Raw genomic sequence first — 60,993 nt, forward strand, 5'->3', positions numbered from 1 at the left:
GGTGGTTGTGACGGTGACGGTTGTGGCAGTGGTGGTGGGGGTGGCGACGGTTGTGGCGGTGCTGCTGCTGGGTGGTGGTTCTGGTGGCAGTGGTGCTGTTGGGTGGTGGTTCTGGTGGCAGCGGCGGCGGCGATGGTGGTGGCGGTGGTGGTGATGGTGGTGGTGGCGGTGGTGGTGCTGGGGTGGTAGTGGTGGCGGTGGCGGTGGCAATGGTGGGGGCGGTGGCAATGGTGGGGGCGGCGGTGGTGGTGGGGGCGGCGACGGTTGTGGCGATGGTGGTGGTGGTGGCAGCGGCAGCGATGGTGGTGGTGGTGGCGGCGGTGGCGGTGATGGTGGTGGTGGCGACGACGGTGGTGAAATAGGATAAATTTATATATAGGATAAAAAAAATAGGTTAAAGAAAGGGGTAAAAAAGAAAATAGATTCTAAAATCTATTCCTGAGCGTTCAGTAATATGCTAATACCAGGAGGGCCCTAGTGATAGCTATTACCTTATTTGAGGTAATAGGCTATTACCAGGAATGTGGTAATAGAAATGGTTACCAAACAAAGGAATAGGCCTATTACTGGGAATGCTATACCATTCCCGGCCTATTCCGTGAACCAAACGGGCCATGAAAGTAACAAGAAGTGTAATTCTCCTTGGCCCCTTACAACTTTACGGATACAAGGGCTATTTAGTTGGAAAAAGTTTTACGAAAAGTAACAAAATGGAATTCTCCTTGGCCCCTTACAACTTTTCGGATGCAATGGCTATTTAGTGGGAAAAAGTTTTACGGAAATTTGACATAACTTAGCTCGCATAGCCAACCAATTTTCAAACGACATTCGTGTACGCAAGTCGTGGGTGCACACGAGTCAATCCTTTTCAAACTCATTTTTGGAATTTGATTTGCACCCTCTCCTGCTTGTGAGACAAAGTCTCTAAGTTATACAATTCAAGCACCCTCTAAAAACGGTATTATATATATATATATATATATATATATATATATATATATATATATATATATATATATATATATATATATATTAGTGCAAATATGGCCACTTCCTTGTAAGATATAATATACTTCATTTTTATAGCATCTTTCCACATTGGGTTTTCCGTAGAAGCCACACCTTCTACATACGTTCGAGACTTGTTTTATAACAAACATGTCAAAAAATTCAGTTCATTTTGTAATAAACAAGTTAGAATATTGTAATCATATTTTAACAAGTTAGAACATTGGACAAAAGAATTTTTCAATCCTAGCTCGTTTGCTACGTTTAAGATCAAGCTCAGGTGCATTTTCATTTCATACCCCACCACTGTCACTATCCACAGCCTCGTTGAATGTTCTTTTTGACGTATAGGTCCATCACTGGACCTATATGGAAATACGTAGTCTTCATAGAAAAATGTATTTCTTGATTCAGTTATCGTATTCTTATGTACGTCCAAATTATGTAACTCGTGTACTAAGGACCGATAGACACTGACAGAGTAATGGTGCCAGCACCCGGTCCGGGTTGTCAACGGGTATCTGACCCGGCACCACATGGAAACCCAACGGACGGAACTCCAACATGCAGAATACTAATGGGTGAAACGTTACCACAGGTCATTTACTATGCCATTGAAGAGAGAAGAATAACAGCTCCCCATTTATGTCCCACCATGTTGTTACCGTTAGGACCCAAGATAAGTAGAACTCCCCTCAGCTAGCAGGGGACACGTTCAAGATTCTGTACTAAGACACACGCTCATTATCTTGTACTCAAACCTATTGCAACACAACTTACATTGTCTCAGTTACATAACAATATTATCCGGCAACATATTTACCGTCATTAGTGCTTTCCTTGAGAGCCTGAGTCTATCACTCAAGCAGGCGACGACACACACAACTCATTCCCTCTTTCAACAGCAAGCTTGAAAGAATGGTGTCCCACAACTCCCACGGTTCCCACAACTTGAACAACGGCAATGCCTCAGGTGACCTCCGGGACCAACTCACCAACAATCGTGGAGGGGACCACCGAGAACAGCTCCATAACGGGAGGCACGAGGACCTTCGAGAACAACTCAATAATGGAGAAACAAACCAATCCATGAACCTCCAAGCAACCGTCGAAGTCATTCGGTAAGCGACGACGGAACTAACTCATGCAGCGGCGGGATTGCAGGGCCTAGTGCCCCGCCGCGGCCCTAGGAAATAGAGGTAGAGTCCCAACGAAGGGTAAAAGGACAACAACAACATGGCACAACCCGTGCGGCGAGGGACGCGGGACGCCATACCAGGACAGGTGGTCCAGAGGAGGTCGCCCAAAGAAGTGGGCCGGCCAGACGATAACCTGGCCCTTCTCAATCTGCCCCAGAATGGTTGGGACAGAGGGCGCCCACGCGGAAAAGATTAGGACCACGGGCCGAGGGTTCCTCTACCAGAGGCCCTCGCCGACACGAAAACAGAGAAGGAGAGAGATCACCAACAGAGAGGATAGGCGAGTCTTGTGAGCCGGCCCCGCACCAGCACGTTGATGAGTCGGCCTTACGTCGACACGTCGATGAGCCGGCTCCGCGTCAACACTTGGATGAGCGGGCTCCACGCCGACACTTGGATGGACGGCACGTCGATGATCCGGCTCCATGCCGACACTTGAACGAGCGGCATGTGGATGAGCCGGCCCCGCGCCGACACGTTGATGAACTGGCCCCGCGCCGGCACCCTAACGAATCGGCCCTGGTCGAGAGGTTGCAAAGAAAAATCGAGGAGTTAGCAAGGAGGGTGGAGGCACGGGAGCAGTCACCGGAACCCGAAGTACGGATGTCGGCACCATTCTCCCCGAGTATAATGGACGTGCCATTGCCGAGGGATTTTAGGTTGCCCGCCATCAAGCCATACATGGGGACCACCGACCCGCGTGTTCACATGACGAGATATAAGGCTGCTATGGTAATGATCGGGGCGGGGGATGCCGTCATGTGCCGAGCATTCTTGTCCACCTTGGATGGAGCGGCCCAAGACTGGTTTAAAACCATCCCGGATGGGTCGATCCAAAATTTTGGAGAGTTATCCAAAAGCTTCTTGACATATTTCTCCAGCAACATACAATGTAAGAAACCCTTCTCTCACCCCTGCGTAGTAAAGCAAGACAGTGGCGAGAGCCTCAAGGATTTCCTAAACAAATGGAAAAAGGAGGTCAATAATGTCTACGACTTTGACTCCACGGCAGCGATCCCGATATTTATCTATGCCCTAAGATCAGGATATTTCTACAAGCAACTGAACGCTAATCAACCCCGCTCTTACGAAGATTTGATGAGGACGGCCAACCGTTATGCGGAAGCAAAGGAGGTTGATAGGAAGAAGAAGGATGAAGAAGATGGTAAAAAGGTGGGAAGCCTGGGAAAGCTAGTCTGCCCAGCCAGGCACCACGCCCAAACCACTCGTCCGCAGGGAAAGACCGAGACCACGAGCGACCTTGCTTGGTCCCCCTACGTAATTTAACCCCGCTTACCCATCCTGTCAGTGTCATTTTAAAACAAGCTGAGGAGATGGGAATAATAGAATTCCCGTCGGAGTGCATGAAGGTCTCCCCAAAGGCAGACCAAACAAAGTACTGCAGGTTTCATAGGCAAGTCGGCCACGATACGGATGAGTGTCACGTTTTGAAGAGACTAATAGAGGAGCTCATTCAAAGGGGATACTTCACTCAGTTTGTGAAGCATCCAGGGCAACAACAACAGCATCGGCAACCCATGAACAAAAACATGTGGCGAAAGGAAGAGGGCCATGAGCCATCCCCTTCAGACACAAAGAGGGGGTACGAGCAGATCATGGAAGAAGGAGACAAGGAGCAAGAGGTGGAACCCGTCCAGCGCAAAAAGCATGTTATTCGCTAAAACACGACAAGATCAACAATATAATTATTGATGTAACTATTGTTCATGGTCTACCCTGATCAATTGTGTTGAATAAGGAAAAAATTCCATGGAGCCCTTGTGTTAGTAAGGTAGGAGGCATGTCCTCATCCACCATAATCGTGACAGGAAATAAACAAGGGAGGTCATGCGCCTCGACCTCTACCATGGTCCTCGGCCATGGTAGCAGAGGCGGTGTATTAATTACTGCACTCCACTCCCTAAGGGCCGACACTGGATCCGGTCCAGCTAGCTACCAGACGGAAGGGCGTTTCTTGGTCAAACTCAAAGTTTGGTTACGAAAACGCTATCCCCTAAGGAATAGGGTTTAGGGCTAACCTCGCTCACTACTCTACGGGAGAGCTGACCTTTGACCGAGCCTACGGCCTGTCGAAGTAAGCTACAAACCTCTACCATGGTCTTCGGCCATGATAGCGGAGGCGGTGTATTAATTACCGCACTCTACTCCCTAAGGGCCGGCACTGGATCCGGTCCAGCTAGCTACCCGAAGGAAGGGCGTTTCTTAGTCAAACTCAAAGTTTGGTTACGAAACCGCTATCCCCTAAGGAATAGTACGAGGTCTAACCTTGCTCACTACTCTACAGGAGAGCTGACCTTTGACTGAGCCTACGGCTTGTTGAAGTAAGCTACGAACAAACACACAAAAGAAAAAATATAAAATAAAATAAATGCAGAAGACGGCTGAGGTGACGCCTCACTCAAAATCGGCTGAGGCACACGCCTCGGCCAACCTCCGGGGCTTTATTCCAAAAAAAAAAAAAAAAACAATGGCGAAGGTCGAGGTCCGCTTCGACCAGAATCGACCGAGGTGCACGCCTTGGCCAGCAGCGAAAAAAAAAAAAAAAAACCGAAGCCCGTCAAGGCCAGCATTAAAAAAAAAAAAGATCTTTGATTCAGTTTTACTCCCCAGCCAGCTCAAACACATCCGTCGACTCGGGAGTAGGGGGCTGGTGACAGAGTAATGGTGCCAGCACCCGGCCCGGGTTGTCAACGGGTACCTAACCCGTCACCACATGGAAACCCAACGGACAGAACTCCAACGGGCAGAATACAAATGGGTGGAACATTACCACAGGTCATTTACTATGCCATTGAAGAGAGAGGAATAACAGCTCCCCATTTATGTCCCACCATGTTGTTACCGTTAGGACCCAGGATAAGTAGAACTCCCCTCAGCTAGCAGGGGACACGTTCAAGATTCTGTACTAAGACACACGCTCATTATCTTGTACTCAAACCTATTGCAACACAACTTACATTGTCTCAGTTATATAACAATATTATCCGATAACATATTTACAGTCAGACACTATTGTTATAAGCGTAACCAATAAAAGTACAATCCACAGTTTTAGCTCTACAATAATAAAGACATTTAGTGACTTTGTGACACTTTGTAATTTAGTCAAAAATAATACTTTTTTTGTGACCAAAAAATAGTTTGAACCTATTTAATTTTCTTAGGAGTTGTCACTAACACTTTGGCAAGACACTCACACACTTTCGGTATTGGTAGGAAGTTTGCATACCTTTATGCAACTCTCGTAAGGAGTCTTATAAAGTTTCTTACGAAAAACCTTATTTAAAAGGTAATTATTTATCAAAATCGCCTCACTCCACATACTTTGAGGTAAGCCCGAACTTATCAACAACGCATTCATCATCCCTTTCAATGTGCAATTTTTTACATTTGGCAACACCATTTGATTGAAGCGAATACCATGTCGTACACTCAAGTACAATAACAACACTAGCGCATAAATCACCAATACGTGTTACGTACTCACCACCTTGATCTCCTCTAACCACATTAATTTTTCAATAAAGTTGGTTTTTTCACTTCATTCTTATAGATAATGAATTTATCAATAGCTTCGTCTTTGCTGTGAAGCAAACATACATAACAGTATCGTGTGTTATCATCGATAAAGGTAACAAAATACTTATTATCACTGCACATTTGTATTGATCTAAAATCGCATACATGGATTAATTCAAGTGTTCTGTTTTCCTTTCAATCGATTTAAAGAATATTTTCGTTAGTTTTGTCTGAACAAAAATTTCACATTTGTGATTGATGGATGGTGTACTAGGCTGACTAAATGGATCGGCCCTAGAAAACAACTAGATCAAGGAAGCCCAAGAGAGAGGCTAAGTACGAGACTTTGAAAGAGTTTCGATATGATTAGGCTTATTCTTCCTAATGGACCAAGGATTGGGCATATCTTGTATTAAGCCTAATTTCAACATGATTAGGATTCCTAATAGTAGGCAGCCTAGGACTTCTATTCCCCGTAAGACTCCTGATTCAAAATATGTATAAATAGACCTTTCATATACGAAGGAGGGATAATCAATTCTTAGTAATACAAAATATTTATTATCTCTATATTATTTATATATTTTTTCCATATACTTGTTATTTTTACGGTTGTGTTGACTAGCTGTTGGCTGCCCAAAAGTCATAAAACCAACAGTGATTATTGTTAATTTGGAATGCATGAATATTGTCCAAGTTTAACATAGCCTAGTTTATCATGCCACAAATATGAAAACTCAAGCAAGTAGACATAATTAATTACACTATTATTAATTGCAATTATTACATTGAGCTTTAAAAAACTCATCTAAAGCATAACACTTGCCTACATACATTCAAAATTTAAACAATAATTCAAAAACATTCGGAAGCCATTTTTCTTCAACAATGAACAAGAAACCAAGTTCTTCTCAACTCTAGCACGTATAAAATGTTCTTCAGAGTCAGCTCTTTCTTAGAGGTCATTCTGAGAACTACCTTGCCCGTGCCTTCAACATCGAATTGAGCAGAATTTTACATCCATACATTCTCACCATTAGTTGTCTCAAAGGTAGTAAACAACAGTTCACGGTTGTAACACATATGTCGGATCACTACGGTATTAATGAACCATTCTGTTTGGTTTGAACCAGCCAAGTTTACCTCCGTCACCATTGCCGAGAAGATGATTTCAGATCTTGTTAATTGACCTACACCACATTAGATTCATAATTATCATTCTTATTCTTAGGTGTTTTGCAATCAGCCAACTTGTAATCCATCTTGGCCATGTTTGGTAAAATAGTTAGCCTATAGACCAATTTTAACTTATTTGACCACTATTAGTTGTTTGACATGGTTTAAAAATTAATATAAGTGATTGCTTAAATAGTCTTTTGTACTCCAAAATGCTAAAATCCAAAATGCTAAAATTCAAAAAGCTACTCAAAACAACTTTTTCAATTAGCTTTTTGAGAAAAGAAATTATACAAAATAGCTATCAGCTAACAATTAATTTACCAAACACTTTTCTACAATCAGTTAATGTTATCAACTAGTTATACCCTCTAATTAATTCAATCAGCTAACAGCTAACAACTATTAGCTAACAACCATTTACCAAACAGGCCCTTGTCATTAAAGCATTTGCCATGAAAATTGTTTCTCTAAAACGTCTCCATTAAGAAAAAGTTTTTTATTGTTCTTTTTGGAGTTCTTACCGTGCTCCACAACGTTGGCTTTAATTTGACGCCACTAGCGATGGGAACATTCCCATCATTTTTGCTGAAATCTACCATCTTGTAACCAAGGAATCGACCAACGACAAATATCTTTGCACTAGCATCTTTACTCTTATACTTCATGTCAAACGATTCCCACAATTTTTTGGTTGTTTTCAATTTACAATACACCTTGTACAACGAGTCACACAAACCATTCAAAACTTAGTTTCGGCATAGGAAATAAAAAATCATCCAAGCCTCCACTTTACTAATGGGTTGAGGATTAGACTCGTGTTCCTTTCCACTAGAAACCGTCTTGGTCAAGAACCACGCCAAATCGAGAGTCGCAAGGTAGAACAACATTTTATGTTGGCACCCTTTGAAATTCAACTCATTGATTTTTCAAGATCTTTCGACCAAACTAGTTGGTACCGTCAAAAGCACCCGCATCGTACCCATATATTATTCGTTTTGAATGTACAATATATCAATTTCTTCGTCTTACTTCGAAGAACCAAAATCCACTTTGACATGACTCAAATAAGAAGTGAAATCCACATATATTTGTACAACAAACTAACCACTTAAAATGTCATTTCTACTAAAAAATTTCAACGAACACATCTTTCTAAAAAAAAAAAAAAAAAAAAAAAAGAGTAAAATATATATGAGGGTGTTTTTATTTGTGTTCAAAAACCAAGAAAGAATCACATGTAATAAAATTGTATTATAAATATTTCATGTATAGTAGATGAATATACTTTCACGTTTGTGCATCTAAATAAGATGTACTCCGGCATTATTTCATGTATAGTAGATGAATATACTTCACGTTTGTGCATCTAAATAAGATGTACTCCGGCATTATAAAGTTGATAGTGGATAGTTTTGATTTCTTTCTTAAGATGTTTACCATACCATATAATAATAGCAATAGCAACAATAATAATAATAGTAATAATAATAATAATAGATGGACAGTGAAATTAGTATGAAAAGGATAGTAGGGCGGTATTTGATATGAGCTACCCAAACCTATTGCAAACATCAAGTTGAATATCAAAATGTTTGACAAGAGGACAATGATGGAAGACAATATGAACCCACAAAGAGGCTACATGCCATGTGAATTTACTTAGGAATCATTTTCCACGGCCTTATCTCTAAATTAAGATGGTCCCTTCTGTTCCTCGGAATTAAGTCCTCAATTCAAAATAATTTTTATATATTGGCATGTATGTTAATTGTTAAGTCCATAAAAATATGTAATATAAATCACATACATACATACTATGTCGTATTAAAGATATTTTAAAAAATGGTAATGCAATGCTAGCTTAGCTACTACTATTACATTTTTTTTTAGTGTACCTAGAGTTTTCATCGTCGGACATCGTAATTAATCTCCTCTCATTGTAATTAAGCACCTTTATTGAGTGGGACATGAACCTTTATTTTATGAGATAACTGATTTAGAAATTTAAGGTTGCTCTATACCCTAAATCAATTATCGAACAATTAACATTTAATTATGGATAAGTCATTGCCACTCCACCACACCCGATGTTATTACTATACACTTTGAAAACGCCGGAAAGTAGCTAGCTAGCTAGGCTCTTGCTGATCCAAATAATTAGCAGGCCAATACGATATGATATGATGCACAATGTATATAATTAAGCAACGAAAATACTTGGTGTACTCCTATTTTAAACTCTCAACTTGTACTCCTTTTTACATGTTTTTGATGTGGACATTTTTCTGTGGACCCACTTGATGAAAATAATCAATCCTGATTTGCCACCTCAGGGAGTATAAATGAGGGAGTAGAATTTTGGGAGTCTATGTAGTAGAACTCAGCAAGCAAAGCAGTGATCCACAACCCCGCACGTTCACCGAACAATTAATGCCGTCTATGGCCCTGTTTAATTGGTAACATAGTTTGCTATAAGTCAATTTTAGTTTATTTGATTGTTATTAATTATTTGACTTGGTTAAATATTTAATATAATTGTTTGATTAATTAACTCTTTTTTTAACAGTTCATTGCTTTAAAATGTTAAAATTTAAAAAAAAATGTCCAAAGCAATTTTTTCGATCAACTTTTTAATAATGTCATTTTACATGTAATTAGCTATCAGCTAATAATTAATTTAGCAAACATCTTTCTACAATCATCAGCTAATGCTATCAACTCAAATTCACTAATTAACTCAATCACCTAATAACAACGTTATTTACTAAACAATCCTGTATATCTAAATAATTCAATGGCTTGCGAAGCCCAGGCAGGCAGTTGGGAATTAAGACAGCTACCATATCAAAATAAAAAAATTATAAAGCTAAGTAAGGAGCTGAAGCTAAAACGGGGGTATAAGGTCATTATATTATATTATCTTAAAAAGCATATAGTCTCGATGCTTGGGTGTAGGACTAAGTAATCGACACATTTTAGAGCTAAGAGAGCAAATATAAGTTGAGAGCTGAGGATGAACTCATTCTCCTTCAAGCTAGATAGGATCCTCATTATATATATCAGTGCTATTTGATTTTAATTATTATACATAATAGTCAATTTAATCCCCTATCATTACGTACAATATGATTAATTGTACGTATTGGTTAGCTAATTAAGCTAGCTAGGCAAACCAATTCAATGTTTCAGGTCGATATGATCGTGTCTTAGCTACTGAATTGGATGGGCATCCACTTTTAGATTGTCCAATCAGTAGTAGATCAGAAGTCACATTGCATGCATAAACTTCTTATTGCTAATTTTACCAAACAGTACAATACTTTTAATTTGATTTAAGGGAATTCGAAAAATATATATGCCGTCCTTATTTGAATTAGCGTTTTGGATAAAGTCCAGCTAGCTATGTAATCCTAACAGGCCAGGTAAAGGATCATAATGAGATATGACGCAGAGCGGTTACATGAGAAAGAGAGATGAGAAGAAAGCAGGGTGAAAGATATTAGTCAAGATAGCAGTTCAGAGCTTTACACAAAGGTTTATATACAGAGGGTAAACCGTTATAACACACACTTATTCACATATTACACTAATACCCTTTGTGTTGTCTTCCTCAACTAGTAGCTGAGCTTCACCTTCCTTGTCACGTGCACTGCTATCCCTTATTACACTGGAGTATGGAGATCTTGAATACCCAGCTTAGAGATGAAAGAGTAGAACATGGAAATGGGAAGGGCCTTTGTGAATCCATCGACTATCTGAGCAGAAGAGGGGACTGCCAGAAGCTTGATTAATCATTGAGTGACTCTCTCCCGGACTACGTGACAGTGGATGTCTATATGCTTGGTACGCTCGTGAAAGACTTGGTTTTCAGCGATAGCAATGGCTGACTTGCTATCACAAAAGACTGTTGTCGGTTTGCTCAATGTTAGCTGCAAATCTCTGAGTAAAGTGATGAGCCACTGAGCCTCACAAACAGTGGAGGCAAGAGCTCTATACTCTGCTTCCGAGGAGAAATGAGACACCGTTACATGTTTCTTTGATCTCCAAGACACAAGGGCTGCGCCGAGAAATATACAAAAGCCAGTGATTGATTTTCTTGTCTCTGTGCATGATGCCCAATCCGAATCAGAGAAGATATTGAGCTTCATGTCATTGTTCTAAGGATAAAACAGCCCTTGCCCAGGGGCTTTCTTGATATACCTCAGGACACGGTGTGCTACTGTCATGTGATGAGTTGATGGAGAGTCCACAAATTGGCTTAATTGCTAAACTGAATAGGCAATGTCTGGCCTTGTTGCTGTTAAGTACAATAGCCTTCCAACCAATCGTCTATAAGTGTTGGCATCAGTGAGAGGGGTCCCATCTGATTTGCTCAAAATGTGGCCTGGAACTATGGGGGTGCTTGCAGGTTTGCAGCCAAGAAATCCTGCTTCATTTAGGATATCCAAAGCATACTTGAGTTGACACAAATCAATCCTTCCTTAGTTCTGTGTGCTTCAATTCCCAGAAAGAATACCAGACTGCCTAAATCTTTTATCTTGAATGTGACATCCAAATATGTTTTAAGATCTTGTATCATCTGCAAGTTGGGGCTTGTGACAATGATGCCATCAACATAAACAAGGATGGCAACAAAATTCTTTCCAGACCCCTTGGTAAACAAAGAAGGATCGGCTTTGGACGGTTGGAACTCCATGTTAAATAGAGCATTGTTAAACTTTGCATTCCACTGCTGGCTGGCTTGTTTAAGGCCATATAGTGATCTTAGAAGCTTGCAAACTTGGTTTGGTTTCTGCACTTCGAATCCGGGTGGAAATAGCATGTAGACCTCTTCATCTAATTCACCATGCAAAAAAGCATTATTGATGTCTAGCTGATGAATATGCCAAGCCCGTGATGCTGCCAAAGCTAAGAATGTACAAATTATAGTGAGTCTTGCTACGGGAGAGAAGGTCTCGATGTAGTCAATCCCGAGCTGTTGAGTATACCCCTTGGCAACTAGTCTTTCCTTGTACCTCTCCACTGAACCATCTGCTCTGAGTTTTATCTTATATACCCACTTACATCCGATTGGAACCTTGCCGGGGGGAAGCCTGTCAAACACCAAGTGTTATTATCCTGAAGAGCTTTGATCTCTGCTGCCATGGCTTCCTTCCAATGTTGGGATTATATGGCCTGATTATATGAACGTGGTTCATCAATAAATGTAACTGCCATGGAGAATACTCTGTGATTAGTGGTAGGGCTACTGTATGAAACCACTTTGGCTAAGGTGTGAGGAGAATATCTCTGTTCACTAATAGTTTCACAGTAGTAGTCATCGAGTTTGCATGGTGCATGACGGTTTCTCTAAGACCTCCTAAGCTGAACAGAAGGAAGAGGGCTAGACTAAAATTCAACATCAACTTCGTGGTTGTCATTATGAAAACCGATGCCATCATCTTCTCTCTCAGACCTCCCAGGTTGAACGGGAGAAGATGTGCTAGACTGGGGTTCATCAGGGACTTCTTGGTAGCCACCATGGAACTTGATGCCACTGTCTTGGCTAGGTAACGGAATATCAAAATCTGCCAAGGACTCATTGTTTTGCTGCTGTTGTGGAGTACTTGATTCAGAATAGCCAAAATCGACAGAGATTGGGATAGTGGGTAAGGAACACTCAATCACCTCCTCATGTGTTTGCATAGTATGCTTTTCTTTCATATGAAATTGATCTTCATAGAATATCACGTCTCGTGAGACAAATGTGGATTGCTCTTCTATATCATAAAAAAGATAACCTTTGATGTCAGCCGGGACACCAATGAATATACACTTCCTTGCTCTCGGAGCTATCTTGTGCCTTGCATGAGCTATCGTGGTAGCGTAGCAGAGACAACCAAAGACTTTGAGGCTACTGATGTCAGGGTCCTTGTTGTGCAGCTTCTGATATGGACTCATGCCTTCAATAACATGTGAGGGCAATCTGTTTATTATGTAAGTGGCATGGATGATACATTGACCCCAGAACTTCAACGGCAAATGAGCTTGAAACCGTAAGGATCTGGCAACATTAAGGACGTGCTGATGTTTTCGCTCAACAATGGTGTTCTGCTGTGGAGTGTACACACAAGACCGGTAATGGATAACTCCCTTTTCTGAAAAGAAATCTGTCATGTTGAATTCGGAGCCATTATCGCTTCGAATAACCTTAATTAGAACTCCGAATTGAGTGAGGACAAAGGAATGAAATTTCTTTACAAGCTGCCTTGCTTCTGATTAGGGGCGGACCTACAGTGGGGGCAACTGCCCCCACTCACCCCACGCCAACCCCCACGCCATATATAACCCTTGTATGTATATATGTATGTATATATAGTACAAGGTTTAAGTATAAGTAGATCAAAACAGCTAATATTAACAAAAGTGAAGTTAGCCTAGATGGTAGAATGTGTGTGTAAGTTTGAGGAAGGTTAGGGTTTGATTCTAGCTTATGGCGTAAATGCATATATTTTGGCAATTTGAATAATAGTGGCTTCAAAATAGTTAAACTCTCAAAATATATGTATATACTTTATAATACTTACAAATTATGGCGTAAACGCATATATTTTAGCAATTTGAATAATAGTGGCTTCAACATAGTTAAACTCTCAAAACTTTATAATACTTACAAATTATGGCGTAAACGCATATATTTTGGCAATTTGAATAGTGACTTCAACATAGTTAAACTCTCAAAATATATGTATATACTTTATAATACTTTCAAAATATATGTATATAGTTTTGTATGGGAAACGGGGTGATGAAATAAGGAAGGAAATGAATGGTTTACGGGGGAGTCGTGATCCTGATTCTTTGGCATGGTTTAGGCAGCTTGATGAGCAGTTGAGTGTTGTGCTAGCTTAGGAGGAGGCTTTCTGGAAGCAACGTGCAAAGCAGCACTGGCTTCAGGGAGCTAACAGAAACACTAAATTTTTCCACAAGTATGCTACTTACCGGAAGAAGAAAAATGTGATCCAGAGACTAAAGGATGATGATGGTGTATGGCGTGAGGGCAGTGCCTTGGACTCAGTAGTTGCGGATTATTATAAGCAAATTTTTACTTCAAGTGGGAGTCTGGGGAGTTTCAATGTGGATACCATGCAGTCTCGTGTAACCAGAGAGCAGAATGATGGGTTACTGCGCCCCTTTGAGGCGGAGGAGGTACGGAGTGCTTTATTCTCTATGGGCAAAGACAAATCTCCAGGTCCGGATGACATGAATCCGGGCTTCTACCAGGCCTTCTGGGATATTATTGGTAAGGATGTCTCTGATTTTGTTCTTAATTGTTTGTCTGAGAAGTCTTTCCCTACGAATTTGAATGATGCCAATATTGTTTTGATCCCCAAGAAATGCACCCCCGTGTCTGTGTCTGATTTAAGGCCAATAGCTTTGTGTAACGTGCTATATAAGATAATGGCAAAAATGATTGCTAATCGTATGAAACCGTTACTTGAGGGTATGATTTCTGTTTCGCAAAGTGCATTTTTACCTGGTAGGCTGATCACAGACAATATACTAATTGCGTCTGAGGTTGATCATTATTTGAGGAGGAAACAGTTGGGGCAGGTTGGGTGGGCGGCCTTAAAGCTAGATATGGCGAAGGCTTATGACAGGATGGAGTGGCCTTTTGTGCAGTAGATGTTGATTGGCCTGGGGTTTGATGATAGATGGGTCCAGCTGGTAATGTTGTGTGTGCAGTCCGTGCGTTACAGGGTGCTAGTCAATGGGAAGCCAACTGAGGAAATTGTGCCCACGAGGGGGCTAAGACAGGGAGACCCATTGTCTCCTTACTTGTTTATAATATGTGCTGAGGGCTTATCATTGTTGTTGCAGGACTCTCAGGCAAAAGGGCTATTGCATGGTTGTAGAGTGGCTAGGGGGCACCTTCTATTTCGCATTTATTTTTTGCAGATGATAGTCTGCTGTTCTTTATGGCTAATTTACAGGAAGCACTGGAGGTGAGGAAGTGTCTGGGAGTTTATGAGGCCTATTCTGGGCAGGCGGTTAATTTTCAGAAATCAAGCATTACGTTTAGTCGTAACACACAGGTGGAGATGAGGGAACTGGTTGCGAATACTTTGGGGGTGGGCCAAGCTGATGATTTTGGCAAATACCTGGGATTGCCTTCTGTTATAGGTCGCAATAGGAGTGTAGTTTTCGCATATGTTGAGCAGAAATTGAGCCAGAGGTTTGGCTCATGGAACAAGAGGCTGTTATCTAAAGCAGGGAAGGAGGTGCTTTTAAAGAGTGTAGCTTAGGCAATGCCTACTTACACTATGAGCATTTATTTGCTCCCTTTATCTTTGTGTAATGCTTTAGAGAAGTTGATGAACAGGTACTGGTGGGGTCAAAGAGGCTCACAGGGCAGTATACACTGGATGTCCTGGGATCGTATGTGTGTGCCTAAGAAGTTTGGGGGCATGGGATTTAAGCGTTTGCATGAGTTTAATGTTGCACTGTTGGCCAAGCAGGGGTGGCGACTTTTAACCAACCCGGAGTCACTTGTGGCTCGTGTATTTAAAGCCAGGTATTATCCTACTTCCTCGTTTTATGAAGCCACGATTGGTGGTAACCCGAGTTATGCTTGGAGAAGTATTTTCGCAGGTCAGGCGTTACTCAGATCTGGTTGCAGGCGGAGAATTGGTAATGGAAGGGCCACTGGGGTTTTGAATCATCCTTGGCTGCCTGATGCTGTTGATCCCTATGTAGTCTCGACTCACCCACACCTGAGCCAGGATCTTCTGGTTTCAGACTTAATTGATAATGCCACCAATGGGTGGAATGATGAACTGGTACATGAGTTGTTTGCCCCCCGTGATATTTTGTTGATTAAGCAGCTCCCTGTTAGTTTGAATGTGATGATGTTTGGTTTTGGGACAGGGATCTAAGGGGTTGCTACTCGGTTAAGGATGAGTACAGAAGGTTGGGAGAAATATATGGCCCGTGTTTGCCTGTATGGGGTAATTTATGGAGTTTGCAGGTTCCCCCTAGATGGAGAATTTTCTTATGGAGAGCTCTGTCTGACATCTTGCCCACTCTCAATAATTTGATTAATAGAAGGGTGGATTTGGTTAATATTTGCCCAGCTTGTGGCTTGGAGGAGGAAAATATTATGCATGTATTATGTTCTTGTCCTTATGCTACACAAGTGTGGAATTTATCTCATCTGCTTATCCCTTCTTTTGATAGCAGGAATTTTAGGCAATGGACAGAACAATGGCTTGGCAATTCGGCCACTTATAGCTCGGAGGCTCAAGGGAGGATATGTGGTTTGTTGTATGATGTTTGGACAGCCAGGAATGAGGCGGTTTGGGATGGTTGTCTGCCGATGCCTATGGTGGTGGTCAGGAGGTTCACGGCAAAGTGGGCTTCTTGGACTGCTGCTGAATAGCAACGCATCTCCTCACGTGTATTGTATGTGCCCCCGGATCCGGCTCCTATAGTTGATGATGGTGTGTTATGTCGTATAGATGCGGGCTTCCATGGTCCGGATCATGTGCCAGCTTATGGGTTCGTAGTGCAGGAGAAGGATGGAATCTTTGTGGCGGTAGGGAATGGACCTCTTATTTGCCCTTATGACCCCCTTTTGGCGGAAGCAATGGCTTTGTGTGAGGCTCTATCATGGCTGATGAATAATGGCTACTCAAGGGTTTCAGTTTACACTGACAGTCTCGTCTTGGTTTCCAGTCTAAAACATGCTAGTTCGTTTCGTACTTATTTTGGTTATGTTCTGCAAGCTTGTAATCGTTTATTAGATTCTATGTCTAGAACATCAGTAATTCATGTACGCAGGGATGCTATACAGGCTGCCCATGATATGGCTAAGCATGTATCTGCCTCTTTGGCACGTTCTCTTTGGAGGGATATTCCTCCTGCTTTTCTTGAGCCTGGAATGGCTAATGCAATTTAAGTTGGTTGGCTTTCAAAAAAATATTAATAATAAGATAATGTGTTTTCTATTAATAATAAGATGTGTAATTTATAATGTGTTTTCTGTTAGAATTATTTCATCAAATTAATTATGTTTTATATTTTGTTATAAATATTTTTTTTTAATTTTCGTTCATATCTAACAATATTTACGGCTAACTTCATATGTGTAATTTATAATGTGTTTTCTATTGATAATAAAATGTGTAATTTATAATGTGTTTTTAGAGAAAAACTAATTCATTAAATCATGAATAAGAGTGTTCACAAGGAAAGATGGAGGAGAATCAAACCATTCTCCGCAACCTGACTCAGAAAAGGCCTCCCTAGCAACAATATGGGCGGCACTATTCGCAGATCGCTTTACACAGTAGAATCTAACATCTACAAACTCAGAAGCTAAAACTTTGATGTCCTCAATTAAAAAACCAAAACTAGAATTAAAAGACAGTGAATGTAAAGCATTAAAAACGGTTTTACAGTCTGTCTCCACATCAACATCTCCCATTCCAGTAGACTTTAACCAACTCAAAGCCTCTCGTATGCTCAGAGCCTCCGCCTCCTTAGCCATATAAAGCCCCGGAATCCTCATATTCTTGGCCGCTAGGAAAACGCCATTATCATCTCTCAGAACCCAGCCTAGCCCCATTTCATTACTTTCTTGCCTCAGTGCTACATCTGTGTTCAACTTTAGTCTCCCATGCGCTGGTTTTGACCATGGCACAACATTCAAATGTTCTTGACCCCTTGGAGTTCCCTCATTCTCACTCCTCCAACAATCCAGGAACACCATAGACCTACGCAGCACCACATTCATATCAAAAACCACACCCTTCCACACACTATCATTCCTGCTTCCCCACACACCCCAACAAGTCATTAGAAACTTAGGCAGAGTTTCAACATCTAACAAATTAATAGCCCAAAAAAACCAATCACTTATACTATTACCAGCAAAGTCACTGATTTGTGGCCACCCCAGCTTGTTCCACAGTTGAGCCACTTTAGCACAGTAGACAAACAAATGAAGGGCTGATTCTTGCACACAACTGCACATATGACAATACAAATTGCATTCAACATTTCTTAACTGCAGAATATCCCGTGTAGGGAGATAAATAGAAGCCAACTGCCAACAAAAATTCTTCACCTTCGGGGGAATATGAAGGTTCCAAATCTTGTTCCATAGGCGGTCATCTGCTGCCACCAAAGTGAGATGCTTGTAACAAGACTTAACAGTGTAAGCCCCCTTTCTGATCCCATTGCCATATCCACTGATCTCGCGGCTTTCGATCACTAACAGGAATATTTAAAATCAAGTTAGCATCGCGGGCATTAAAAACATCTTTAACACACTCAACATCCCACCCAGTACCATGCATATTCATAAGAGAGGACACCGGAGCCGCTCGGACTGATGGATGCAGGTCAGTTTCCACATATGGATTGTCATCTACCGGGAGCCAAGGATCCGCACCAATAGTAGTCTCACCCCCATCACCAATTGCCCTTCTACACCCCTCCTTCAAACAGCTTCTAACCTCCAACATGCCCCTCCAAACAAAAGAAGGATTACTCCCCTCCCCAGCTTCAAAGTATTCACAGCTAGGATAATAACGTACCTTAAACACGCGAGCAAGTAGACTAGTGGGGTTCGTAACCAATCTCCATGCCTGTTTGCCAAGTAAGGCCAAATTCATCTCATGCAGGCGCCGAAAGCCCATTCCACCATTCGCCTTGGGCCTTGACAACCCTTCCCAGGAGCGCCACCTTATACCACGGCCATCCCCAATCCTCCCTGTCCACCAATACTGATTCATAATGACCTCCATCTCTCGACACAGGCCAATGGGTAGCAAGAACACCGACATAGCATAAGCCGGCATCGCCTGCAGCACATTCTTCAACAGGACTTCCCTCCCAGCTCTAGACAGAAACTTCGCATTCCACGACCGTACCCTAGACAGTATCCGGTCCTTCAGAAATCCCAGGATGGCCTTCTTCCTCCTATCCACAAGCGAGGGTAACCCCAGATATCTTCCACTAGTCAAACCCTCCTCCACTCCTAGTATATCCACCACATCATTCCGAATATTCTGCGGCACATTAGCACTAAAACAGGCAGCAGATTTATCATAATTAATATACTGACCCGATGCCTTAGCATAGGTATCCAGGACATACCTCATCTGCACACTTTCCTCTACAGTAGCACGGTGAAACAAGAAGGAGTCATCCGCTCATATCATAATTAATATACATATTTTTTTTTCGCTCATATCTAACAATATTTATGGTTAATTTCTTAATTGTTTCATCTTTTTTAAGCTATCTCTTTTGTTCTAATGTTTCGCCCCCACTGAACAAAATTTATGGGTCCGCCATTGCTTCTAATTTACTCTGCATTAGATGAATCCAACTAAATCTAGAAAAATCATCAACTATCGTTAGGAAGTATCGTTCCCCTTTTAAAGATTGTATTGTAAATGGCCTCCATATATCAATGTGTATGAGATCAAAGTGATTTTTGGAAGATGTAGTGCTCAACGGAAAAGGAGAACGTTTGTGTTTTGCTAAGTGACATATGTCACGTGCAATACTCTTATTAACAGAAACATCAATGTTTTTCTACAAATGTAGTTTATTGATAGGGAAGTGACCCAATCTTTGGTGCCACAATTCACTCCCAGTACATTGAGATACAAAGTGCAGCCTAGGTGACTCCATTAGAAGATATAGTCCCCTGTCCTCTTTAGCTATACCACCCATCACTCCATTATTCTCCTAATTAGACACTGTCCAGGCATAAAAATCAAATTGCAGTTTGTATCATGTATAAGCTTGCTGACTAAAATATGTATCATGTATAAGCTTGCTGACTAAAATAATGTTGAATTTAAAGGAAGGGATGTGTAAGGCTTCTTTGAGCCACAGATTGTCAGTTAGCTTTACGTTCCCTAAGTGTTGAACCTCAATAATTTGGCCAGTGGGTAAGTTGACTTTAGTTCCAGTTGCCTGACGATGGTTAGCAAAAAGTCCATGGAACAAACTATATGGTTCGTTGCCCCTGAATCAAGAATCCAAGAAGGTTCGCACATAGAGAAGGAATTGACAAGAGTGATGGGGTACTTGCCTTTGTTATCGGGTTGCAGCTCTTTAAAATTGGGAACCAAGGACACAACAACACTGGTTGAGCTCAGAGATTGGTTGGCTTGAGGCTGCAGAATGGAAATAATCTTCTGCAATTGTTCTGAGCATATTCCCAGATCCCCTATCACTGCTGCAGTGTTCTGAAATTGCTTGCCTTTTGATTTGAACCCTAGTATCCACCCCGGGGGATAACCGTGCTTTTTGTAGCACTCGTCCACGGTGTGCCCTGTCATACCACAGAAAGTACACTTTGCCTTCGCATTACCAGCTCGTTTGCCATTGTAAGAGTTCAGATAGGCAGCCATTAATTCATCAGAGTCATTAGTTTTCCCAATAGCATTAGCATGGCTAATATCTGTGTTGCCTAAAGTCATATTATTCACAATAATCTGTCTTTCCAATTTCTCAGCCATAACGAAGACTCTATAAAGCTCAGGCAGTGGATCTAACACAAGCACATTAGACTTTAAACCATTATAATCATCATTAAGGCCTTGTAAAAACCTGATCGCCTGGTCTATGTCATGTTCTGATCGAATTTGTTCGATGAGGTCGCATTTGCACCGTGGATCGCATTTGCAGTGAGGAATTAGTCTGGGTGTATTCATTTCTTCCAAGAGCGTTCGGCTTTTAGTGTAATAATCGTTCACGCTCATCGCTCTTTGTTTCAGATCGTAGATCTCACTTTGTAGCATAGAGATCCGTTGAGCATCACGTTGTGCAAACCTTCTTCTCAGATCCTCCCATACATCTTTCGCATTATCTAAATGCATGACGCTTTGTGCAATGGAAGGTTGAACAGACTGGAATAGCCACGAACAAATCAACAAATTGCAACGCCGCCTCCAAGTAATATGCTGAGGCTGATCTCTGTTCGGCGGCATGAGGCTACCGCCGATGAGGCTCCACTTGTTCTTCACTTCAAGAGCTATCCGCATAGAGATGCTCCATGTTCCGTAATTCGAGCTTCCTGTTAGCAGCGGACTGATGAGCACTGCGCTTGGATTGTCATTGATGCTAAGACGGAGAGGATTCTCCAGCTCCTCTGCGCTAAGATTTCTGTGTGTTCGCGATGGCGAGTTTCTCTGTGGAATTGCCATGGAAGGAGTTTGGATCGGTGAGTGGATGATCAGAGTATTAGGTTGAGCTCCCAGACTAGCTTCGCCGGTGCCTATGAGGGCGGCGGCATAAGAGCGTAGCTCTGATACCATGACGCAGAGCGGTTACATGAGAAAGAGAGATGAGAAGAAAGCAGGGTGAAAGATATCATTCAAGATAGCAGTTCAGAGCTTTACACAAAGGTTTATATACGGAGGGTAAACCGTTATAACATACACTTATTCACAAATTACACTAATGCCCTTTGTGTTGTCTTCCTCAACTAGTAGCTGAGCTTCACCTTCCTTGTCACGTGCACTGCTATCCCTTATTAAGATAAACTAGTATAAATTGCTTATAACTAACGTAACTCATCAAACCAAGATCAGAGCTACTAATATATAGGCCGTCTCATGTGGAATACAGTGAAATTAAAGTTAGAATGTTGTGGGTGTGAAACATGCAAGCTAATTAAGTAAAATTCTATACTACACATAATACATATGAGATAGATAGAATTATTTTACATTAAATTAGAGCTAGCTTGCTAGGTAGATACGATAAAGAAAGATGGAAATTAAACTAGGATGGAGATGGAGATGAGAAGAAAAACGTAACGTAGGTAGCTAGTTATAGTATGTATATAGAGATGCAATAATGTATAGTAGTGTAGTAATGCGGGTAGTAGCTTAGGGCGGTATGCATGCATGCATATATGCAATTAAAGATGGATAAATGAAACGAACATTATATTATATTATATTGATTTAGAGTGAAGGTGACCTGTTGTGGCCCTCATGCCGCTAATACTGATACATGAATTAGATCGATGTTGGCCTGGTTTCAACATGATTGACCTACCAACTGCAATTAATAATCTTGCTTGCATTTTTCGTTCTACGTATACTACATACTATACTCTGATTGATAGATAGATAGATCTTTAATTAATTTCAATTCTTATATATCTGGATCGATATGATCAATTTAATCTGTCTGCCTGCAGCCTAGCTATAAATTGCCCTGCACGAACCGCACCTTCTTTATCCCATCTCAGCTCACTCATCCACACAAATCCACCCATCTCCTTCTTAATTAGCTTAATAATTTGCAGAAGATAATAAGATGGCGATGCCCAAAACACGCCGCCGCTGCAGCTTCTTGCTTCTCTCTTTCTTGCTTTGCTTCATGTTAATCACTGCTCAAGGTACGTACGTAAATCCATATATATATATATCATCTCTGATCAGCAGATCTATCTATTAATATATATAATAATTCCATCTTATATTGGATGGTGGATGCCGCAGGTGCAGGGAGAAATTTGAGAAGTCCAAGTAGCGGTGAATTGGAAGGAGCTAAAAAACATGGAAATCATCATCATCATCAAAGTGTTGTAGTAGTAATTACAAAGAAGGAAGTACCGGGCGAGCTGGAGGGCGCAGTAGACATAGACGACATGGATTACACTCCTGCTCAGAAGAAACCTCCAATTCATAATTGATCCCATCCCATCCAACAATGATAATAATATATATACCAATTCTACCTACCTAGCTGCATGCATGCATGCTAATATAAGTAGATCAGATCCATCCATCCATTTTCTTTTTTGAAAACTATACTTTTTATATACATATACATACAGTTTCAGTTAGTCATTTAATTAAGAGTATGTACGTCGTATGTGGATCGGATCTGATAGATCACCCGGCCTATCCATGTAATTAAGTTGCTTAATTGCTAGCTTATATTAGGCGGGGCGTGGCTAGTTAGTTGCAATTTGTGTACGTTATAATATTATTAATAGTACTGCGTAGAGTTAGTATAGGTATATATGATTAATTAGTTATAGGATCGGAAGTAGTGATGATGAATTTGTATGTATATATAATATTTATAAGATAAATAATATAATATTGTATGTTATATTACTTACATATATAGCGCCAACCTAAAGTACAGTTAGTTTAAAGTATCATCATATCATATCAATTCAATAGATGTGAATATATAGCGCTTCCATCGGTTATGATTTGATGATGCATGGATCTAATTAATTTGATTTTATATATAAGCTAGCTAGGTTGATATATGAAAGATAGATGCATGTAATACGTACGTAATTTCAACCAGGGGCGGGCCAGGAAAAAAAAAAAAAAAAAAAAGAGTTCAATGGAAGCAAAAAGACATAATTATTGGTTTCGATCCCTAAACCATTCAAAACAACAAAACAGCTAAGACCACTAAGCCCTATTTGATAAATGGTTGTTAGCTGATAGCTGTTAGTTAATTGTGTTAATTAGAGGATATAACTAGTTGATAACATTAGCTGTTGTAGAAAAGTGTTTAGTAAATTAGTTGTTAGCTAATAGCTGTTTGATATAACTTCTTTTCTCAAAAAGTTAATTGAAAAAGTTGCTTGGAGTAGCTTTTTAAATTTTAGCATTTTGAAGTTGCAAAAAGTTAATTAACCAAACTTATATTGATATTTAACTAAATCAAACAATTAATAGTGATCAAATAAGCCAAAATTGACCTATAAGTCAATTTTTCTATAATAAAATATTATCTAATTCTATTACAATATTGACCCCCTCCCCCCCCCATATATATATATATAAAAGAACCAAATAATTGAGTGAAACGTGCACATCAATCTCAATTATTAATCTAAGTCTATATCAACTGTCCAGAATGAAAGATTTTTTTTTAAAAAAATGTGGTGGTATTTTGATTTTGTTTTCTTACTTTGAAGTGCATAAGTCGTGTTACTCAATTGCACAAGTTTGAACCTACATGTACATAATTTTGAACCTTCAGATGTATATTATTGTGTCTTCGAGTGTCTTTTAGTGCATATTGTACTGTTGTCCTTTCAAGTGCACATTAATGTACCTTTATGTGCATATTGTTGTTCTTTCGGAATGAGAGGATTATCCTCTCATTCTGAAATTATAATTCCAGTGCACTCCTTCCTTTCGGATCCTCTCATTCTGAAATTATAATTCCAGTGCACTCCTTCCTTTCCGAAAGGAGGGATTGTTCATATGTGTGTGTGGAGGACTGTTTTTTTTTTTTTTTTAAATGAAAAAGAAAGAAAGAAAATGTCCGGCCACCTGTACCCACGACTCAAAATTTCCTTGCCAAGCTACATGAAACAGATTTCCGAAGGTATACCAGCCGCCCTTTCTTCCACTTCCAGTTCCAATCGAGAAGGTCAATTACAAAGCCCATAAGAACGCAAATTATTTTGTGGACCTGCGCACAAATATTTACAATTTACATACTAAATGTTCACAATTTACTTTTTAAAAATTCACAATTTGTATACTACAAACACACGATATTAACATATATATAATTGATTGCCTTGTTTTGTATTCACAATGCAAAATTTCAAATACTACAGTCACACAATATTATCATATTAGGATTTGTGACACTGTATTGTATTCACAAATTTCTTTATATAATTATTATGTATTTGGACTTTAAAATACAATTTATATTCTAAAAGTTCATAATTTCAATACTAAAAATACGTAACTTATACATCGTTTAGGACCAAGATCCACCTGGCTGGTCAATGGTATAACAACTGGCAGAAGAAGACTTGGACTACAGCGATCCAGAAAGCCCATATAACTGCAATCCAAGCCCACATAGCCAAACTACTTCCATAATCTAATTACCCAAAAGCGTATGTTAATTCTGTTGTCCAAGCCCAGGTGGCCCAAACTACCTCCGGAATCCAGATTCCAGACTGTTCCAGCTACCCAAATCTCTACAAACCCTAAAACGATCGATCTACTAGGCCGTAACCCTAAACCTACATAAATATATAATCACCGATGTTCAACTAAATTCTCATTTTGACGGGTGAGACGTTCCTCTGCTCGCAACTCCCATCCCAGCGTAATTTGTTCTTAGGTTAGATTAGATCGATTGTTTGGTGTCTGTGATGAGATATTTGAAGGCTTGTTTCTCAAAACATTCGCAGTGGCCGCCTAAGAGCTTTCGCCTTTCGCCGGGCTTGAGAGCTTATGCTGCTTTCCTTGGATGTCTGAGACACATACATATTATAGCGTTTTTTTTTTTTGTTGTTTGGGACTAAACGTCTGCCCCTTTAGCATGAATCGATGAATTGCTTAAGGGAAGAATGATGTCCCAGATATGAGACTTCCATCCTTTTCACTTTGTCAGCACTGTCTTTTTTTGTTTCCGGTGCTGATCATTGTTGGGTGGTACATATCAATCAAATACTTCAAATACTTCAAATACTAATACTAATACCAATAGTTGGATGGATGTATTACTTTCATATGGTAACTGCTATTGTTGCTCTTGCTTCTTAATCAAGTGTTGATCATCCTAAAACTAAGGCTTGAATTATTTCTCAAAACATTCGCAGTGGTTTGGCTTGCAATTCAATTACAATGGATTCTTTGGCAGAAATTACATTGTTTGACTGGATAGAATTGCAAGTATTGAAATTTATATGTCCCTCCCTATATAACTGCAATTCAACTTGGAAAAATAAAAGGAATATTTTTGTCTTTTAATCTTTATATCACTTCTTATTTTTTAATAACTCTATTCTATTTTTGTGTTTTAATCTTTTTAATAACTCTATTCTATATTAATAATGTAATTTATTAGTTATTTCATATGGGTTCGCAGAAAAGTATATATAAGAACTTGAACCTATTAGAAAGAATTAAAGTTCCAAGCATTTTCTTGAATGTTATTATGTTTTGTTCAGCTTAAACAACACTGCGAATCTTTTTTAAATCGCTTTGTATTACCTGTCTCCTGAAACATGTGTTATTTTATTTATAATAAGCTGGTGGGTGCTGTAGTGAGTAAGAGTTTGGTGTTCACGGCAGGTAGACATTTTAGCTGCTGATTTGATTTCAATTAATCCGGAAGATATACTGTGGATGATTTACTGGAGCTGGAGGGAGACCGACTTTGTTATTAATAGATTTGTATTTGTATTTCTAGTATTTATTTGGAGTTTTTTGTAGTGTAAGGTAGTGCACGAACCACAATTGTTATCCCAAAATAATTCCTGGGAGGCTATTTTGTATGTCTTGTTCTTAGGAAGTATCGATTGTTCAACTTTTGCTTTGATATCTCTGTATTTCATGTAAATTTAAGCTTCATCTTTGAAACACTGCATACCTATGAAGTATGTAAATATTAAACAATTGGGGTTCAGTCTATTTGTTATATCATTTAAATTTATGCTTCATCTATGAAACAGTGCAAATAATATTCATGTTTTCCCACTTGTATATTTTTAGATAGAAAATGAATTGATACATCGTTTATTGCATTTGAAATTATTATATTATAATAATATTAATATTAATTAATAATTATCATCATCAACCTAAAGAGAATATAATGTTTGATTTAAAATTTTCCATGAAATAGTAAAAAAGATTCATATTATGTAGAGTTTTACTATCTGCAACGCAAAAGTAAATAGAGAATGAAATTTCAGATTTTTCAAATATAATATGCTTAAATAAAGCAGAAAGAGAAAAAGATAAAGCAGCAACCATCATTAAATCCACCACCGCATTTGAACCACAGGACAGGACCGCCATTTTGAATTTTTTCTTTGACACGAATTTTTATGTTTAAAGAAAAGGAAATGAGAAAAAGAAAAGAGGGAAAATTGAAAGTGAAGGAGCAATGATTCCATTCCAAGTTACACCAATTTTTTGCATTCTCTTCCTCCTGGCTACCATACTGAGGGTGAGGGAATGGCCAAACCCCTGCGCCTATACCAAGCCTGGAAAGGGAAAAACGTATGTTACTCTACCTCAATTCCAATCTATTTCTACATATTATTTATTTACCTTTCTTGTTTGAGGACAGTGGGTAGGTGTGTGTTAAAGATTGAATTTTTGAACGCGGGTTTGCATAATATATACATGTAACTATTCTTTGCTGTGCTATTTGATTATTGGGGTTGTTTTGTTTTGATTATTGTGCAGAAGTTCCTTCTCAACGGGAGACTGATATTTGGACCAGATGCTAGGTCATTGATAGTAACCTTGATGCTCATCCTCATCCCAGTTGTTATCTTTTGTACTTTTGTTGCAACCAAGTTTCAACAAAGCAGTGCTGCTGGATATGTGATTATGACTGTCACAATCATTTTCACAATATATGTTAGTTGCTCAATCTCTCTCTTAATTGCCCTTTCCAATTGGAAGGCATTTTGACTTTCTTGATTCTATGTATAGTATTTGATGCTCAAACTCATCTACAAAAATTTCAAATGTTAATAATGCCCTATTATATTGGTTGCAACAGGTATTGCTGCTTCTGATTTTAACTGCAACACAAGATCCCGGCATTGTTCCTCGTAATTCTCGTCCCCCAGATGAAATACTAAATTATGAATCTTCTGCCTCTGTTGAAGCTGGTGGAAAAGCTTTGCCCCGAACCAAAGAAGTTATTGTGAATGGTTTAATTGTGAGAGTTAAATATTGCGAAACATGTATGGTGTTTCGTCCTCCGAGGTGCTCTCATTGCTCTGTATGTGATAATTGTGTGGAGCGGTTTGATCACCATTGCCCTTGGGTGGGCCAATGCATTGGAAAGGTATACATATTCTATACATGATAGTGTATATTTTTTGAGACTGAGAGAGAGGCTTATTTGTTGGGGGTGAATGTGCAGCGCAATTATCGGTGGTTCTTCCTCTTTGTTTCTTCAACAGCCCTCCTGTGTGCTTTCGTGTTTTCAATGTCAGCCTTACATATGAAATTTGTTGTGGATGAATATGGAACTGTTTGGAGGGCTATGAAAGAATCACCAGCATCTTTGGTATTGATGGCCTATTGCTTTGTGTCACTCTGGTTCGTTGGCGGTCTCACTGGCTTCCATTTGTACCTTATAAGCAAAAATCAGGTCATATTTGTACTTGTGTTTGGTCATACTTGGATTAACATTTTAAGCATTTGGCATGGATATATAATTGTTGGAATATTAAAAGTCTTGGGCAGCTCACTAGCCTTACCCTTTCTAGCTTTTAACATGGTATCAGAGCAAGCTGATTTGTTGATTAAGGTTTGTTTTGTTGATTAAATTTGGATTGATGATTGCAGACGACATATGAGAACTTTCGGCATAGAGCAGACAACAGGATCAATGTGTACAACAGGGGTTGCGTGAACAATTGCATTGAGGTATTGTGCACAAGAATTGAAGCTTCAAAAAACAATTTCCAAGGATATGTGAATGAAGAATGTGCAAAAACCCCCCGAATCCACGAAGCAGCAGCTGCTTCAGATAATTCCGAGGATAGGAGACGAGTAAAGGTAGAAGATGATGTTGACATTGGGGATGATCTTCTGAAGATATCCCAACGACGCAACTCTGAAGAAGAGATCGGTGATGTTAGAAGTCGAGGCAGCGATACAAAGTCTCCTGAACTTGACTTTGCTGCATTGGGTCTGGAATCCTCCTCCAGATCAACTTACCATTCTAGCTTGGATAGAAGATGGAATTACCCAGCTAGCTGAGGTGCTTGGTTTGAAGTGCAATTTTGAGGTGGTGATAAACTCCGGGCGGCTTGTGCTGCCTGCCTCTTCAATTTATTTTGTGAACTTTACTCGGGCAGATTGTGCCATTCTGTTTTCTGCAATCTTTACCACATGTCGCTTTGTTCTCTCATTTTGAATGTTAAAGGTTGTTCATTGTTGAATTCTTTCATCTGTAAACTGTAGTAATGCCACAACATATACATCCTATCCTACATTTTGTTTATGTTTTCGAGTCATGTATATGATGAGGATGAGTTGCATGCATTTTACAAAAAAGATTGCAAGAACACAACACCAGTAATAGTATGCCTGCCTGCCTGCCTAATCTGTTTAAGCAATTGATTCAAGTTTGAAACTTTGCAGGTGCATCTGTGTTTACACCGGCCCCCAAATCCAGTCTACAAGTTGGACAGTCAACACCTATCTATGATATGATTCCCACTACTTGATCGAGCTCTTTCGGATCCGTGTGAGTTAGGATTGGACTTTGATGTAAAATGATATCGTTTTATCTAATTTAGAATGACTTATGTTTATTTTCTTTCTATTTGATCAATCCTTATCTTTGCAGTAGTAGGTACATACTCAATTGTATGTACATAAACTTAAATATGTAAAGTACATATTTTGTTATGGAAAAGGTAACGAAAATTATAATGGTAAGAGGTTTTTTGTCCAAAATATTATATAGTACAATTATAAAAGCACCTTATACAAAATGATTAGCACTAAAAATATTGACATAAATTATGGATATAACTTTGATTGAGACTTATCATGTTTTAGATAGATATTATGTATCACAATTACAGTATTTTTTTATTGTATGAATGAAAAAAAAAATGCTGGTACTATTTTTAGAAGTTACGGAATGAAGTAATTTTGGGTTTTTGAAAAAAAAATAATAATTTTGGGTGAGCAATATGGCAATCTAGGTTTGCGGGGCAAATTATGATGTGAGCACGTGCTCACTATGTACATGATGCATACGAATCTATATCCGTAATTTCTATATCATAAATTTATAATTTCTCTATAATAAATCTATAATTTCTATACTGTAGCTTCATAATTTTAGATTCATAATTTTTTAGACTTTCGGTGAGCTAAAATTATGAATCTAAAGTATAAATTTTAGCTCACTGAGAGTCTCGAAATTATGGATCTACATTATAGAAATTATAAATATAGATTCGTGGTTAGAAATTATGAATCTAAAGTATAAATTTTAGCTCATTGAGAGTCTAGAAATTATGAATATATAGTATAGAAATTATGAATTCACGGTATAAGAATTATGGATATAAATTTGTGCACACCATGCAAGGTGAGCATGTGCTCTAAGCATAACAATTGGTTTGCGGGCTATAGCCCATACACTAATAAGTAGAAGTGGGCCAGTAATATAACGTGGCGTGTGGGCTCTGAAATTTCCAAATTCACCCGTCACCACTTCGATTGATAATCATATTGTGCAAAATTCTGCTCTGCTCTGCCCAGATCACAAGTTTGTTTTATATATATAAATGCAGGCAGCTAAGAAAGAAGAAAGATGATAGATAGATAGTATAATCATGGTAGTCCTGCAGCTTCGTGTGAGTGCCTCATTTCTTCTTATTGTTCTCCAGCTCCTCCTGGTTCTGGGCAGTTGCCGAGACTTGAACATCGTTGACGCCAGCATAAATGACATACAGCGCGCATTTACCCAGAGAGACCTCACATCTCTCCAACTCGTTGACTTTTACCTGGAGAGGATCCAGGCCCTCAACCCGCTGCTCCGAGCTGTGATAGAAGTGAATCCTGATGCACGAGCTGAAGCTGAGAAAGCTGACAAAGAGAGGGAGGAGAATAGTGAACGAAAAAGGAGTATGATGCACGGAATTCCTGTGCTCCTTAAAGACAGTATATCTACGAAGGATAAGCTGAACACCAGCGGTGGATCGTACGCGCTGCTGGGGTCTGTGGTGGCTCGGGACGCTGGGGTGGTGGAGAGGCTGAGGACGGCGGGGGCGGTGATTTTAGGTAAATCCAGTATGAGCGAGTGGTACCATTTTCGATCAATGAGCATTCCGGATGGGTGGTGCCCTAGAAGTGGGCAGGGCATGGTTAGTCACTCATTCAGCTTCTTTGTTTCAAAATTAAATTAAAGGTTGAATTGATGAAGCCTAATTCATTTAAAGGAATAATTTGATGTATGTATGTATGTATGAATGCAGAATGCATATGTTGAAGGGGGAAATCCATGTGGTTCTAGCAGTGGATCTGCTATATCAGTAGCAGCTAACATGGCTACTGTATCATTGGGGACCGAAACCGATGGATCCATCTTCTGCCCTGCTGACTATAACTCCGTTGTTGGCATCAAGCCCACCGTTGGACTCACCTCTCGATCTGGCGTCATTCCCCTCTCACCCCGCCAAGATACAGTCGGGTAACTACATATATTCATTCTTTTATTCAGCTATATATATATATATATATATATATATATATATATTGTTTTGTCAAGTCAGATGTCATGTAGTGACCTCAACTGGGAAGTCATGAGATCAAACTTCGAGTGGAGGCATTGTTGACAGATAATACAATGTAATATAGTCAGTAGCATTCAAAATATATACAATCGTTATGCGTTGGACCAGTGTCCAGCATGCTTGCTGGACACCGGTAACAGTGCGGTTAGGCACTGTTATCTCCTTTTTTTTTTCTTTTTTTTTTTTAAAAAAAAAATCAGACCGCTTCATTGTAAGAGTATATGTTCATAATTTTATTACTATATGTTAATAACTATACATTCATAACTCCATAACTGTACGTTCATAACTCTATAATTGTACATTCATAACTCCATAACTGTACATTCATAACTCCATAACTGTACATTCATAATTTTCGAAGCTCTATGTTCACAATTTTAGAGCTCTATGTTCATAATTTTATCACTATATGTTCATAATTGTAAGTTCATAATGTTAGAGCTCTTTGTTCATAATTTGATCAATAACTGTACATTCATAATTCCATACTGTAGATTCATAATCTCATAACTGTAGATTCATAACTCCATACCTATAAATTCATAACTCTATAACTGTACATTCATAACTCCATAACTGTACATTCATAATCTTCGAAGCTCTATATTCACAATTTTAAAGCTCCATGGTCATAATTTTATCACTATATATGTTCATAATTGTAAGTTCATAATGTTAGAGCTTTGTGTTTATAATTTCATAATTGCATAACTGTACATTCATAACGGCATAACTGTACATTCATAATCCAAAAAAAAAAATAAATAAATAACGCCGTTAACGGCAAAACGCGCGCGATTTTTTTTTTTTTAACTAAATGACGCGTTTTTTTTAAAAACGACGTCGTTTTGGGCTCGTGTCCACAATTCAATGTGGACACGGGTCCAGGGCATAATTTGCCATATATATATATATATATATATATATATATATATGCTATTCTCATTTCTCACACATAATATTATATATATATATATATATATATATATATATATATATATATAATTGTAGGCCCATCGCGAGAACAGTCTCAGATGCTGTTTACGCTCTGGATGCAATTGTGGGGTTTGATCCAAGGGACTCTGAGGCAACACAACCTGCATCTTACTTCATCCCAAAAGCTGGTTACAAACAGTTTCTCAATAAAAATGGACTAAACGGAAGCAGATTAGGTGTGGTCAGACATCCATTCTTGGCTCTGTCAAAGAGGTCCCTAGCAATTCCAGTTCTTGAGGCCCATCTCCAAACACTTAGGTAATAACATATATATATATATATATATATATATATATAAGCTAAGGGACAACTTTCAATTCATTTTTGTTCTCTTGTGTAACCCGGCCAACATGCTTTTTATGAATTCAAGGGAAAATGGAGCAATTATAATTGACAATCTAGAGATACCAAATATCAATGTCATCCTGGACCCTTACCAAAGCGGTGAATTAGTGGCATTGTTGGCTGAGTTCAAGCTCAGTTTAAACGATTATCTTCAACAACAGCTTATCACTTCCCCTGTCAGATCATTAGCTGATATTATAGACTTCATCAACAATAATCCCAAATTAGTAAGTCTGCATGCACTCATATATATCCCATCCAATTCACCATTATTATTTATATATATTATTCCATGCATCGATCTGATCTGGTTGTGTATTATTAATACAGGAGAGCACCAAAGATTTCAATGGGCTAGAGATATTGGCTGGTGCAGAGCTAACAAATGGGATGAGAGATGAAGAAAAGAAGGGCATGGAGATGATGCAAACACTATCACGTGATGGATATGAGAAAATGATGATAGATAATGAATTGGATGCAATGGTAACAATAGGGTCAGCTGCCTCAACAGTGCTGGCAATTGGAGGGTATCCTGGGATCACAGTCCCTGCGGGATATGACACTGATGGAATGCCATTTGGTTTGTTTTTCGGAGGGCTAAAAGGAATGGAGCCTAAGTTGATTCAACTTTCTTATGCTTTTGAACAAGCTACCATGATCAGAAGGCCTCCTTTTCCCACAATACAACACCCCTATCATTATCATTCTCACCACTGTTTGGTAAAATAGTTAGCCTATAAACTAATTTTAGCTTATTTGACCACTATTAATTGTTTTATTTTGGTTAATTAGTTTTTTTACTCCAAAACGCTAAAATTCCAAAAGCTACTTAAAAACAACTTTTTCAATTAATTTTTTTGAAAAAATAAATTATATCAAACAGTTATCAGCTAACAGTTAATTTACCAAATAGATTTCTACAATCAACTAATGTTATCAACTAATTATACCCTCTAATTAACCCAATTACAGGGCCTATATTTTTTCAATTCATGATTGAGTACAGTGGGAGTCCTTTGCCCGCCTCAACTATTCTAATCTTGGTGAATGGCTTTGAATTTATTTTTTTTTTGAAAAATTTACCTTTCTTTAATTTGTACTCAACTTTAATTATCTTCGATATTGCCTATACAATCATTCTAGTAGTAAATATTTAATTCGTTTTAAAGTGGATCGAAATAGATGAAAATGAAAGGAAGGCAAGGCTGTACTCACTGTTTACTTGCCAATTGCCATCCATACATGGAAACCAAGATTTATAAAACTTGATCTATTATTCAATCTTTGTATGGAGTTTGAGTACCAAAAATAATAATAATAATTTTACACTTGGAAATTTTTACGGAATAAGTCAACTAGTTAGTTTTATTTTATTGAGTGAGATTTGTTAAACTTTCAACAAGGTAAAAGTACAAAATTAGGGAGTCAAAAAAAAAAAAAAGAAGAAGGTTAAGTCTCCTTTTGTAGGAATTCTATTACATGAACACATGTTGCATGCTATAATTTTTTGCAAGTTTTAGTTTTAATTTTTTTTGCAGGTAATAATAATAATAATAATAATAATAATAATAATAATAATAATAATAATAATAATAATAATCCTTTATATAATAAAGCTATATGGTTTGGGAAATAATTAATGTTACAATTAATGCCACAACATCCTTTATTATTTTTTTTTTAAAAAAAAGCACAACATTTAAAAAATAAAATAGCTATATATTATATAATCATATAAAAATATACTTTTGAAAAATAAAATAACTATATATTATATAATAATATAAAAAATGTGTTCAATTAGAGTTTAAATTTACACATACAAAATTTGAAATTTGCTTTCCAAATGTAATTATCTTAGTTATTATTCGTATTGTGAAAATTATAATATAGATGAAATACAATTAAGAATAAATCAATGTAATTATGTAAATTCTCTCTATAAGTTTATTTGAATATGCACATAATTATAGATTATATTAACCATACAAAATTATAATTATAATTTTAATTGTAATTGTAATTTTGTATTCTATAAAAATAATAAATACTTGACCAATGGAAGCTCAAAAATATTATTATATTAAATAATTTAAAATATTTTAGTTTTTCTATTTTTATTTATATTTATAATAACATAATTTTTTCCTGTGCATCGCGCGGGTGAATTACTAGTAATAATAATAACAACAACAAGAAAAATCCAAACACCTTGTCAGATGACATGTAGTGACTCCCATATGGGCAAGGCCGATTTTTATATTTTTGTGGCCCTGTTCGGATAAATAAATAAGGCCCTACCAAAATTAAAATCTATAAAACTAATACCGTAATTTTATTATCTAAATATATAACAAAAAAAATTATCCACACATCACACGGATAATTGGGCAATTATTTGCTCGAAATCAAGCAAGGATAACATAAAAAAAGGGCAATTATTTGCTCGAATTCAAGCAAGGATAACATAAAAAAAAAAAACATAATCGATACAACCCATTTCATCAATTGCACTATATAATATTCGTTGTTATAATTTTAAGATTATAACAAATCTTTTCCGTGCAACGCACAACCCAAAATCCGGGCCTGCATATGAGAGGTCATGAGGTTGAGCCTCAATGAGGCTCTTTGTACTTCAATAGGATAGATGAACAGATACTACAATGACTCTTTGTATTTTTTTTTTTTTTTTGGTACATTGGAGGGGGCTAGGCCCCCATTAGACTATTCTACGATAAAGGGCCCCTCCCGCATCGGTGCAAAGGAGCTCAACTAAGCAGTCCAGCGGGTCTTCTAGAATAGTAGTTTCCCGGTCGCAATCTTGACCCAGATTAGTCAGCGTATCTGCGCATTTATTTCCTTCTCTAAACACAAGAGTCACTTTAAGCACTCTTATATTGCACATCAAATGGTAGCCTTCCTCAACCATATATAGGTGTGTTGTGTGATCCATGTAGCCATCTTTGTTGAAGATCTTCACCAACGCTTCATTATCAAGATCAACTTGGACCTTCTCCCACCCTTTGTATATTATTATTGTTATTATTATGAACTATGGAAAAAAAAAAAAAAAAGATACTTGCTCATTTTCTATGAGAATATTTAAATAATTGATGTAATATAATTTAAAATGTACCTTCCAACCAAATAAGTTAATATTACATTCCCACAACTTTAACCAAACACATTATGAGATCTTATATTTCCTTAAGCTCATATTCCCTTAAGCTCACATTAGCATCTTAGAGATAATCTTATTACCTAGGGTATTATAATATTCCGTGAACTAAACGACCTCTAAGGTGCATAAATTTGCACCATAAGGCATGTAAAGTTGGACAACTTTGAAACTGGTACATGCATAGTCGATTCCTTCATGTTTGAGCTCTTAAGCTTTTTCTCACCTGTGAATGATTAATTGATGTGTTGAAGTGCAAATACAACATGGAGTAGTGGAGAAACTGTCGTAATTTCTTTCTTTCTTTTCTTTTATACCTCTCAATGTGTGAATTTGAACATAATCAACCGTGGATTAAAAATTTCAATCAATAGTTGAAATCAATTTATGAGCGTTAGATGAATGGTTGGGATTGATACGCACGTTTCACATGGGATCGGAGAAGCAGTGCATATGATCCCTTGTGTGTGCGCGTGTATATATATATATATATATATATATATATATATATATATATATATATATATATATATATATAATTACATTCATGTAAAAACAGAGCTTAAAATACAAACGTGTGAACATTTCTAAATCGTTGGATTTTGGGTATCTAAAGTTGTGATTAGTTTTTATGATTTTGTGTGCTGCGCGCCTGTATCCACTGTCGTTCATGGACGTGTGCACGCTGGCCCAAATATTGTGGATTTACACATGCATACTATATTAGATGTGTGCATTATCATACACGGATGTGTGCACACCCGCATTTTAGGTGTGTGCACGGTATATGTCCACATATTTACATATTTGTATTTTAAAGGTGTTTGCATGTGAATGCTGTGAACAAAGAAAATTGAATAATATATTTTAATATTCAAAATTCTGATTACATGTCAAATATCAAGGGGGTGTGGGTACAAGATCTCTGGATGTCCTCTGATTCTTCAATTTGATGTCTTGAACACTCCACCATTGAAGGGCCTCCGGGTTTCAAGTGGCTTGATCTTCAAAGAAGGGCTTGTATATATAGCTTGTTCTTCTTGAAGGGCCTCCGGGTTCAAATGGCTTGATCTTCAATAGAGGTTTGAATCAACATACATCAACATATGAAGGAGGAAGGACTTGTACTTTCAGGATCACATTTTTATTGTGATCTCTGAATAAGCTTTAGATTTCTTTCTATGATTTTTCCTAGGATGTCTGATTACATAGAAATGAGAGCTCCTATTTATAGTTGTTGGATAGAGAGTTTTGATAAGCTCAAACTCTTTTGATATTATCTAATTAATTAATAACAAATTAGATAATATCAATATTATCCAAAATATTTTAAATATATTTAAATATACTAATATTGATAAATAATCAATATTTATCAAAATTTAAGTGTCTACAAATGCCCCCTCGAGACTTGCTTGTACACCACTTGAGAGCATATAACACTCGAAAGTATGTAGTGCAAGAAAGTCTTGACACTACAACTTAAAGATATAAGGCCGTTTCAACTCGTGCCAAGGAGCCTTGAAAGATATGAGGTCGTTTAAACTCGTGCCAAGGAGTCTGAATATAAGGCCGTTTAAACTCGTGCCAAGGAGTATCATTTAGCCTCCTCCGTTTCAAATTTCATACAGAGTTTGCCCCCATATCGATTGAAAGTGCCTATGAAGAGATGAGAGGCAAAGCTGTCCCACTGGGCGTGCCAATTTGTAAACAAAGAAAATTGAATATATATTTAGAAATTCAAAGTTCTGGTTTACATATCAAGTATCAATGCGGTGTGGGTACATGTCTCTAGATATCCTCTGATTCTTCAATTGGTGCCTTGAACACTCCACCATTGAAGGGCCTCCGGGTTTCAAGTGGCTTGATCTTCAAAGAAGGGCTTGTATATATAGCTTGTTCTTCTTGAAGGGCCTCCGGGTTCAAATGGCTTGATCTTCAATGGAGGTTTGGATCAATAGGCATAGGCATGATCATTATGGAGGAGAGACTTCTACTTTCAGTATCACATTTTTATTGTGATCCTGAATAATATTTTTCTAGATGTTTACATCACTTTTCCTAGGATGTGTGTGATTACATCGAAATGAAAGACCCTATTTATAGCTGTAGGATAAAGAGTTTTGATAAGCTCAAACTCTTTTGATATTATCTAATTAAACAAATTAGATAATATTAATATTATCCAAAATATTTTAAATATATTCAAATATACTAATATTGATAAATAATCAATATTTATCAAAATTTAAGTGTCTACAAATGCAATCATATATATATATATGTATGGAAACGAGAGGGGTATCTTTGTCTTTGTTTTTTCAAAAATTCTCTCCATCCTCACTTATATTAGGACAAGAATTAAAGATTCCAATTAATGACGGGACAAACCGTCATTCCTAATTTGTGCAATGCTAAGTACAATTGAACTGTAGCGGGTTAATATTGAGGTCTAGGCCGGTTCATAATATTTGTTAGATCATCCCGTTATCACCCTTATATATTCTCTGAAATACCATCCAACTCCCCTCTCACCTTGATATGTGCCACAATTACTAAACACGTCCCCGTATCCCCAATTCTCAGAAAACCCTAAACGAAGGGAGCTCTCTAGGGTTTCACACCAGCATTAACGTACTCCAGGGTTCGCAATTCCGCTAACAGCCCTCCGTGCAAAACTGCATGGCGATGGACTTCGACGAGTATGATTATCTGGAGAAGGCTGTGGAAGAGACCAACGGTCCATCTTCGAAGAGCAAGGACAAAGACAGAGAAAACAGTCCATCCGAGAAGGAGAAGAGCGAGAAAAGCTACCGAAGGAGGGAAAGGGACGAGAGCGACGATATAGCCGATGAGGACGGCAGAGATCGCAAGAGCAGTAAAAGATCTCGGGGTGGAGATGAAGAGAACGGGAGGGAGAAGGATAGAGACCGGGAAAGGGATAGAGATAAGGAGAGGTCGTCGCGGCATAGAAGTCGGGATAGAGAGTCCGACAGAGACAAAGAGAGGAGCTCAAGGGATAGGGAGAAGAAAGAAAAGGATAAGGAGAGGGATAAGGATAGAGATAAGGATAGGGATAGGGAGAGGAGAGACCGGGACAAGGAGAGGGAGAGGGAACGGGAGAGGAGAGAGAAGGACAGGGAGAAGGAAAGGGAGAGGGAGAGGAGGAGCCGCAGTCGCTCGAGGCTCGATCGTGAAAGAGAGAGGGAACTGCTGAGAGAGCGAGAGCGTGAGCTTGAATTAAGAGATAACAGGTGATGTGTTTCTTCAATTCGTATGATTTATACCATTTAATTGCTGCATTGGGTTTCTCTTGCTAATATTTACATTTTCTTGCAAAGATTTAATTTTGAAAGGGGCATTCAATAGCTATCTGGAATTTATTGGGTTCACCAATTTTGCTTAAAGCATGTTTTGGATGAATTGGTTATCAAGATTTGTTATTTTATTCCTTTAGTAAAACTTTGAACATTTACTACTTGATACTGGACTATAGTTCATTCTAAATGGCTGCTGGCTTTCCCTTTCTAGATTTGTATTATGTGCAAGACTGTTTTCTGTATGTCTCACTCTCTGAGACTTATCTGATGGAAAAGTAGGTTTTCAGGTATATGTTCCAAACTTTCTAGGTGAAGTACATTCACTTACCTTCGATGAGTCAGTGTTTTTTTGTCTAGTCTTTGCTAGTAGATTGAAACATTAAGGGAAATTTAAAATGGTCTAATGAAAAGTGTGAGTACACTCAAAGGATGTAATATTCTAACTTGGGTTGAAATCGTAGATGGATTGTTTCCACATCTTAATGGGCTAACAATGCGGAAACCCTTCAAGGCTTCAATGAAGAAAGTGGCTTTCCACATATTGAGTCTGATAAGGTCTGTTAAGTTTCTCTTTTTGGCCTTTAAGATTTGGCTCACTCTTAAATCCTCTAATATTTTTGCATAGTTGGATTTAAGGTTACTTTCTTAAATCTGATTTGAGATGTTGACAAATGATATATTGGATTTCTAGGTTGGCTACGCATATGGTGTGATGCTGTATCAGTTTTTCAACCTTTTGTTCACTACGAAGACGAAAATGCTTTAACTCCATTTCCTGTGCAAACAGGGATATAATTATCCTAAATGTTGATGTTTGGTTGGCCCAGTTAGCTTAGAATTCTTGCTTCAAGGCAGATATTTTGAGCTCTTTAAAAATAAGAGTTTTCTTGAGAACTGTTCTCTGTCTCAGTTTAGGTCTCCTCTTTAATGTGATTATGATTGTTCATTGAAGGTCACCACTTTATATGTCTGTTCACTCTTGTTACCTAAAGGTCTAAAGAATTATAATAGTTTTTAGGTTTTTTCTTAGTATTTAGTGTATTAGGTACTCTGCTTCATTGAAGATGAGAAATGAACAAAGGAAAATTTCCAATACTCAGGAAATCTCTCCTTGGGTTAACAGATTTTGTATCATTTTTTTCTGTTTACTATTTGCAATCTCAATTCACACCACAAATTTTCATGTGAAAAGAATATCAATATTATAAATTCTTTAAAGTTGATCCATAACCAATGATTTCATAAAGAGATCTAGTTATTATGTTGCAGTGTTCAGGTTTTCTTAACTATGTAACATATTACTCCGGTTAATTTATAACATGAAATACTCCTAACAATGATGGTGAGATATGTTCAAACATCTCCTGTTTCTTTTTGTTAGCCATTTAAACCCTACATTGCTATGGTGCTGGGATTGTTTGAATCTATGTTTTAGTAGTAGAGAAGGAAATGTAAGGGTTTTAGGAGAGATCTTCCGCAGTTAATGCAATGGTTTTTTATTTTGTAAACGTTTGCAGTGGTGATGGATTATTAATTTCATCAGACTTATTATTTTCTGAGTAATTGTGCAGGCGGTTTAAGGAAAAGAAGGAGACAGCAGAGCCAGAGGCTGATCCAGAAAGAGATCAAAGAACTGTTTTTGCTTATCAGGTAGATTATTGCTTTTAATTTGCCATTCCTTACCTTCTGGGCATGAGAGTATTACCCCAACTTTTTTAACATGTCCATGATAAGTTTGGATGGGATTGGTTTGGATAGTATTTTAAACCCTATTTCCATAAATATGGACCATATGGTTATTTTTCCCTCAAGGATTTTTAAAAAATAATTAGTAATTAATTTTCCTTATTGTTTTAATCATTTCTTGCAGATGCCCCTGAAGGCAACTGAAAGGGATGTGTATGAGTTCTTCTCACAAGCTGGAAAGGTTAGTGGAATGCTATTGTGTTGTTCAATCTCTTGCCAATATGCATGGAATTATATTATTGAATACATTTCTTGTGTTGTATTGTAGTTGCTACTATGGATATGGTAATTTATAATTGTTTAGTAATACACTTTTGCAACATGTAGAAAATTGATAATGGTACATCATGTTTATGAGCAAAAAATTGTTTGGTTGACAATCTACCTCCATATACTGTATGTACATGTCTTGCTGACACGGAAAAATATCTCTGCGACTCTGCTACAATTTTAGGTAGGCTAAGCAAAGCAATTTCTTTTGCTGATGCTTTCACTGTGGTTGGATTAGCAGGATTTTTGAATAGTTTACAACTTATAACTGATGGTTTTATTCATGGCCTCTTGCAGGTTTCATGGTCTGTAGTATGAATGTGCAAAAGGTCCCCCTAACGCACCTTTTATTTGCTATTATTTTAATATATATGTATATTGTGTTTTCTCATTCCAGGTGAGGGATGTACGTCTGATCATGGACCGAAATTCAAGGAGATCAAAAGGAGTTGGGTATGTTCTATTCTGCTGAGGCTGCTTTATGAATTCATTCTAAACACATAAAAATTTTGCTTTTGAAAAGTCACAGGTGTAAGTAAACAAGGTCCAAAATATATTTTATTTAATTAAATTATCAGTGCTGGAGGTTTTAGTTTCCCATTGCTTCCCCCCATTCTACCCTGTCTTAATTTGCTCTGCACTAATTTTTAGTTGATTTTCTGTTCAAGGGCTTAAGTGCTTAACACAACACTCTATGAATGTTGGGCGTACTAATATATTTCATCATGTGGAGTTGGGAATTATTGTGTCTTTCTAGGATGTCCCTTATATGCTTTCTAACCCTTCTTATATCACTATGATTTGTTAAAATATGATTTTAGTTTTCTAGTTGTGAACTGGATAATTATGGTTCATGACTTTGCAGGTATATTGAATTTTATGATGCCATGTCTGTCCCAATGGCAATTGCCTTATCTGGACACTTACTGCTTGGGCAGCCTGTTATGGTTAAGCCTTCAGAAGCTGAAAAGAATCTTGTTCAATCAAATACTGCTGCTGGTGGAGCAGGTGTTACTGGACCATATGCTGCCTCAGAAAGGAAATTGTATGTTGGAAATCTGCACTTCAACATGACAGAATTACAGCTTAAACAGGTAAAATTAACTACTCCGTAGTTATATTAGTATTTATTCTAAGTTTTGAGTGGATGATGTCTACGTACTGTGTTTTTGTGTGTGTTTTTTGTTGAGTGGATTAAATGCACTCTATTTGTAGTGTTTGGTTTACACATCATTCACATGTTAAAATTATTTCTTTTTGGTGTTTGCCCAGATTTTTGAAGCTTTTGGTCCAGTTGAGCTTGTGCAGCTACCTACCGATCCAGAAACAGGACATTGCAAAGGTTTTGGCTTTGTTCAAGTCGGTATCTGATGAGTAGCACTTGTGTACTTTACTTAAACTTTTGGTGAAATTGTTTTCTCACTGTTTTGAAAATTTGTAACCCCTTATTGTTTGTCTGCAGTTTGCTCAACTTGAACATGCTAAGGCAGCACAGAGTTTGAATGGAAAACTGGAGATTGCTGGTCGAACAATCAAGGTATTCCATGGGACTGATGCGTATGCTGTTTGACATGATTTATAATTTGCTAAGTGCACTCATCTGTTTCCTGGTTTCTGGACTCGTTTAGTGGTTTTACTAACATTTTTTAAATGCAGGTTTCATCTGTTACTGAACATGTTGGGGTACAAGATTCAGCAGCCAAAACTGCAGATTTTGATGATGATGAAGGGGGTGGACTGGTATGGTTGCTTTATTATTTCAGTCTTTCAGAGCAAATTTGTTTACTTCCACCATTTTGGGCTTAATGAGAATGCTACTTAGAAGTTTAGTGGTGGATTTTTCCTTATATACTGATGAATATACTTTTGTCTTTTCATTAGAAATTATTATTACTGAGGAGGATAAGTATAATAATAATAATTATTATTATTGGATAAAATTTTGAGTTGAAATAGAGGGTGGCTACCTTCTTATAATGAAGAGTGCCCTTTTCCTAATAACTGTTTAAACCATTGACCTAGCAATCTATTTAGTAAGTGTTAGATCTTATGATTTAATATACTGGCAAAAGTAGAATAGTGAACTTTTTTGTAACTGAAGATTTTATTAGTTTTAAGTCCCCTTAATGTTCAATTTCTTCTTCCCCAGGCATTAAATGCACAGTCAAGAGCAATGCTGATGCAGAAGTTGGATCGGAGTGGCATAGCCTCCAGGTTTATTCAACTTTCTTCTGTCTTATTAGTTATTACCCTCTCCCTCTCTCTCTCTCTCTCTCTCTCTCTATATATATATATATATATATATATATATATATATATATATATATATATATATATATATATATATATATATATATATATATATATGTTTATTCCTTCCAGCAGGGTGGGTGAATTTAATGTGTCTTCCTAACATTTGGATTTCTTGTAATTTTTTTGGTAGTATTACGGGTTCACTTGGGGTGGCTGGGCTTAATGGTGCAGCTCCATCCCAGGCAGCTATTAGCTTGCCAATTGGTGGGGCACCTGCTATTCCTGCCCCAATCCTTCCAGCTCAAGTTGTTGCTGCTATGGTTCCTGAACCTGTTGGGAATCCCAGTGAGTGTTTGCTGTTGAAGAATATGTTTGATCCAGCTATGGAGGTTTGCAACTTTTCATTTATACACCAATCACTTAGTTCTTTCAATTGGGTGGGGTCACGCAAGAGGGAAGGGTGTATTACTTCCATGTCTACTTGATTGGACCCAAATCCTGTAATCAACATATTGAAATGAACATTATCAAATATTTGGTTGGAACTTTGCCAACTTCTTCAGTAACTGTTCAAGATGTACATTGTTGTGTGACTTGTTATGTATTTGGTTAAAAATCTTGGGTGAAATAGAGTGAAAATAACCTATTATTCTTTTGAACTCAAACATGATTTTGGGCTTTTTTGCAGACTGATCCAGAGTTTGATTTAGACATTAGAGATGATGTACATGAAGAATGTTCCAAGTATGGTGCTGTCAAACATATTCACGTGGACAAGTAAGTACATGCTGATTTGATCATTGATGAAGCTTCTTCCTACTGTAATGAATGTGTGATTTATTATATGTGTTTAGGTTAGTATTTTGTTGTCACTTTGAAGGATGCTGAATAAATGTGTTTAACATTTATTTTATTTTGTATTTGTATAGAAACAGTGTATATTTGTAGGATGCGAATCCAATAGTTTTATGTATTGTAGGGGATCTAAGCAAAGCATATTTAATTACCCCACCTTGCAGGAATAGTGCTGGATATGTTTATCTGCGATTTGATAGCGTGGAGTCTGCATCTCGTGCTCAACAAGCAATGCATAAAAGATGGTTTGCGCGCAGATCAGTTTCAGCCATCTTTTTGGTAATATGTTGTAAATCTTTCCTTTTATTATAATTATGATTTCCATGATTATGAGCGAATGAAGTGATGAACATTGTTGATAAATTTGCAGCAACCATACGAGTATGATGCCAAGTTCAAAGGTGCAGCTTGAACAAGCAATGATAGAGTGAGGGTTGGGAGCGGTAATTTTGATTTCCCTGTTTTGGTATCATCAGTTAAATCTCGTCGTCTATTGTTAATGTATTGTCCAAATAGTTACTGGATTGGATTGGATGTTAAAATGTATTTTTTTTTTTCCTTTTTGGTATGACTATTTGTAATTTAGTAGCAGTTGAGGAGATGATCAAAAAAATTGTGGCAGCCACCAGCCAACCGCATAAAATTTCATACTGTCAGCTACAGATATTTGATAGAAACACAATTGTTGGTTGATAAGCTTAGACTAATTATTACGGCAAGTTAAGTTGTGATGTAATCTTTGGGTATGCAATGCAATATCTATCTATCATAATAAGCCTGCCAGCCTATATATTTTGAGTTTTAAGCATGAGCTTGCAGTAGTGTAGTGTAGTGTTGGTTTATTATTTCTAGAATCACAAATCTAAAAACTAGTGTAATATATTTAATTTTATAAACTCTATCTTCATCAAGCATATGCTTTCACTAATAATAAATACATAATGGTTCATTAGAGAGAAACAAAACATTGCTTGCTCTTTAGCAAAAGAATAAATGAAACCTTTCTTTAAACAAATCTGAACTGTTGTGTTGACTTCTATTCCACTGCTACATATCTACACATTTTTTTGTTCTTTGTGCAAAACTACCCCACCGCATACTAGTACACTACTACTAATGTCTGGCTAAGAAGAGAAGAGAAGAGGAGAAGCAAGCAACTTCAACAAGGATTTTGATTTTGTGTTTTATGATGGGGTCATCGGTGATCGCAGTCCAATCCACAGATTTGTAGCACAGGACCATCTCTCGAAACAAACGGGTTGATTCTTACCCAAAGCAGGGTGAGTACTGAAGCCAGTAAGATTGACCATACGAGCACTATGGTTGGAATTCTGTCTTGCTTTCCTAGCAAACCTTTGAGGAATGGGTATAGATGAACAATGACCCAGAAAGCAAAGAACAATCTCCCAAATAATGGACCCCAGGAATCATATCCATTGTTGATGGCATCTGACACACCAACCACAACCCCAACCATATTTATCACCAGCAGGGTTGTTGGGGGTATTAATAATGATGTCCACTTAAAAATATAGAGCTCAGAAAATTCACCGTCATCGCCTCCTTTTGAGGTCACTGTAAAGTTGGTGTCAACACCAGCTAAGACCTTGAGCAAACCTTGGAAAAGAGCAAAAAGATGAGAGGATGCTCCTCCAATCACCCAGAACTGCTCGTTTCTCCACCAGTCGTCTATTCCAACACCACCCCATTGCATCTCAACGATACCAGTCGCAGCAATAGAGATGAACATAGCCATGAATATGATGCTGCCGTAATTACTTATCTGTAAATAAACAATTAATGTCAGATAGATACAAATCTTTCCAGAATATTGATTTTCCTAGGTGTTGAGCATATAACCATTAATGTGCAATCCAACTATCAGCTTAAGGTTTTAGTTGAGATGGAGCACATGCTTCAATTCTAGGGAATCATATTAATTAAATTAATACCATACCTCGGGTACAATAAATTTTCCAGTGAGTAGGCAGATAGCAGGCAAAGAACAGTACACGATCAAGGGAATGGAGGTGAAGGGATACACAACAGAGTTTATGTAGGAAAACCTTTCCAACCACTTCAAACCACCTCCATATCCATACCATATTGGGCAGTGTTTGCTCAAGAAAATCTCGACAGACCCAAGGGCCCATCTCAGAACCTGGTGGAGACGGTCTGAGAGATTTATAGGAGCAGAACCCTTGAACGCGGGACGTTTAGGCATGCAATACACAGACCGCCAGCCACGACAATGCATCTTGAATCCTGTCAAGATATCTTCTGTAACAGATCCATAAATCCACCCGACCTGTATAAAACCATTCAATAATCATCAGCATTGTTGTTGCATGTTGCCCAACAAATACAAACAAAACACCAATCACTTACCTCCTTTCCCCATTCACTTTTATCTTCATAACCACAGCTGATCACATGAATGGACTCTTTTAGGAGTGCTGTGCTACTAGCATCCTTGGGAACACCTACATTTTCTACAAGTGTTGAGGCAATAAAAACAGGAGATTGCCCAAACTTCTTTTCCAACTCCATTTGTAAAGCCTCAGATGAATCAGCACCTGTTGAATATTAAATTATTAATCGTCGTAAGTTCATATTACATGTAATGGTGATTCATAATATCATATTGTTTTTAGGCAATGGACAACATGAACGTCAAAATACATTTCTTACATTACCTTCTATTCCTTCTTCAATTGTTTCAAGCGCATGTATTTGTTTTGATGTCTCCCTGCGTTTTGTTTTCTTATTCCTCTCTTTTCTTGTTTTTCCTTTACTGCTCTTTCTAGGTCCGCAGCAACATAATTTTGACCAGCAATTGCATGTCCTGCTAGGTTTCTTCTTCTTTGCAGGAGCATCATTTCCATAAAGTGCTTCCCTTCTGAATACACACCCAGTACCAACATATATCGGCCCTTGTAACCCGTCTAAACCTTTCATGTTAATCTGTTTAACAACAAGAATCAGCTTTGGCCCAAGGTGATAATAAAACAATACTGCAGTTAAACAGACAGGAAGATATACATACATCAAAGAATACAACATTTCGGTTCGAGTATCTATCATGATGATCGATCCCATCGAACCTTTGTGGAAATTGCACATAGCAGATTTTTTTTCCTGAAGTGGGATCCATCATAAAACACATGGCTTCTCTCAATGCCTTGCTATTGTTGATGTAGTGATCACAGTCAACATTCAGAAGGAAAGGAGCATTTGAGATAACAGCTGAAACCCGCACCTAAATTCAAATTCCACTAATCAGCACTCCATGTTAATGAATATGTTTCGTGATTATCCAAATTCTACCACACATCAAATTCGATTTAGAGAGTTTTACCAAAGCATTCATGGCCCCTGCTTTTTTATGATGATTGAAACCAGGTCTCTTTTCACGAGAAACATAGACCAAGCGAGGCAATTCGTTTCCTTCAATATCTCGAACACCTTCTTGACCAAGGAATACCTACATTAAAGTAAAACAAGAAAATGGGACAAGCTCAAGTTCATGGGAATTTTGTTTTATTTAAGTTAGAAAACTGTTTATACACCTAACAATTTACCTGGATCATACCAGGATGGTCCCTGACATTGTTTCCTGGCCAAGGAGTACCATCCTGCATTGTCCAACCTTCATCTGGAACTTTTTGGGCCATTGCAACCAAACCATTTATCCGAACTTTAAATTCTTCATATTCCCTCTGTATGCAGCATAGCATTAATATTTAATACAATAAATAATGCCATACACACCAAAAATAATGAACTTCACCCAAATAGTCATAACAGTAATCTTCTCTGTAAGAAACTTTTTCAGCGTAGGGGAAAGAAAAATAGAAGAGATTACACAAACCTTCATTGCACGTCGCTCTCTTACAAAAGCTGGATGAACTTTGTTTTTCAGATAATCAATTTTCTGTGAAAAATACCATTCTGGAGCCCGGGGTTCAATGTTGAATTTTTTGCAGAAGGGGACCCATTTCCTAGCAAATTCAGATGTCTCAGAGAGTGATTCAAATGTAAGCATGGCAGCACCATCATCTGAGACATAGCATGAAACTTTTTCAACTGGATAATCGACTGCCAGAATAGATAAAACAGTATTTGCAGTGATCAATGGAGGCTCTTTCAAGGGATCAACTGTGCTAACAAAAATGTCAATTGGAGCCAAATTCGACGGTGTTCCTTCTTTCTCATACCTAAAAGAAAATTGAAAATAAATAAATAGGGGTAAAGATCAGTCTTTTTGCAATATCTTACTACTTGAGACTTTCAGGCATAAAAGAGAGAAAAAAGAAATGTAAAATCAATGTAACCAAAAACGTTTGATGGTGGATAGTTGTTCACCTAAGTGATAATCGATCAAGATAGGTCTCTCGCACTAGTGGACACCATTTTGGGAACTGATCTAGAATCCATGATATTGCAAACCATATCTCACAAATAACTGATGTCAACCACAAACCATATGCATCAGCAACTGGATGAAGAATCCTATAATGGAAAAAGAAGCCAAGAATGACAAGGCGCAGAATGATGAGAATCCTGTAAGGATTTATTTTGCTAGAAGCAATGGGCAACTTTCTTGAAAGTGGCTGCCTCCCTTCATCCATCCTGAGAATTCAAAACATCAGTCAACAAATTCATCCATTTGATTAACAATCAAGGCAAAGAGGCTGGACAGTAAGTCATTAATGCAGTTCAAATTTGTAGAAGTTACTTACATAGGAAAATCAGGGTCTTCGAGTTCATTATCACTATTGACTTGATGCTTGACCACCTGAAGCTCGTCACCTTGCTTTTTCTTCCACTCCTCCATGTGTTCCTTCCATGCCACACTTCCATAGCCATATAATGCAATGTCCTTCTCTGGAACCATTGGTCTACAATGCACTGAGAAAATAAAGATTTACTGGTTAAATAAATGAAAAAAGTATAGAGAAGTAAAATCTGATAAACCCAAATAACTTACAAGATGTGGATGAGTCCCCATTCACAATACTAGGTGATGAAGGTACTATAAGAGCATGCTGATCATCAGAGATTTGAGCATCCTGGACCAGGCAGGCAAAAGAGTCAGTGAATTAAAGTCATGCCAAATTGACTATTCTCATGGTTCTCTAGGAATTACGAAATAAGGAAGCATGAAGATATGATCTAAACATTGCAAATAATTACCTCTTCTCTATATTTCAAGAGTGGTATTTCCAATCCAGGGGTTGATGTGTTGTTCCCAGATGAACTTGCATGATAAGCATGATGGCCATGGGAAGCAGGAATTGTTCTTTCAGCTACATTTGGTGCTGTAGCATCAATATCACTGTAATCAAACTCATGTTCTAAGTCATCAATGTCATCTTCTTCCTCATCACCTTCAACCCGAGGACAACCTGCCAATCAAACAAGATATGAACTTCAAACTCATTCAAATGGAATATTTACATAAGCATAGAAGGACAATACTAACCTTTGATGCGTTTGTATCTAGTTTTGCACTGAGGGCATGCCTGATTTCCCTCTCTTCTCTCATACTCATAGCAGGGTCTGCAAACAGGGAAAGCACATTCGTTGCAGGCAACAAACAGTTCTCCATCTATAGTAATCTCTATTTCGTCCCCACAAATTTGGCATATTTGGCCACTTAATTCTCTCACAGACTTTATCTGGAACAAAACAAGGATTATTCTATAAGTATAACCAATGGCAATGAATGATTAGTCCATCAAAATGGGCAGCTGGGTATCTGAAGAAGTAAAATCGGAACCAAAATGAGGGGCTTTACAGATACTTACTCTTCCAATTTCATCAGCATTGATGAGCACAAACTCATTCCTATTGTGAGAACCAGCAATAAGTCTCCCTCCGGTATTCATAGCCACGATTAAATCACAAAAAATGAAATTTACTCAAAATCCAACTTGAAGATTCAATCTTTCAGTGTTGGGGGCTTCCAAAGGAGCCAACTTTTTCGTGCAAAACAAGTGTTTGGGGTTAGGAACTGAATGTAAACCCCATCAGAAGATACCCAGAGGGCCAGAGGCAGAGCCCAACGCGGAGAAAACTGGGGGCAATAGTAATCAATAAATATTCAAAAAGAATTACACCATATATAACAAACAAGTCAAGAAATAAATATTATTACAATGATCTTTCCAAAAAATAAATATTATTACCATGATAACTCCATGGTCATAATTATTATATTAAAAGAAATCCGGAAGCTCGGAAATGAATATTAAATATTTGGAATTGCTTTACACTCATTACAAGCTAAGAGGCTTCACTGTAATTTAGCTGGCATGCAGTTGCAGCTGCAGTGCCGCTGCTGCTATAGAAGTCGCCTGTTTTGTTGCCCAAAATACTTTTTTTTTTTTTTTTTCCAATATCATTTTGGTTATTCACTTATTATTATATTTCATTTGAGTTTTATATCTTTCCATATATTAACTTAACTAAATACATATGATGGAATAATTACGGAGCAAAGCAATATGGAGCGGATCACACCCAGCACTTGGGGGATTACGCATGCGACCGGTCAGACTATGGAGGGGTCTATCTCCCCGGGGTCCTCGACTACTACCACGGGTCCTCGGCTACTATTACGGGATCCCCGGTTACTGTGCACATGGAGTGATGAACCACCCCGGGATCGGCCAGCATGGGCTTGGCACCCCGGGGTAGGCCAACATGGGTTCGGCACCCCAGGGTCGGCCTACGTAGGCCGACCACCACGGAGTCGGCCTACGCGCCCAGGGTCGGCTGGCACACCCGGGGTTGGCCTAGCGTGAGGTCGGCTCGCCGTCGAGCCGACCTCCACAGACTCGGCCGAGCCCAGGGCGGGCACCTTGGCCGATCTCCATGCTCGGCCAAGGACCGGGTCCTCGCGTGGAGCAAGTCCCGCGGCTCCTCCCGCGTGACCCGGGCTCGGTCCGGCCGGGGTATAAAAACACCCCCGGTGTCCTATTCAAGCATCATCTACTTTCTTACAACATTTGTCTCATTATTACACGTCCCGAACCTCTGTAATAGCGTTATACACCCAATTAATACGATATTTATCATTTCATTATTCGTTCGTCATATTCAATCATATATTCGGGTTGTATAATCCGGACCCCTGGGTTCATATAATCCATCAACATAAATATTTGTTGAGCACAAGCTCAGATGACATGTTGTGACCTCTTCCGTGTGGGTGGTCATGAGATCGAAAGATCGAGAGATCGAGCCTTAGTAGAGGCGTTACAATGTAATAGAGTCAGTAGCATTAAAAAAATTATATATATATTAACACGCTCTCATGCGAACGGTCGTTCAGGAGAGAAAAAAGAATCATTCAGCGTCGTCCACGTGTCTAGATCAACGAATCAGATGTAATTTTAAAGAAAAACGACACGGTGATATTTTCGTAAATATTTCGAACTTTGGTAATTTCATCATTTAGGCAATTTCATCTTTATGCTTCACTCACTATGAGCATTTTGATACGCAACATTTATCATTTATCATCAAAATAAACACGTTGATTGATATAATATTTTAATATGATCATTCAACGTATAATATCACTTATAAATATTTAAAAAAAAAAAAAAAAAACAACTTACAAAATGTCCGTAACTTTGAAGATAGTGAGAAAATGAAGTGACGCGAGAGGTAATGGTGAGACTTAATAACTTGTAGAATTAGTAAAAAATACAAAGTGGTCTAAATTTTATACTACGTACTAGATTTAGAATAACTTGTTACTCTATATACATATCTACACATAGAAATAAGTAAAGCCAGCTGTATGTATACTAGACTAGACTAGTACGTACATAATTATTGGTACCACATACAACATACGATGAAAAACGACTATATATATTGCAGCTTGCTTTCCAATTATATTAAATCAGTCTTTAAATAGCACATGTGATGTTAACACATACAATATAAAATAGCATATCAATATCAATATAAAATATTTATTACTCCACCAAATAAATAAAATGAAATAATATTACTTTGATCTGTATATATAAACTTTTGATACTATCAGGTAACCTATAAGCTTAGCTTGTAACAAATGCAAGTTTGTAAACTTGACAGAATTTAAGCTCACTCTGCCAGCTATTGCACCACCAATTGTGGTAGAGTGGGTTCAAAATATTTTAATAAAATTTATTGTTATTATTATTGTGATATTATTATATTTTAAAAGTGAATTAAGTTTGTACGTTGATAGCAGGAAAACAGAGTAAGTAAATTGCGAATTTGATAATACAATAATAGAGTATATTTATATATAGCAATGAGATAAATGGAGTATTGTTTGGGTTAAGAAAGTCTAGCTTATAACAAATATAATTAGCTAGTTCAATTCTCATATATATAAACGGTAAAGTAAAAGTAGATGAGACGATAAAGAAATTAAACAAATTAAAGGAACGATGAGATTGGATTGGAGTGTGATAATTTATTTAGTGGAGTGGGTTAGAATGAAATTAAAGTAGGATGGGATGATTTGAAGTATGTAGCAGCTAAATTAGGAAAGAAGTGTTGTGGCAAATTATGGATAGACAATAAATTAAGCTAAGGAGGAAAAGGGCGGGTTGGTAGCACTAATGATATGATATTGTGAATAACTAGTATTTGCGCCCGTGCGATGCACGGAATGAATTTGTTGTAATATATTAAGAATATATGAATTGATATATAATTATTTAAATTAGAACATTAAATATTATATAATGCAATTAAAGATATCATTTGGATCGTTTATATATTTTGATATTATTATTGCTTGATTTTGTGCAAATAATTGCTCAAATTAATAGCTAATGTGTAGTCAATTATTCTTTTTTATTTTCAGTCAATTATTAGTCAATTAAAATATAGATACAGTGATATTTTTACATAATTTCCGTTCCATTTTAATTTGATGATGTAGAATATTATTATTGAAATATTTTCGTTTCATTTTTAATTTACCTTTACTATTTTTTAAAATATGCATTTACTATTTGATGATGTAAAATATTATTATTGAAACATTCCCTTTACTTCTCAAAAAAAAAAAAAAAAAAAAAAAAAAAACACTTTGGACTTCTTTGTAAGAGGGGCATTGCTCCTCAGAGGAGCTGAGCTTACATTTCCAAACATTTTCAATGTGAGATCAAAATGATTCCACATCATAAAATATTATTTAATAACTCAGTAAGTTGCTCCAAACTGCAAAGAAAAAACTAAAACAACGCATACATTTTGGATTAATCTTTCACAACCCCCACTAATAATAAATAATAAATAAATAAATAACTAAAATAAGAAGACAAAACTAATGTTTCTTAAATAATTAAGAACCTTTTGACTTCATAATACTTGCTATATTGATGGGCAAAAAATTATGTATGTACCTCTTATATAGAGGAGCTCAAAAGCGCATCTTTTCAAACATCTCCAATGTGGGATCAAAATGATCCCAAATCATTTACAAAGGGAGCCCGTGACTCCCCTTTGTCTTCTTTTTTTTTTTTTTTTTTTTTTTTTGTTAATTTTAATTTTATTTTGTATATAGTTTTGTTTGGATTAATATTAATATTAATATTAATATTATTATTAATATTATTATTATTATTATTATTATTATTATTATTATTATTATTATTATTATTATTATTATTATTATTATTATTATTATTACTACTACTACTACTACTGTTGTTGTTGTTGTAATTTGATTATTTGGCAAATTTGTCAAAATTTTAAGAAATTCAGCTGTTTAACCTTTTATATTTAATCAAAACACTAAAAATAGTATTTAATAACTTAGCAATTTGCTCCAAACTGCTAAAAACTAAAACAACTCATATGCATTTTGGGTTAATCTTTCTCAAACCCCCTAATAAATTAAATTTTTTTTTTTAAAAAAAAAAAAAACTAAAATAAGAAGCCATTAAAATAAGGTTTCTTAAATAAGAACCTTTTGACACGTTGGGCTTCAATAGGTTGAGAAAGTTTACATGTAATAGGGTCAATCGAATAGTCAATAGTTATGCTGTGCAACTGAATGTACCATGCGCATGGTGCATACGATGCAAAACGACGTCGTTTTGACTAAAAACGTGCGTCCCACTTTAATAAAAAAAAAATTCAGGTTCGATTCTCGGCAATAGCATTATTGTGGATATATAGTTATGAATTTCTGGATATATAGTTATAAATTTGTGGATATATAGTTATGAATTTATGGATATTTAGTTCATTCATTGTGGATATTTAGTTCATTTATTCACTGTGGATATATAGTTATGAATTTATGGATATATAGTTATGAATTTCTGGATATATAAAAATGCTATTGCCAGGAATCGAACCTGATTTCTTCTTTAAGTGGGACGCGCGTTTTTTTAACCAAAACGGCGATGTTTTGCAACCGTATGCACCTTGCAAGGTGCATTCGGTTGCACAACATAATTTGCGTCGAATAGTTATGCGGTGTAACTGTGTCCACCTTGCAAGGTGGACACAGTTCTATGTTCATAATTACTGAACTATATGTTCATTATTATAAAGCTATAAATTCATAATTTTTGAACTTCTTATTTATAATTATTGAAGTCTATATTCATAATTGCAGAACTATATGCTCATAGTTACTAAATTATATGTTCATAATTATAAAGATATATATTCATAATAATTTTTTAACTTCATATTCGCAATTATTTAATCTCTATATTCATAATTACATAACTATACGTTTATAATTATGTTGACAACACTAAGTTCTTAATTATAGAACTATATGTTCATAATTTTTGAACTATATATTCATAATTATGAACTATTTTTGAACCGTGTCTACCTTGCAAGCTGGACACAGTTCCACAACATAATTTGTCGGGTCAATAGGACTAAAAAAAAAAAAAGTCTTTGGACTTTTCAATATTTGTCCATATTGATGGGCAAGAAATTATATGTTTGTAAGAGGAGGAATTATATGCATTGCTCCTCTTATATTGAGAAGCTCAAGAGGTCCTCTTTCCAAACATTTTTAATGTGGGATCAATATTATCCCACATCATTTACAAATGGGAGCCACCTTTGTCTTCTTATTTTTTCTTAATTTTAATTTTATTTTGTATATAGTTTTATTATTATTATTATTATTATTATTATTATTATTATTATTATTATTATTATTATTATTATTATTATTATTATTATTATTATTATTGTTATTATTGTTGTTGTTGTTGTTGTTGTTGTTGTTATTATTATTATTGTTATTGTTATTATTTTAATTTTTGTCTTCTTCTTATTTTTTTAATTTTATTTTATATATAGTTTTATTTGGATTATTATTATTGTTATTATTATTATTATTGTTGTTGTTGTTGTTATTGTTATTGTTATTATTTTAATTTTACTTTTATTTTATTATTATTAGATTATTACATAGAATTTTTATTATATTTGAACAATAATATTATCAATTAATAGATTTTATTTAATTTCCATTTGACATTTACTTACCAAATAAGCTTTACCACAAATAATAATATTCTTCTTCCTATATATATATATATAGAGAGAGAGAGAGATAGAGAGAGAGAAAGAGAGAGAGAGAGATTAGTAATTTTTTGTAGGATTTATTTTTCTGTTAATTAGTGAATTCTGTATCCTTTTTCTAATCAGTGAATGAGGAATTCTTTTTTTTTTTTTGGTACTGCTAACTTTTTTACTGATTATTATTAGCATTAATCATATTATTATTATTATTATTATTGTTATTATTAATTATTAATTTATTATTATTATTATTATTATTAAATTAATTTCATATCCTTATTATTATTAATTAGTTATTTTTGGTAGGATTTTTCTTTTCATTAATCATTGAATTCTGTTTCTTTTTTCCATTAATCAGTGAATTAGGCATACTTTTTTACTGATTATTATTAGTATTAATTAGTGTAATCCGTTTCCTTTTATATTTTGAGTTAATTATGAATCCTTTTTTCTTTTCATTTTTTACAAATTAGTATTTAGTATTGATCAATTTTCTTTTTCAATGTGAATTAGGGATTTTTTTTCATTTTTACTGCTAACTTTTTTACTGATTATTATTAGTATTAATTAGTGAATTTTGTTTTCTTTTCCATTTTCAGTGAATTAGATATTTTATTTTTTTTTTATTTTTCTATTTTTACGGCTAACTTTTATACTGATTATTATATAAGATATTATTAATTATATATAATATCTATATATAAATAATGGATGATATTACAAAAATGTTCCTATATTTTTGGGGAGAAATTTGGCTAGGGGGATTTTACTTTTAATTATATATATAGAATATAGATATAGATTAGTAATTTTTTGTAGGATTTATTTTTCCGTTTTTCTAATCAGTGAATTAGGAATTCTTTTTTTTTTTTAGTACTGCTAAATTTTTTACTAATTATTATTAGCATTAATCATAATAATAATTATTATTATTGTTATTAATTCTTAATTTTATTATTATTATTATTATTAAGTTAATTTCATATCCTTATTATTATTAATTAGTTATTTTTGGTAGGATTTTTCTTTTCATTAATCATTGAATTCTGTTTCCTTTTTCATTAATCAGTGAATTAGGCATACTTTTTTACTGATTATTATTAGTATTAATTAGTGTAATCTGTTTCCTTTTACATTTTGAGTTAATTATGGATCTTTTTTTATTTTCATTTTTTACACATTATTATTTAGTATTGATCAATTTTCTTTTTCAATGTGAATTAGGGATTTTTTTTTTCATTTTTACTGGTTATTATTAGTATTAATTAGTGAATTTTGTTTCCTTATCCATTTTCAGTGAATTAGAGATCTTTTTTATTTTTATATAACAAATTTTCTATCTCTAATATTGCCAAATAGGTAATAAGTTATTAGTACTCAAATTACATTTGATATACTATTTTTATCATGCATTTTGAATAAGTTATTTTTTTCTTTGTTTTAGTTGTGATTTGATCTTGTAATTTACTGTGTACTTTTCTGTGTGGATTAAGCTTCGATATCATTTGGACTTTTGGTTAATCAATAAGTTCACGTACCACAAAATGGTAAGTCAAACTCATACTTAGAGTAAATTGCATTCATATTTTATTTGATTTCCAGATTGCAATTACTCCAATCTGGTACAATCTACATGTTAAACACTTCCATTGTAATTTGAACTATGGACTTAGAGGACTCAGTTTGTCTAGACTGAGGTACATCTTGTGGTCTTCATTGTTGTGGTCTTGGAAAAAAATAGTTTGTCCAACGTGAGATGCATCTTGTGGCCAACCAAGTTGTGGTCCTGTAGAAGGAACTTAATAACTTTTTGCAGGTTTCATTCCTTATAGTCTGCTTTCCTTTATTTCACTTGGATAACCTTCAACCTTCTTTCATTGTTCAGAAACTGCATGCACATAGCTTGATTCCTGCAAAGAAAATATAATAAAACTAAGATATAATTAAATTACTATATGACATACTTTATACTAAATTATAAATACATCCCAAGTTTATGCATTCACATGTTCTGCAAAACAAAATCATATGGAATGTAATACAGTTCATATGTGAGAAACCTGATGTTAAGTCAACTCACAGGACAATGAAAAACCTTTTTTTCCCTAGAAAAATGGAGGAGGGGATTCAACTCCTTTTCCCCTTTACCTAACACTGGAGTTGAGTATGGATTTGTACTTGCACAATCTTTTGACCACATTTCATTTTAGCTCCATTTCCCCTATGTTTTTTCTTTCCTTTCCTTTCCCTGTGTTTTCCCCTCTCATTGGGGGTACTGAAATTTTAAATGTTTTAACCTTGTAATGAAACTTCAAAATAGAAAATGGCACCACATCACACAAAATTACATTCTCAGAAAAATATAACATACCTTTGATATTGTCTCTGTCTTAGTTTCTCAAGTTCAAGTTGAACATCTTTTAGGGCTATTGATGATTTAACCATTGGAACTCCTTTAGCAAACTTCAAATTGTACTGAGAATCTCCATTAGTGAACAATAAGGAGAAATAGCAGAGAAGAATAGAAAATAATGGATGGTAGAATTGTTTAGGATTATAAGAGTATTTATAGTGCAGATTATGTGGCTGGTTATGGAGCATTATTATTTGCAGAAATAAAGATTATTTTGCAGATTATGTGGATGGTTATAGAGAAATCTCGATGTACAATTGCAATTGTAGATTATGGCTGATTATGAATTTATTTATGGAGCAATTATAACGTAAAATAAGGTAAATTTATTAATAACTGATTCTATTGATTGATTATTGAGTATATATAAATCTGGACATAATACTTACGGTACTATAAATTAATTAGGTAAGATTGTGTAGTAATTCATTTGGTAAGTTATGATTCACATGTAAATTAATTTCTATAATTAATCGGATATGAATAATATATAATTACTATACTTATTAATTATTAATTAAATAAATTTAGATATTACATAAATGACCCTAAGTTTTGGGGGGAAAATTTGAGAAGGAGGATTTTAGTTTTATATATATATAGATATATGTAACAAAGTGGAGGCAGGCAGATTTTGAGCATGATATGATGCATGGCCGGCCGGCATTGATTACACGTGGCCGGTACGGTGTGGGTTTAGAGGAAATGAAAGATTAGAGGGGGGAATTCTTGAAAGCAAATTAAAGGTGGTTTCATTTGGTAGCTAGTATATATTATATTATATATATGTATATGCAAACAAGTTAAGCAAGCTAATTTATATATTGTTGGTTGTGTTGTTAAAGTGCAATCAAATCATTACTGTAGCAATAACTAACCAAACTCCCTCCCATCCATTTTGGACCAAAAAAGTTAAGGAAAACCAATCCCTCCCGCCACCTAGCTACCTATACTATCTATCTAGCTCCCCTCAATCATATCATGCATTCTTCCTCTTCCTCACTAAGCTAGTGGGTTTTTGACTGAAATGGGAAGAGACAAATGGTTGTGGATAATAATGGGAAGTCTTTTTTTTTTTTTTTTTTACAGAAATAGGAAAAACGAGTTTGGAAAATGCGGTTGGAGTCAAAACCGCATTTCCCAAACTCGGTTGGTTTGCAAATATACGGTCATGACAACCGCATTTGGGAAATGCAGTTGTCGTATACGCATCGTATACGCATAGCCGCATTTGAGAAATGCGGCTTTCGTATAGCATACGATAGCCGCATTTCCCAAATGCGGCTATGATATTAGAATTGCCGGCCGGCGATTAGCCGGCGACAAAATCGCCAGCCTCCCCCTGTTGCATGTACTTATGTGATGCTTTTTATAGGGAGTGTGGATTAGCTCATAAAACAGTTATCTTTGTATGGATGAGTTTGCCCTTTTTACACAGGTAAGTTCACAAGAAAAATGACAGAAAAAAGCAATTCTGTATTAAACTTAAAATTTCCAATGGCAGAAAAAAGCATTCTGTATTAAACTTAAAATTTCCATACCAGATGCTTATTTGGTTTTCATTCTTTTCAGGGTAAACAACGATTGCTCTATAGTCTGCTAGATGCAATGCAATCTGTGACATCACAAGCTGTGGTTATTGGTGTCAGTTGCCGGTTGGTATGTTACCTTTCGGTTTCTGCTTTTTTTTTTTTGAAAGATTATATATGAAACAACAGATGGGGTGAAGGCTGGCGATTTTGTCGCCGGCTAAATGCATGTCGGCGATTCTAATATTATAGCCGCATTTGGGAAATAGGGCTATCGTATGCTATACGAAAGCCGCATTTTTCAAACGCGGCTATGCGTATACGATGGGTATACGACAACCGCATTTGGGAAATGCGGTTGTCATGACCATATATTTGCAAACCAACTGAGTTTGAGAAATGCGGTTTTGACCCCAATCGCGTTTCCCAAACTCGTTTTTCCTATTTTTGTCAAAAAAAAAAAAAAATGCTTCCCATTATTGTCCACAACCATTTGTCTCTTCCCATTTCAATCAAAAACCCCTAAGCTAGTACATGAAGTTACAGCCTTCTAAACTTCACACTAAAACACCAAAAATCTTTTCTAAATGTCACATCAAAGAGAATATTTTCTACACCAAATTTTATTTATCTCCAACTCATTAACACCAAAACACCAATTTCCACCAAATGTCACATTAAATGTTATTCAACACTAAAATAATATGATTTCCCTAGTATTAAATTTTTATTAATTTAAATTTAATAAGTTTAATACAAAATATAATTTGTGATGTAAATAATAAATTTTTAGTAAAAACATTTTTATGTTGTTGTTATGTTTTATTTATTTTAATTTTTAATTAAATTATATTCAATATTAGCATTTGTTTTAATCGTCTTGATGAGATATTTCAAATGATATAATTTATTTATAATAATATAATATTTATATTTAAGTATTTAACAAAATATATAAATACCTAAAAACAAAATAAAGGATACAAAAAGAATTAACAAATTAAAACAGGGGCAAAACGGAAATTAAATAAATTTTTTAAAAAATGGTGTGGATGAACAGTGCTGCGCCATATATGGCGCAGCATTGTTCATCAACGCCAAATTATTTGGCGATATGCCGCGATGGAGCTGTCAAAATTGCTGCGATGGTGATTTGGCGTTAGAAATTGGCGTTTTGCCTACATGTTGGAGATGCTATAACATAATACATGATTGTATAATAGAATACACATAAACTTCTAACATAATACATGATAGCGTAAATGG

General features: G+C 36.5%; 5 protein-coding genes and 2 long non-coding RNA genes across 7 annotated transcripts; 6 read left to right on the forward strand and 1 right to left on the reverse strand.

The window, feature by feature from the left end:
* Window positions 1-2,810: 2,810 nt before the first annotated feature.
* LOC109193846 lies at window positions 2,811-3,889 on the forward strand. The gene is made up of 3 exons (XM_019344682.1): window positions 2,811-3,013; window positions 3,089-3,372; window positions 3,720-3,889. Exons 1-3 carry the CDS (start codon window positions 2,811-2,813, stop codon window positions 3,887-3,889), a joined length of 657 nt encoding a protein of 218 aa, XP_019200227.1.
* A 6,416-nt stretch (window positions 3,890-10,305) lies between these two features.
* Window positions 10,306-26,379, forward strand: LOC109193476. Its single transcript, XR_002056288.1, has 3 exons — window positions 10,306-10,316; window positions 22,952-22,956; window positions 25,865-26,379. It is a non-coding gene; the product is annotated as an uncharacterized LOC109193476 (long non-coding RNA).
* Window positions 26,380-26,760: 381 nt separating this feature from the next.
* LOC109193417 (protein S-acyltransferase 8-like) lies at window positions 26,761-28,922 on the forward strand. Its single transcript, XM_019344280.1, has 5 exons — window positions 26,761-26,953; window positions 27,143-27,319; window positions 27,465-27,755; window positions 27,834-28,064; window positions 28,262-28,922. The coding sequence occupies exons 1-5, from the start codon at window positions 26,909-26,911 to the stop codon at window positions 28,676-28,678; spliced, it is 1,161 nt and encodes a 386-aa protein (XP_019199825.1). The 5' UTR covers window positions 26,761-26,908; the 3' UTR covers window positions 28,679-28,922.
* Window positions 28,923-30,213: 1,291 nt separating this feature from the next.
* LOC109193393 (putative amidase C869.01) lies at window positions 30,214-33,368 on the forward strand. Its single transcript, XM_019344252.1, has 5 exons — window positions 30,214-30,804; window positions 30,916-31,130; window positions 32,248-32,490; window positions 32,603-32,804; window positions 32,908-33,368. The coding sequence occupies exons 1-5, from the start codon at window positions 30,274-30,276 to the stop codon at window positions 33,307-33,309; spliced, it is 1,593 nt and encodes a 530-aa protein (XP_019199797.1). The 5' UTR covers window positions 30,214-30,273; the 3' UTR covers window positions 33,310-33,368.
* A 4,930-nt stretch (window positions 33,369-38,298) lies between these two features.
* LOC109193383 (RNA-binding protein 39) lies at window positions 38,299-44,969 on the forward strand. Its single transcript, XM_019344241.1, has 13 exons — window positions 38,299-39,015; window positions 40,653-40,731; window positions 40,952-41,008; window positions 41,495-41,550; window positions 41,963-42,191; window positions 42,370-42,456; window positions 42,560-42,634; window positions 42,754-42,837; window positions 43,247-43,311; window positions 43,541-43,739; window positions 44,039-44,127; window positions 44,370-44,484; window positions 44,576-44,969. Exons 1-13 carry the CDS (start codon window positions 38,444-38,446, stop codon window positions 44,615-44,617), a joined length of 1,749 nt encoding a protein of 582 aa, XP_019199786.1. The 5' UTR covers window positions 38,299-38,443; the 3' UTR covers window positions 44,618-44,969.
* Window positions 39,358-39,977, forward strand: LOC109193469. The gene is made up of 3 exons (XR_002056286.1): window positions 39,358-39,368; window positions 39,543-39,636; window positions 39,773-39,977. It is a non-coding gene; the product is annotated as an uncharacterized LOC109193469 (long non-coding RNA).
* A 147-nt stretch (window positions 44,970-45,116) lies between the features above and the next one.
* LOC109193364 (cellulose synthase A catalytic subunit 2 [UDP-forming]-like) lies at window positions 45,117-50,279 on the reverse strand. The gene is made up of 14 exons (XM_019344226.1): window positions 50,016-50,279; window positions 49,691-49,886; window positions 49,402-49,613; window positions 49,196-49,277; window positions 48,948-49,116; window positions 48,571-48,837; window positions 48,077-48,422; window positions 47,787-47,924; window positions 47,564-47,689; window positions 47,252-47,464; window positions 46,902-47,169; window positions 46,594-46,781; window positions 46,163-46,513; window positions 45,117-45,988 (listed from the first exon to the last, which is right to left on the reverse strand). The coding sequence occupies exons 1-14, from the start codon at window positions 50,094-50,096 to the stop codon at window positions 45,401-45,403; spliced, it is 3,225 nt and encodes a 1,074-aa protein (XP_019199771.1). The 5' UTR covers window positions 50,097-50,279; the 3' UTR covers window positions 45,117-45,400.
* Between the last annotated feature and the right edge of the window lie 10,714 nt (window positions 50,280-60,993).

This window comes from Ipomoea nil, unplaced genomic scaffold (genome assembly GCF_001879475.1).
Source record: "Ipomoea nil cultivar Tokyo-kokei standard unplaced genomic scaffold, Asagao_1.1 scaffold0222, whole genome shotgun sequence".
NCBI classification, from domain to species: domain Eukaryota; kingdom Viridiplantae; phylum Streptophyta; class Magnoliopsida; order Solanales; family Convolvulaceae; genus Ipomoea; species Ipomoea nil.

Bases quoted from the DNA above. Each gene is read 5' to 3' on its own strand.
- LOC109193846 (XM_019344682.1), top strand. From the start codon at position 2,811: ATGTCGGCACCATTCTCCCCGAGTATAATGGACGTGCCATTGCCGAGG. The intron at 3,014-3,088 runs GTTTAAAACCAT...ATATTTCTCCAG, and splicing joins GATGGAGCGGCCCAAGACTG to CAACATACAATGTAAGAAAC. The intron at 3,373-3,719 runs GTAAAAAGGTGG...TGAAGCATCCAG, and splicing joins GAAGAAGGATGAAGAAGATG to GGCAACAACAACAGCATCGG.
- LOC109193417 (XM_019344280.1), top strand. From the start codon at position 26,909: ATGGCCAAACCCCTGCGCCTATACCAAGCCTGGAAAGGGAAAAAC. The intron at 26,954-27,142 runs GTATGTTACTCT...ATTATTGTGCAG, and splicing joins AAGCCTGGAAAGGGAAAAAC to AAGTTCCTTCTCAACGGGAG. The intron at 27,756-27,833 runs GTATACATATTC...GTGAATGTGCAG, and splicing joins TGGGCCAATGCATTGGAAAG to CGCAATTATCGGTGGTTCTT.
- LOC109193393 (XM_019344252.1), top strand. From the start codon at position 30,274: ATGGTAGTCCTGCAGCTTCGTGTGAGTGCCTCATTTCTTCTTATTGTT. The intron at 32,491-32,602 runs GTAATAACATAT...TATGAATTCAAG, and splicing joins GCCCATCTCCAAACACTTAG to GGAAAATGGAGCAATTATAA. The intron at 32,805-32,907 runs GTAAGTCTGCAT...TTATTAATACAG, and splicing joins TCAACAATAATCCCAAATTA to GAGAGCACCAAAGATTTCAA.
- LOC109193383 (XM_019344241.1), top strand. From the start codon at position 38,444: ATGGCGATGGACTTCGACGAGTATGATTATCTGGAGAAGGCTGTGGAA. The intron at 44,128-44,369 runs GTAAGTACATGC...CCCACCTTGCAG, and splicing joins AAACATATTCACGTGGACAA to GAATAGTGCTGGATATGTTT. The intron at 44,485-44,575 runs GTAATATGTTGT...ATAAATTTGCAG, and splicing joins CAGTTTCAGCCATCTTTTTG to CAACCATACGAGTATGATGC.
- LOC109193364 (XM_019344226.1), bottom strand. From the start codon at position 50,096: ATGAATACCGGAGGGAGACTTATTGCTGGTTCTCACAATAGGAATGAG. The intron at 49,887-50,015 runs GTAAGTATCTGT...GTTTTGTTCCAG, and splicing joins ATGCTGATGAAATTGGAAGA to ATAAAGTCTGTGAGAGAATT. The intron at 46,514-46,593 runs GTAAGTGATTGG...GGTTTTATACAG, and splicing joins AAAGTGAATGGGGAAAGGAG to GTCGGGTGGATTTATGGATC.